Genomic DNA, 70,841 nt, shown 5'->3' with positions numbered 1-70,841 from the left:
CGGGGGAGGGGCAGAGAGAGAGGGAGACACAGAATCGGAAGCAGGCTCCAGGCTCTGAGCCATCAGCCCAGAGCCCGACACGGGGCTCAAATTTACGGACCGCGAGATCATAACCTGAGCTGAAGTCGGACGCTTAACCGACTGAGCCACCCAGGCGCCCCGTGAATGGAACTTTAAAGGCTTTCATTTTAAAGAAAAAGGTCTGATCTTTTACAAATTTAACTCCAAGAGTTCCATGTATTTAAAAGTTTTATGTATCTAAAGAAAAACCTGTTCTTTCAGAAGTCCCATGTACTTAAGAGACTTATCTTGGAAGAACTGGTTTTATTAATAGTCATTGGGAGAAAAAACTCCAAAAAGTGGGATTATGGGGCACTAAAATTGCCTTGATTTGCTGTGTCCTGTTATACCCATTTGACCTTCTTTGAGGGCATCGCCATTAATTTTGTTACCTTTAATAAATGTTGTCTACCGGCTGGGCACAAGGCTGAGTTCTAGGCTCTTGAAAACAAATATTCAGGTAAGTTTAAGACTTACTGGTCAAGCACAATTGTTCTAGGTGTGAGGATAGAGCAAAAACTGAGATCAGTTTAGGACCCTGCCCTTCTAGAATTTATACTCTCTTACAGGATTTCTCAGCCTCTGCACGGTGTGTGTTTTATGCTGGATAACGAGTTGTTGGGAGGCTGTCCTGCGCATTACAGAATTTTTAGCAGCACATCCTGTATCTGCCCTGTAGATGCCAGTAGTACTACCGTCACCCCCAAGTCGTGACAACCAAAATTGTCTCCAAACATTGCCCAAGTGTTTTCTAGCTAGATTCAGGGAGTGAGGGGTTGTTGAAGGACAAAATCACCCTGCCTGAGAACCACTGATCTGGTGGGAAACAACACATTAATTACAGATGAGTGTTAGGGGAATAAAGTGGACACTTCAGTATAGTGAATAAGACTGTGGGAACCAGATTTCTTGGGTTTCTAATCCCAGCTCTGCTACTTCCTAGCATGTGACAGTGGTTAGGCACCTCTGTTCCCGTATCTGTAAAATAGGAATGATAATAGCACCCCTTCATATAGAGTTAAAGGGAGTGAAATAAATGCCAGTGCCATCCTCTTGGTCAATATTTTGTTTTGCTTTTTATTTTGTATTTTGCTACTGGAAATAGGACTGTGGTTTGGCAAAAAGCATCATTGTCTCCCATACAAAATAGTAACGACAGGGTCACCTGGGTGGCTCAGGCAGTCAAGTATCTGACTTCAGCTCAGGTCATGATCTCACAGTTCGTGAGTTCGAGCCTGGAGCTTGGAACCTGATTCCGATTCTGTCTCCCTCTCTCTCTGGCCCCTTCCCAACTCATGCTTTGTCTCTGTCTCTCAGAAATGAATAAACGCTAAAAAAAAAAATGTTTAAAAAAACCGAATTAGTAACTGCAGCTTAGGAATTCGAATCCTATTGATGGACTTTTCTGGTGCTTAAATGGAAAAATACTAAAATATAATTCAATTGGGAAAAATCATGAGTACATCTTCATGTCCCCAACAATACCTGGAGAAACTTCAATTTTAGGAGAAAACCAGAATGACATTTCACCTAATTTTTTCTACAAAGGTGTAAAAAACGCTGCTTTGACTTTCATGTTGTTGTTGTTTTATTTATTTAATATATAATCTTCAGCACATGTGGATATTAGGAGTAGAAAGTTTTAACATACCCAGTTATGAAAGTAAATTTTGCTTTGTTTTTTAAATCCTTTCATCTTTAGATGTGGGGCAACAAACTTAGAATCAAAACTTATCCCTGCAACATCCTTTCTTTTAGTTTTCCTCATTCTGTGCCTTCACTGAATTCAATCTCCAGCTGTTATTTTGTCCCCTCCCTTTTAAGTCTTGGAAATGTAGTAAGGAGTTATAGTATTTTATGATTAATACTCCTACGACTTTAGCTTAGAAATCTTAGTGTTTTCAGGCTTCTCCTAAACTATCAGTGAGTCTTAACAATTGTGATTTATAGGACTCAAGTTTTTGCTTTATTCTGTAATTTGCTCCACTGCATCAATACATCTGGTATTTTATGAATGCACTAAGAGAAGTGTAATAGATTCAGAGTAGAATGAAACCTAGTTTCTCATAACTGACTATTCAAAGAAAAATGCATGAGTCTTTGTTGGGGTATTGATGGTATTTCTCAAAATTAGCTAGTAAGCCTGTTAATGGAGCAGCTAAGTTTGTGGGCTTGACATTAGTTTCTCTTTGAAAGTAAAATACTGCTAAAGAGGTCTGTTTTCTAAATGCAGATAAAAAGTATTGCACGTGTTGCACATAATTTTAACTTGCTTTCTTAAAACATCCTTGTTTGTAGCCTATAGATTACTGAACTAAGAATTTAAAGATTTTATCCAAAATTAGAGACATCTACCTGGTTTTTGTATCAAAGAATCAGCAGATGTATTCAGTATTGCATGTCTGCCGTGTTCCAGGCATTGTTCGCCGTGTGAGGGATACAGCAGGGTCATTTTGCCCACATGGAGCATACATTCTATTGGGGGGGGGGGAGACAAGTGGCGAATGAGCAAAGCTCATTTGGTTATTGTCTTTTAAACTTTCTCAGAGCTTTCCATTTGGGACAATTTAATGGTTTCAGGAAAATACTATTTTTAATACGTATAAATATCATTTATAGGCAGTTAATTTCTCTGATTTGTCTGAAAGGGTATGGAAAGAATTTTTACTATTAGGAACCTAGTTTAACCTGATTTTCCTTATACGATGACATAAATAATTACCTAGGTTCAACACGGGTCAAAATCCAGGGTTTTTTTCTGAAAACTAAACACATATCTTGCAGGATTTTTATGTGAATAATACTTTCACTTAAGTCAAAAGGTTATAGCAGTTTTTTTGTTTTTTTTTGTTTGTTTTTATGTTTGTTCATTTTTGAAAGACAGAGACAGAGCACAAGCAGGGGTGGGCGGAGAGCGAGGGGGGGACACAGAATCTGAAACAGGCTCCAGGCTCTGAGCTGTCAGCACAGAGCCCGATGCGGGGCTTGAACTCACGAACCGTGAGATCATGACCTGAGCCGAAGTCGGATGCTCAACCGACTGAGCCACCCAGGTGCCCCTATAGCAGTTTTTAAATAGGCAGAGATCAAAGTCTAATGTTTTTGTCATTTGCCATTAATACCCATTCAAATTTCTGTTGTAGTCTGTACTACAGATACTGTACTATAGATAGTATAGTAGTCTGTATCCCCTGTGAGCACTGAGTTCAGAACAGGAAACTATTACTGTCAAAGTTTTGAATGTGTAATGTACCATGCTCGGGCATAGAGGAGTAGCAAAGAATAAATGACAGAATAAGCCCAGACCCTACTGGCAAGGTGTTTAATGCATCGATGGTGGGAAAGATCAGTCAACAAGTATCAAAAAAGTGAAAATGTAAAATTCATATCTAACCACAGACCGGTTGTGCTTATTATCTCTACTGATACTAATGATTAAAAATTGCATTTTGCTTTAAAATATATGGACTATTTGAGGGGTGAATGGGTGGTTCAGTCGGTTAAGCGTCCGGCTTCGGCTCAGGTCGTGATCTCAAAGTTTGTGGGTTAGAGCCCCACGTCAGGCTCTGTGCTGACAGCTCAGAGCGTGGAGCCTGCTTCAGATTCTGTGTCTCCCTCTCCCTCTCTGCCCCTCCCCTGCTTGCATTCGCTCTCTCGCGCACACGCGCGCTCTCATAAATAAAAAAAATTTTAATAAAATATGTAAACTATTTGATTTATATTTGTTTTGCTCAGGTCAGTTTTAGTTAAGATTCTCTGAGCAAATTAAGGACTGATTGGAGAACTACATAGCTGGCAGGAAAAAAAAGTACCTTTCCATGCTGGGAACGGAGTACAATCAAATAAATAATATAGTATATACAGTGGGTAGTTAGCCGGGAAATACCCTGTTGTTCTAAATGAGAATCATATCGGGGCGCCTGGGTGGCTCACTCGGTTAAGCGTCCGACTTAAAAAAATTTTTTGTTTTAAATAAAATAAATGAGAATCATATGATTAAAGCAACAACAGATTTGAGAGCCATGAAGGATAGTCCCAGGAGGAGTGACGGTAGAGCCTGAGTTAACCCAGACAGCTTGTGGGCTGCTGGGGTCTGTAAGCATGAAATGATTACGGTTGGAGCCGTGGTGACCAGGGAAGTCGAAGAGAATTTTTAAAGGAATAACTAGAGAACTGGTTAATGGCTTAGGTATAGAAACTGAAGGAAAGAGTGAAACAACCTGATCTATCAACAAGACCAGAGAGACTGAGCACCAATGACAGTAACATGGAAAGAAGCCTGTAAGGAATTATTTTTAGTGCATGAGTGAAAGAACTTTTTGGTAAGATGTTGATGTTAAGGGAAATATTTTGCTGAGTATATTCTGAGGAGAGGCAGATTGTAACAGTTGGGCCTTGGAGTCATTGACATACAGAAGGCAACTGAAACCGTGAGTGAATTAAATTATTTCCATAACGATTAAGCATGGAGAAAGTGAAATAGGAAAGCCCAGCCTAAGTGGGCCGGAGTGGAGAAGGTTGGAGTACAAAGGATTGATACTACAGAGAGAAGGCAGCAAATAGCCTTCCACAGCCTGAGAATACAGCGCCTTCGATGGCAAGGAACAAGATGACGTTCTCTACTTGATCCGTAGGCCAGTCGTAATTTTATTCTCTAGACACATCATAATTTATGTCAAAAGAATCTAGACACATCATAATTTATGCCTGTCCCTTTATATACTTCTTGGTGGGGGATTGGCTACTAATTGGAGACAATAGGATGATTTTGGAAATTCCAGCCTTTAATTAGTATCAGGTCTATGGGTGTCCGTGTAGCGGCTATAAAGCATTTCAGAGCCAACGTTGACAAGGCTTTTTTCAAATTCTGCTAAACTGAAGCCATGAGGCGTCTTTCAAATACATGCCATTGAAGTATTTCTCCATATACCTTTCCAATAAACATTTTTGCCCCTCTCATTTTTCTTGTAAGGCACTTTGGTATTTTACCCACAGAAATGTGTTAGGGAGATAAATTGTTATTAACTGGGCTCTCATCTGTTCTTGCTCTATTTATATAGCTTTCTAGAAAGACATTCATGTCCTAGTTAAGCAGTATGTATTAGTTCCTAGGGCTACTGTAACAGATTACCACACATTTAGTGGCTTAGAGGAACACAAACTTTTTCTCACAGTTCTGGAGGACAAAAGGCCAAAACCAAAAGTGTAAGCAAGGCCTTGCTCCCTAGCAGCTCTAGGAGAGAACCCATTCCTTACTGCTCACATTCTTTGACATTAAGACACAAACATGCCAGATTCTGCTTCGATGTTCATATCTTCTCTATGTGTGTCTCCTGTCTTTTAAGGACTTCTCTGATGGCATTTAGGACCCACCTGGGGTAATCCAAGAAGATCTCTCAGAATTCTTAATTACATCTGCAAAGGCTCTTTGCTTTTATGTTTATTTATTTTTGCCTGTTTTTCAAATAAAGGTAATCCCACAAGCTAGGGATTAGGACATTATCTGGGAGCCATTGTCAGCCTACTAATTTTACAGCAACAAAGACCAGCATGACTCTAGGATAACCCAAAACATGCTGAATTGAATCCGCAGACCTAGAGATCTCCCTGGAGAAATCCAATCTCGGAAAGGCCCACGTCTAATCTACTCTGTAGAGATTCTTTGGAGGGAAACCTAGAATCAGATGAGCCTTCCAGGAGTCGATAAGGGGTCCGTTCCAGGCTGGTGCCACAATTTCAGAACCAACATAGTACTCATATAAAATACTCATGTAATTATGCTCATTTATCCCGCTGAATTACCTTCCACTTGTGTCAGCATACGTCTTGTCTTCACTATATATATTCTATTTTTTCAGCGCCGACAATAATCTCCCCCTTCCACTGGCTTAGATTTAGGAGTGATATGAATAACAAACTTTATTTTCTTACTTTTCATCTTCAGACTCAAGGTTTTCTTTCCCCGTCCCCTCCACCCTTATCCGGACATACATGATTCATATTAGAAGAAAGTGAGCGCTTCTGAAACCATCATGATTTAGAAGATTTTACTCCACTGCTGCACTTAATTGAATGTTTTCCTTACTGCTTTTTTTGTGTTTTTTTGTTGTTGTTGTTTCAGTAATTGGAGTGATGGACAGGCATAAGAGCCAAATGACCAGCAAATTAGGGATTAATTCAATCCAGTAGGGTTTTTTTGTATTTGTTAGTACATCCTGCATTAAGGGGGAAGTTTCTGTCTGCGTAACCACTTCTCAGAACTGGATTTGGACCTTCTCCAGATAAGTTTTATCCATTAATTACTGCAAGTAATGTTATAAGGAGACAGTAACCATTTGTGTGCTTTACATGTTTCAGAAACAAACTTACAGTTCCAGAAATTGAATTAGTCATTGTCTCCTGGTACTATTCTGGAAAAAGTTCTCATTTCACTCATTTGTTCCTTTGAATTTTCTGACTTCAGTAAAGCATCATACAAGATTTTAACTGGAAACTTATTTAATAGAGTCTATTGGATTAGACTAAAAGACAGTATCAATTCCTGAAATACATTTTGAGCTCCTTGCAGAAGCTAGACCAGCTAGTAATTAACTAGTTAGCAAAGCTAACAGCTAGCCCTTAATTTTTCAGGAACAAAGAGTATTGTTAGCCACTGCCATGACACTAATTTCATTCCACCAATGCTGTCATAGAGGATGGCACCTGCTGTCCTCTTTCTACCCTGAACCGATACAGGATATTCTTACGGTCAAGGCATTCTCCCCTTCTCGGGATGTGGCTAATGCCAGATGTAGAGTTAATGATTTTGTTGCACGAGGCCCTCTGCCAAGGCTCGTTCAGGGTGGGTAAAGAGGACGAATCTCAAGATGTCATCCAGAGTAGATGTAAAGTGCCAAACTGTGTCAGCCCTGGAAAGTGAAGACAATTTCCAAAGCCACTTCTTCCACCGCTGTCAGGAAAGAGCTGCATCTCTCCAAGGCTATTACATCATAAGAAAGAGCTTTTTTCTTTGGTACTCCTAAAACTCCCTCAAAGAGGCAGTAACATTGGTTACAGTTGACTTACCTGTTTTATCTCACTTTGAAGAAGAAAGGTAAATTCTAGGAAGCAAAAGATTTTGTGACAGGCCTGCACAAAATAAACTCTGAAACACCACATGAGTTAAACCAAAATATAGTCACCAAGCCTTAAGCCTCATTTGACTGTAACTCCTCTTCAAAGAAAAATAATCTGTAGAATCATAATTATTATATCATAATTATTAATCTGTTGTTGTGTAATTACAGTCCGTGGAATGAATCATTCATACACAAGCTATTTCTCTGCTTTCCTTTCCTGCTATTCTGTGAGAGAATCAGAAGGTGAGAGAATCAGAAATAAAAGTTTAAGAAAGCTGTGACCCAGGTTCCCCAAAACCAATCAAAATGGGGGATGATGAAATAAGAAAAACTAGCAAATAATAGTTTAATTCTTGGCATGATGTTTACATGAAAGAGACCTTTTCAGATGGAAGAACTCTCAAGCTCTAATGGGTGAGAAGTAATAATAATATTAGTCATTTCTTGGGCCCCCTACCATATTCCACCCACTGCTCTAAGCAATTTACATGTGTTTATCTTATTTAATCCTCAACACAATGCTATTGAAATAGGGGTTATTAGTGTCCTCTAATACTGTTATAAAAGGCATTAAATCAATAGAAATATATATTTATTATGTACACTGGAAAATGAAATTATTTTTGCTGATATTATAAGTGAATACCTCAGGATTCCTGGCTGGCTCAGTTGGTGAAGCATGCGACTCTTGGATCTCAGGGTTGTGAGTTTGAGCCCCATGTTGGGTGTAGAGATTACTTTAAAAATAATAGGAAGAGAATACCTCAAAAGCTGGAAAAAAATCTACTAGAATTCTTCAGGAACTTAGGAAAGTGGCTAGATACAAGATAAGTAAGCCAAAAATTAATAACTTTATTTTATATTCACAATAAACACTTGAAAGTTGATATGGGGGTATAAACATTTATGATAAAAACTATAAATGCCTCAAGAAATAAGGCTGACAAGGAAGAGGTATTATAAAGTCTTACTAAAGGACATAAATCAAGATTTAGACAAATGCTATATTCTTGAATGGAAAGACAATATCACAAAATATCAATTCCCCCAAATTAATATTTTAATGTAATACAATTCCAATTTGAATTTCAACTGAGCGAAGTTTTGAAGTCAAAATTTAAATGATCTTAAAGTTCAAGTGAAAGAAGCAATGATGCTAATCAGCATAGAATTGAATCCAGAAGTAGATTCCAGTATATAACAGAAATTAATATATGAAAAAAATATATATTTCAGTAAGAAAGAATGTTACTTAATGATGCTGGTACAAGTAGCTATCCATCTGAAGAAAATAAAAGTTCAACTTCTATATAAAGCAAATTCCAGGGGCGCGAGGATGGCTTAGTTGGTTGGGCGGCCAACTATAGCTCAGATCATGATCTTGCAGTCTGTGAGTTCAAGCCCCACATCAGGCTCCATCCTGAGGGCTGGAGCCTGCTTCTGATCCTGTGTCACCCTCTCTCTCTGCCCCTTCCCTGCTTGCTCTCAGTCTCTCTCTCTCTCTCTCTCTCTCTCTCTCTCTCAAAAATAATAATAAAAAAAATTTTTAAAGCAAATTCCAAATATATCTAAAATTTTCAAGCTACAAAGTAAAACAAAAATCTTAGAAGAAAACCTAAGAGACTAGAAGTATGGTCTAGAGATAAAGAAGACCTTAGCCAATTCAAGAAACTCAGAAGCTATTTTAAAATTAAAACATTTTATGTATTTAAATTATAATAAAATTAAAGAATATATATTTATATATAGATATGTAGATGTAGATATATAATTTGGAAAAATATAAAGTAGATTTGGGAAAGTATAAAATACATAGGGTTAATATCTATAAAATACAAAGAGTTCTTAGAAATTGAGAAGAAACAATCCAAAGGAAAATGGTTGAAATCTTACTAGGCGGTTCAGAGAAGAGCAAATCCAAATGGCTCATAAACATAAAAAGATGCTCTAACTAGTAGCCAGAGACATGCAAAGCAAAGTACCAAGAACCCAATGCATGGGCAAAATTCACAGAGAGAACACTCTAATTCCAAAAAGGAGGTTAGAGAACAAGAAAGGAGTCGTGTAATGCTGATGGAAATGTGCATTGCATAGCCTTGGGGTAAAGCAAAATCTTAATTTGCGATCTGCTAATATCTGTTGAAAGTTAAAATAGGCATATTTGACCCAGCTATCCTATTCCTGGTGGCTACACCAAAGACATGAAAGGATGCGTACACAAGACTATTTACTGCCACACACTACTGAAGAAAAAACTGCAACAGGGTGAATGACCATCAATAAAGAATAATTGAAAAGATTATGATTCATGCCTCACATAGAACGTTATGCAGCATTTAAAAATGAGTTTGATGTTTAATGGTTGACTTAGAGGGATTTCTATGAGGTATTGAAAGTGAACAAAGCGAGGTACTGAAAGATACATACCAGGTTGTTAACATGGCTACAGAGGAGGGAAGGGGTGAGGAAGGGGGATCTGAGTAGGTGCAAGAAGAAAAGCAAAAATACATCAGTGGGAAAAAGAAAAACAGGAACATGAAGATACAGAGAATCCTCATTGTCAATAGCAGGTAAATAACAGTTTCTGGAATATACATTTTAAAAGCTATATGAATGTCATTATTATATGTAAAATATGAATGCTAACATGTGAAAGATAATGTGCAATAATAAAAATTACTGTACTAAGCAGTAGTAATATGGATGCTTTTGAATCATTTGTCGTCTCCTAATATTGTTATGCTATCATTAAGTAAAGTTAAAAATTTTTAAATGAAGTCATCATCATAACTTCATACTTAAATCAGAAAAAACAAAAAGCATCATTCAAAAAGTCAAAGAAGTTTAGCTTTCTTTTATTACCCAAAATTCAACCTTTTTACAAAGCTAGAGAGCTTCCGTTGATTTTGTGACGGACAAAGAAGCTGTACTCCCCTAGGATGGCAAGCAGTTTCCTAAAGATTAAACTCAGTCATTTAAAAATTGCAAATAGGACACAAGGATGGATTCTGAAGTACAGCTTTACCTAATGCCCTTTCACAACACAGACTAAAGCTTCCAAATAAGTTTCAAGGTCAATGTTCAAGACAGGCACCGGTTTTTTTGCATTACAGCCTACTGCCAATACTTATAGTCTATATTTTATGCTTTTAAGTGCACTTCTATTTATAGAAACTGCATAGTTTGCTCTTATATGTCAATATTTTTGTAGCTCAAAATACTCTCAAAGTATTTTAAAAGTCAATTCCTGCTCTTGACTTATGAACCAAATATGCTATTTTTTTTTTATTTTTTTTATTTTTATTTTTTTTTAAGCAGGGGAGGTGCCGAGAGCAGGGGCGGGGGGAGGGGGCGGTGGTTGTGTGTAAGAGGATACAAAGTGGCTTGTCATCAGGAGCCTGATGCAGGGCTTGAATTCACAAACCTTGAGATCATGATCTGAGCCCAAGTCAGATGCTCAACTGACTGAGCCACCCAGGTGCCCCAAAATATGCTATATTTTCAATCTTTAAAATAACACCTTTAAAATTTTGTCATTAGAGAATAGACTCGGGGTGCCTGGGTGGCTCAGTCAGTTACGCGTCCAACTTCAGCTCAGGTCATGATCTCGTGGTTTGTGAGTTCAAGCCCCGCGTCAGGCTCTGTGCTGACAGCTTGGAGCCTGGAGCCTGCTTCAGATTCTGTGTCTCCCCCTTTCTCTGTCTCTCCCATGCTCATGCTCTGTCTCTCTCTCTGTCTCTCAATAATAAATAAATGTTTTTTTAAAAAAAGGAATAGACTCATAGCATTATGGATGCATGATGCATTGTCTTAAGGATACATTTTCAAAGATCCTCTCAATTAGAAGATATTTACCTACAGATAAAGATAATGGTCCATATATGGAAAACTACCTATTCAAATTTTAACTATTTGTTATATTGTTTCTTAAAGGCTATCATTTAGTCAGATAATAGTGTGTGTTTGTTTCCTCTACATTCCTTCCCCCTCCCTGCCTTCTTCCATCTCACTCTGTAGGTAGGAAGCACATTCCTCCCCTATTCAGCCAACACACTCAGGCTGGACAATGACCTGCATTAGGTAAAGTGAACTGAAGGCTAAATGCCTTTAGCACCACAGAAGACACTCCCTGGATTCTTGTGCAAACCCCAGAAGAGAGGAGAGAACACTGTGATCTGTGAGATTAAATTTCTCGCCTTCACCCCACCAAACCAGGCAGGATGAGGACTCGGTCAGAACTAACACCATAACGCCTGGGTGGCTGAGTCGGTTAAGTGTCCAGTTTTGGCTCAGGTCATGATCTTGGAGTTCGTGAGCTCAAGCAAAGGGTCAGGCTCTGTGCTGGCAGGTCAGAGCCTGGAGCCTGCTTCAGATTCTGCCTCTTTCTGCCCCTCTCCCCACTTGCGCACTCGCACACTCTCTCTCTCTCTCTCTCAAATATAAATAAACATTAAAAACATTTTTTTTAAGAGAACACTATATAAGAAAAAAATTGTAATGTGACTTTTCTTAGTTGAATTTATGGGGTAAGGTTCATGCTAGTTATCTTCTTTTCACAATAAAATAAAATCTAAACACCGTATAAAGCGTGCTATTTAGAGAAAACAGAACAAAGCAATGCTCTCTCCAGGGCCTTAATAAATCATTCTTCAGAAACGCAAATGCGTTTGATTTACAGAATTTCTATGCCAAGTAGAGAAGTATGTGAAACAGCATAAGCTGCATTGTGGTCTAGCTGGAGAATGTCCTGTATCAACAGAGAATAACGATTTTAGCTTTTCAATTGCTTCCAAGATCATTTCCGCTATTGATGAAGCCTGAGATGTCTGTAAAGAGGAGTCATTGCAATTGATTTATTTGTCTGGCAAACTTTTTGTCAGCAAATTCACCACTACCTTGAAAATGTCACTGACTACTTTATGCTTAAGACACTGGAAACACAAGCCACAATGAAACCTACATTGAGCTAATTCTTACTGTTAGAATTCTAAGAAGCAATAACGTATTTACGATTTTATGTTAAAAATCTGCCAGACATCGATGTTTAAATCACAATTCAGCAGTAAACGGGTCACTCAAAATTACAAAGTTTTACATTTCATCATTCTATTTTCCTCTTCAGATTCAACATAATTCGAAAGAAGAAAGAGAAGCTGTAACATAAATTATTCATGGGTTCTTCCTGTTTTTAAGCTTCTCAAGATGAAGATGATAAAGAAATCTTTTGAGGTGGTAGAGAGTACTGTGAAGTATCTACATATGACAGAATATAAGTGAAAATAAACTTAACCTGATTATACAAATGTGGATGCTCTTACTAGAATACTTTCTGAGGAATTGAATGCAATTGTATTGATTGGAAATGACCCACTCATTCAAGAAAAATTTGAGCATCTACTAAATGACAAACGGTAAAGGTGAAAAAAACAGATATGGTCCCTGCCTTCTTGGTGCTGAACAAAAGAGCAAACACTTACATTGAATATTTGCTACATGTGGTGCATGATAATATTAGCTAATGTTTCTTGAGTGATTATTATATACTAGTATTGTTCTAAGTGATTTATGCATTCAAACTCATTTAATTCACACCATAAACTTGTGAAATAAATTTATTTGTTATACAGAAGCATAGACATAATTTGTCCAAGACTCCACCAAGTAAGCAGGGGGGCTAGGATTCAACCCAAGGAGTTTTTGTGTTCTGCACCACCTCTCAAATTGCGGTACAGATATTATTTAGTTGCCGGTACAAACTGTTAAATAGAATACTCTTATCTTCTCAAGTTTACAGAAGAGAAAACTGGATTGTAGAGAGGTGAAATACCTCATTAAATGTGAACTGACCAAAATCCTACCCACTACCCTGCCTTACTGGAAGAAAGACCAGTGTCAACCTGACTCTGCATTGAAACTTTTGACCCTCCTTGACCTCAGCGTAAAGCATTTTGCTTCAAATCAAATAGCATCACCTCCCTCCCTCAAAAAAAAAAAAAAAGTCCTATCTGAAAAGACATAATGTACTCAGTCAATAGCTTCCCGGTATTATCACCACAACCACATCCTTGGCTGGAATCCTATCAGTGTCCGCTCGAGCCTTTAGTCTTTCTGCTACTTTGTCTTCTAAACGTGAAGTCAAATAACACATCTGAATCTTGGAGGGCATACACAGTTTACGCTTCACACTTAAGTACATTTTTCCTCCCTGACTCATGAACTTCTTTTTCTTGAAATTTAACATTTTATCCTGTCTTTTTTGCTGCCTGATCTGAACCAAACTTGAACCTTGCAGGTTCCCCTATAATGCATTCAGAGCTCTGTTTTGCTTCATATTATTGATGTTTAACTACTTTTTTTTTTTTTTTTTTAAAGTAGGCTGCATGCCCAGCAGAGAGCCCAGCGCAGGGCTTAAACTCAAGACCCTGAGATCAAGACCTGAGCTGAGATTAAGAGTCTAACGTTTAACCAACTGAGCCATCCAGGTGCCCTGAATTACTTTACAATATCACTGCTTCTTATGCATAAAATGTTTGTCAGAATTTCATCTTAATTACCAAGATCTGATACGTTTTGAGCAGGGAGACGAATTAAATAAAAATTATTTGGGGTTCATTTATATGTATATACTTATAATGATATATATTATATATTTTTATATATGTATTTAAGACTAAACAAAACTTTGCACAACACTTTGAATGTACTTAACTCCACTGAACTGCACACTTAAAAATGGCTAAAGTAGTAAATTTTATATTATGCATGTTACCACACTTTTTAAATAAATAAGTAAAAGAGCTGGTCAATATGAGGAGGAAAAAAGAATAAAACATTGCCAACCAAGTACTAATATCAGTTTGCAAGATGGAATAGTTTAACCTCAAAATAGGTTTTAAGCAAGAGCATTTTAAGAAAATAATAACCAAATTTTATCTGGTAGCTACAATAGTGATTTAAAAGACTTATGTTGTGGGGCACCTGGGTGGCTCAGTCGGTTAAGCATCCAACTCTTCATTTCGGCTCAGGTCATGATCTCACGGTTCAAGCTCCGCGTTGGGTTTTGCACTGACAGTGCAGGGCCTGCTTGGGATTCTCTCTCTCTCTCTCTCTCTCTCTCTCTCTCTCTGTCCCTCCTCTGCTCGTGCTCTCTCTCTCTCTCTCTCAAAATAAATAATAAACTTTAAAAAAAAGTATATATTTATGTTGTCCATGTTATGATTAAATAAGTATGTTCGAATAGGTAAGTTTACATGATTTTTTTTTTAATGAATAAATGGTCTTTTTCCCCCAATCTGTATCTTCCAGGTGCAAGCACAGTGCCCAGTACATAGTAGACATTTAATACAAAATTGTGAGTGAATGAGTAGAGGATTCTTCAGGGTTAGATCCACTGAACTCCTTTATATGGAGAGCAAAAGGAGACTTTACAGTCATATTTATATTTTTCAATATAAAGCATTCATTCTTTTGAGCTCTTCATATAGACAGGGGAAATTGCTTCTGCTGTCATTACAGCATCACAGAAAAAAAAAAGGATTGGGATTGGTTCAGTTCAATCTATGTTACTCATGCCTCTATCCCTGTGTCTTGAGTTTGATGTTGCCAAATGAATTGATAATTATTATCAGAGTAAGAATAAGGTCGTTTTGAATAATATATAAATATGCCATACTTATCGTAATTCCCGGTACTGTTCTAAGGCTTTACATATATTAACTCAGTAAATCTTTATAACAACCTGATGATCTCGTACTGTTATTACACCCGGAAGAAGAAACTGAGGCATGCACCGGCACTCAAGGTCACCTCACTATTTAGTGGTGGAGCTGGATGTGACCTCAGACGATCAAGTTCTCAAGTCTGAGCCTTTGACCCGTTTGCTCTATTGCTATTTGTGTAGTTAGTCCTTGCAACTACCCTAAAGAGAAGAGTCTCATTTACAGAGAGGAGGTTTAGAACAGTTAAGGGCCAATAAACTGCCAAACTGAGATTCAAACCTGGGAAGTCTGATTTCCAACACTGTGCTCTTAACTTCCAGGCAATAGTGTCTCCTGAGTCAAGCCGTGTTTTAAAACCTAGATATTGCAGGGGCACCTGGGCGGCTCAGTCGGTTGAGCGTCTGACTTCAGCTCAGGTCACGATCTCGAGGTCTGTGAGTTCGAGCCCAGCATCCAGCTCTGTGCTGACAGCTCAGAGCCTGGAGCCTGCTTCCAATTCTGTGTCTCCCTCTCTCTCTGCCCCTCCCCCATTCATGCTCTGTCTCTCTCTCTCTCTGTCAGAAATAAACTTTAAAAAAATTAAAAAAAAAAAAAAAACCTAGACATTGCAATTGGTTCATGGCTCAGCCAAAAACTGGCATTTTTTTTTTATGTATTTATTTTGAGAGAGAGAGGGAGGGAGAGAGAATCCAAAACAGGCCCCACACTATCAGCACAGAGCCTGATGCAGGGCTCGAGCTCACGAACTGTGAGAACATGACCTAAGCTGAAATCAAGAGGTGCTTCACTGAATGAGCCACCCAGGCGCCCCCAAAACTGATATTTGTATTCAGTTCATGATCCATTGTTGTTTACTATACTTTTGGCTGGTGGTTTAGTTTAGTTCAAGTCCATGTCTATAAGTAAATTACTTCAGCTTCTGCAATTCTACTTCTTCAGATTTTCAGAATAGTCTTAGGAAATTATAATCGAATGTTTGCAATGTTTTGAGCTCAAAGAAGAAAACTGCTCCCATAATACTAAAATTTTTTTAAAAATCTCATATCTGAACAAGAGGTTAGTAATCTAAGTACTTCCTTTAGTTTTATAGAAGTTGCAGTGTATCCTACAACTGTATTCAAAATCCTTCTAGCTATCTTTTGGGCAGGGAAAAAGTATTTAAGGATGTACTATAACAGGGCCGCCTGGGTGGCTCAGTCGGTTGAGCAGCCAACTTCAGCTCAGGTCATGATCTCGCAGTTCGCGAGTTCGAGCCGCGCGTTGGGCTCTGTGCTGACAGCTCAGAGCCTGGAGCCTGCTTTGGATTCTGTGTCTCTCCCTCTCTCTCTGCCCCTCCCCCACTCACGCTCTGTTCTTCTCTGTCTCACAAAAAATGAATAAACATTAAAAAAACTAAAAAAGAATAAAAAAGAATGTACCATAACAATTCACCAGATTCACATCTGACTCACTGGAATTCTTAGTGAATTTATTTAAAAAATTTTTTTTGAATTTCAATTAAACCATGCTATGAAAATAAATCACTTTAAATAAAGCAAATCGGTGAACTTGCAACAATAACAAAATCATCCAGTCTCACCAAAGGCAACCGCTATCAACATTTGGTGTGATCTTTGTTTAATACTTCTTAAGATTTCATTTTTAAGAGCAATTTTAGGTTCACAGCAAAATGGAGAGGCAGGCACAGAGGTTTCTCATATGTTCACTGCTCCCAAACATGCGTAGCCTCCCCTCATTATCAGTATCTCCCACCAGAGAGGTACATTTGTTATAATCTCTGAACCCGCATTTATACATCATAATCACCCAAGGCCCATAGTTTACATAAGTTGTGTATTCTATGGGTTTGGACAAATATATATGACAGGGAGGACACTAGCCAAGAAAGCCAGAGAGGACTAGGAGAAGCCCACTACAAAAGGAGTAACACATAGGGACAGGAGAGTGACAGAAAAGAGAGTAGTCTCTGATGTCAAATGCTCAAGAGACGATGAGAAATGAAAAAACAGACTTTTACTGACAAATCATTGGTGACCTTGTTTCGAGCAATTTTCCTTTAGCAGTGAAGGCTGAAGTCAGACTGCATTAGGTTGCACTGTAAATGTAAATGGAGACAAGAAGGAATATTAGTTTTTCAAAATGTTTGGCTAAGTTAAGAATGATATACATGAATGATACTGGATATAATAGGATGTTCATACTGTTAAGTGAGAAAGCAGATCATGAAACAGTGTTACAGTATAATCCCACTTGTTCCAGTTATCTATGACTATATAACAAGCCATCCCAAAACGTAGTGACCTAACATGTTAAGTTTCTTGGTTCTGTGGGTTAACCAAACTCAGGTGATTCTTTTTTATTCTTATTATTTTATCTGAGATAGAAAGAGAGAGAGAGAGAGAGAGAGAGAGAGAGAGAGAGAGAGAGAGAACGAGTGGGGGAGAGGGGCAGAGGGAGAAAGAATCTTAAGCAGACTCCATGCTTGGTGCAAAGCCCAACGTGGGGCTTGATCCCAAGATCCCGGGATCATGACCTGAGCTGAAATCAAAAGTCAGATGCTCAACTGACTGAGCCACCCAGGGGCCCTCTCAGGTAGGTGATTCTGGATGAGAGTCTCTTATGTAATTGTAGCCAGATATAGTTAATGGAATCATAAGAATTGTTTCATTTTCTCCATATCCTTGTGTCTATTTTTGTATCTTTCTGTAATAATCACATCTACTGGATTTATAGTAAGAAAACCACTAACCAGGTACTTACAATTTACCAAAAAAGAAATTGGGCTGAGAAGGAGAAGACTAAAAAGACAACAGCTAGAAAGAAGTGCCAGGTGAAAGAATGCTTTCTTTTGAGAGAAGAGAGAGGTCAGGCAGATTTTGAAACAGAGACAGACTGGCCTCATGTGCCACTTGATGTGATTGTGAGAAACACCCAACAATACCTATGTAGTATGCCTGTATCCTATCTTCCAACTGTTTGGTTTTTTTTTATATAAATTTATTTATTTGTTTGTTTTGAGAGAGAGAGAGAGCAAGCAGGAGAGGGGCAGAGAGAGGGAGAGAATCCCAAGCAGCCTCCACACTGTCAGCATGGAGCCCAATGCGGGGCTTGAACCCACAAACGGTGAGATCGTGACCTGAGCAGAAATCAAAAATCAAACATTCAACCAACTGAGTCATGCAGGCACCTGGTGTTTTTTGTTTTGTTTTGTTTTTTTAAGTGCTCATGTTTTCATGAGAAAACAATTGGACAAATCCAAATTGAGAAATATTCTGCAAGAACTAGTCTGAAAGTCTGGAGGACTACTCTAAATGAAAGTAGAATGAAGAGACAAGACAACTAAATGCATAATCCTATGTTGGATCCTGTACTGGAGGAGAACTGTTATAAAAGGCATTATTGAGGGGCGCCTGGGTGGCTTAGTCAGTTAAGCATCCAGCTCCTGATTTTGGCTCAGGTCATGATCTCACACTTTGTGAGTTCCAGCCCTGAGTGGGGCTCTGCACTGACAATGTGGAGCCTGCTTGGGATTCTCTCTCTCTCTCTCTCTCTCTCTCTCTCACTCTCCCTCTCCTCTCCCCCCTCCAAATAAATAAATAAACATTAAAAAAAGGCATTTGAGACAATTGAAGAAATTGACTATGTTAATTATGGTATTCTGCCAATGCCAAATGTTCTGTTTAATGTATTGGTTAAGAGAATGTCTTGTTCTTGATTTAGGAGATGCCATTCTGACGTATTTAGGGGTGAAGTGTCAAGATGTCTATGACTAACTTTCAAATAGTTCAGGCAAAAAAACCCAAAGAGCAAGCAATTGTGGGGAAATGTTAGCAATTGGCTGTTGCAGGTAGAGAATATATTGACACCTAGAGTACTGTTTTACAGCTTTCATGGAGGTTTGAAAGTTTTCAAAATGGAAAGCTAGGGAAGGGGTAAACAAGTAATGATTTTCTTCCTCAGCTGCTGAGGGTAAGAGACAGCAAAGAGTGCTCCAGATCAGAGACAGTTTGGCTCTGAGTGCTTTGGCGGTAGTTGTTTTCTGGGTTCTAGCTCCTGTGCAACTGTTCCCAAGCCTTTTTTCAGCTTCTTAACAATTCTGTGAGTTCCTGATAGGCTTCTGGTAAATTCTCCTTTGCTGAAGTTAGCTGTAATGAACTTTTTTCATTGAAATCCAAACATAAAGCCAGAATATATACACCAGGCACCATACAAAAGATTTTATTCCAAATAGTTTTAAGGTAGGTAATCAAACGAATACATTTGCAAATATTTTGGGGGTAGTATGATGTTCATGCCTACTAATTAAATGTTCATGCCTACTAATTAAATGCGTCAAAAGTGATCCCCCTACGCTTTTCAACAAGTGTTTTCTCTTTGCACATGAACTGAATATTGGGCTAACCCTTCACCCCAAACTGCTCTTCCTTTTTATTGTGTGCCTTATGGTCAATCACTTCAAGTACATTATATGAATAGAACACATTGGAATTCAGTTGCCAGGGGACGCGTGGCAAGAACCTGAACCACTGGCTCACGCTGTGAATAACTTTGCTCCAGCACCACAAAATCATTAGAACCAGATTTCACCTTCAATAAGAGAACAAGAACCAGATTGCACCTTGGATAAGAGAACAAGTACACTTTTTGCACAGGAAAATTAGGAGACAGGATGAATGAGAGAGCACCAGGGTGGGGACTCATTAAGTAGGTAATTGAAAGAGGAGACTCAATGACTACCATGTGAAGGTGTACATTTGGCATCTTGTCATTAATCTTTGCGACAACGGTGATAAAGGTGGTATTTCCATTTTACAGATGAGGGGGAATATGCGTGGAGGGTTTGTGCCTAGATGGAATCCAAGGTCACTTTTTTTCTTTTCTCAAAATGTCATGTGGTCATGATGTGGGAAACAAAGGCAAGTGAAAAATTAAATTTCCTTACTGTCTACAGCCCTTTGACAAGTCCTTGAAACAGGCAGAGTGACCTCCCTCTAGGAGCTTGATGATGACACTTTGCTGAGGGCAAAAGGCAATCTTAGCTTAACATTATCCTGACCTCAAGATCCTTTAAGTCTACTTTAACATATAAAAATTCCTTTCCAAACTTCCTTTATTTCTACCCGCCCCCCATTATGTTAGCAATCATCCTCCAAGCTTATGGCCCACTGATATACATCTGAAGGGTCTCATGACTGAGTTTTGACTAAACAGTAATAAATGAACTTTTCCTAATGATAGCTAGCCCCCTCCAGGTCCTGGGAACCTTGCTCCCAAAAATCCTTAGAGACTTACACTATTCCTAACCCCCTCATAATTTGAAGGTATACAATTAGTCACCCATCACAACCCTAGGGCAGCCTTTTCTGCCCACAGGTCCGTTCCCAAGGTTTTAATAAAACCACCTTTTTGCACTGAAGACATCTCAGGAATTCTTTCTTGGCCATGGGCTCTGAACTCCAACACTTCCACATCAGTCTTAATGGGAATCCAGTACGAAGAGGCCTTCCCAGTACATTACCCAGGATTGCAGCAGAATGTAAATGGGTAAGGCAAAGCTTTGATTCCTTCAGCGCAGGAATATACTACTTTTTGCCTATCCAGGCACTTTGAAATAGAGGGCAATTCTATCACCCTTTATGCTTTGTTTGTATCAAGTTATTAAGTTCCAGTTAGTTAACATATAGCGTAATATTAGTTTCAGGAGTAGAATTTAGTGATGCATCACTTACATATCACTCTTTATGCTTTTTCTTTTAATGTTTATTTTATGAACTTATTTTTTAAATATTTATTTATTTTGGGGAGCTAGAGAGACAGAGTGCAAGCAGGGGAGGGTTTGAGAGAGAGGAAGAAACAGAATCTGAAGCAGGCTCCAGGCTCCGAACTGTCAGCATACAGCCCCACGCGGGGCCTGAACCCACGAAGCTCGGGATCATGACCTGGGCGGAAGTCGGATGCTTAGCCCACTGAGCCACCCAGGTGCCCCTTTTAATGTTTATTTTTGAGAGAGAGAGAGCAAGAGAAGGAGACTGAGCCAGCAGGGGAGGGGCAGAGAGAGAGAGGGAGTCAGAGGATCCGAAACCGGCTCAAACTTACAACCCAGGAGATCATGCCCTGAGCCAAAGTCCAATGCTTAACCGACTGAGCCACCCAGGCACCCCACTCTTTATGGTTTCTAAGGCAAGTGATCTTTTTCTCCTTAATAGGGAAAAATACCAAGTTAAAGAAAAACAAAGAGCCATTACGGAAAACAATATCAAGAAGTGTAGGGGGTTTACGCTACAATTCAAACAAGATGAGTTGAATGAGACTGGCAGGGACCCCGGAGGTGGAGGGGAGAGCCTGCATGTATGAATTCAGGGTCCAGGTTCCTTCTCAGTCCCGGCCTCCTGAGAATACCAGGAAATGACCGCACATTTCTCTAGACTATCAATACAAGCCAAGTTTCCCTCTAGGATAACCTGGCGCCTGGACCACGCCCACAAATGCCAGTCAGGCAAAGTGGCAGCGTCGCCACACCGCTAAACCCACCGGCCCCGCCCCTTCCCCGCCCCCTTCCCCGCCCCCTCAGCCCTGCCCGGCTCAGCCCGGTCCCGTCAGACGCCATCACACTGAAGCCCAGCCTTCGCGCCTGCGCAGACCGGACCTGCGGCAGTAAGGCGGAAGTCGTCGCGCGTGCGCTCAAGGGGAAAGGTGTTTCTTCCTCCCTCCCCTTTTTTTCTAAGACAGCTTAGCTAGGACTTGCTTCCGGGTCGAAGGGTTTGCTTCCGGAGAGCGGGAAGGCTGAAACGCGGTGGTTAAGCTGGAGTCGAGTTGGCGAGCTTCTCGGTGGAGAAGGCTGTGGCCATGGACAGGTCAGTTGAGGTGGTAATGGTTAAGCTAGGACACTTGCCCTTCCTGCTTGTAGGGCGGAACTAAATAGTCGAAGCCCGACTCCCACAGGAAGCCAGGAAGGCCCGGGTGCTAACCCTAGGACTCCTTCCCCGGGCTGGGAGTCTCTGCAGATGATGGAAGAAAGGCAGCTTGGGTCGGGAATGGATACGGACAGTGATCATCCCTTGCGTTTTCGCGGCAGCTGTGCCACCTGTTCTGCGTTTTGGGGCAACGTTTTTCATTGCTGGGGTGGGCGGAATAGGAGGTGGTCTGGCTTTTGACATGCCGACTGACTTGACCGAGATCACAAAGCCAGACAGTGACGGAACTGGGATCTCAGCCCAGACTTTCTGATACAAGTTCCAGCATCAGGTAGTTACAGAATTAAAGTATTTCTATGACCCTGGCACTATGCTAGCCTCCTGCTATACAGGTGAGTTTTTCCTGTTCTTGGCCTCTGGGAATTAGTTGTAGTGGAGGAGACAATGGAGCAGTGCAAAATGATGTGTTTTAACTTTTCTGTGGGAAGAGAAAATGAGGATGCGATAAAAGTCTCTCTGCCACGGGATCTATCAGGAAGACTTCTCAAAGGAGGTAACTCTCTAGTTGGCCTGAATAATAGCTAACATTGAGTGCCTGAAATGCTTTATTATTACCATATATATTGTATTAGCTAATTTAGTCTTCCTACAATCCCATGAGGATAGGTACTCTGATCCTCTTTTCATAGATTACACTGGGGCTAAAAGAGTTTAAGAACTTGGTGACAGTTAGAAAGCTAATAAGTAGAAGAACCAAGTTGCCCACCTGATATATGTGTCTCCAGACTCCAGGAGGCTCTTTGATGAGTAAGTGTTCACCAGGTGGATGAGAGGGGCAAATGTAGGCTTCTGTAGAAGAAACATCTACAGGGTGCAAGAATATGAAAAGGAAGGCATTGTGTAGCTGAATGGTCACATGCAATGTATGTTTGTATGAGGATGTTTGTGGTTGAATATAAGACTGAACTGGTAAGTCGGGGGTTAGATTGTAAAAATAAAGGAAATTTGGACTTGATTCTATAGGCTTCAGAGCTATCTTAAGACTTTGAGTGGAGGAAAAAGCATGTTAGATTCTTGTCTCAAAATACAGGTCTTTTTTTTGTTTTTAATGTTTATTCTTTTGTTAGAGAGAGAGACAGAGCATGAGTGGGGGAGGGTCAGAGAGAGAGGGAGACACAGAATCTGAAGCAGGCTTCTAGCTCTGAGCTGTCAGCACAGAGCTGGACACGGGGCTCAAACTCACGAACCATGAGACTGTGACCTTAGCCGAAGTCAGATGCTTAATCGACTGAGCCACCCGGGCGCCCCTCAAAATATAGGTCTTTTAATTCACACGATTTATTTTCTAGACCTTGAGCTGAGAACAACGGGAGATCAGGGCAACTGCAATAGTACTGAGGCAGGAGATGCCATTAGTGTACTCTGGGGAGAAATAACTTGAAGAGTCATTTCTCCAATTTATTAGAATTCTTTTTTAATTAGCTTCCCATCTCACCAGTCCCAACAACAGATTTTATTTTTCGTAGTACCCATGGTTTGAAGAATTTTGGGAACTGCGGAATATTCTTTTAAGAGATGGTTCCTGCAATTTCAGGGAATTCCTCAATTCAACCAAGGAAAGACCTGCCTTCATGAAGTAATTATGTAAAACAGTGCTATGATATAGATGCCAAGTGTTGAAATCATTCCATAGGTGAGAATAACATAGTGAGTGCTAGAAACTCAAAGATGCCTGTGCAGCAAAAATTTGAGAAGTGGACTTTGAGGGATAAGCAGGGTTTGGAATCAAAGAGCGCTGTTAACCAAAAGGTCAAAGACTTGGCTACTGGGATGATGTATGCTTTGACTGACCCAGGGTCTTTTGCTCCAGTCATGATAGAGTTCTTTGCAAATGGTACATTATCATTTCACTCACATGAACTTAATTATACTGTTTTAGGAGCGGCTATGGAGAGATGTCATCTCCTGTGATCCGAGAGGCAGAAGTGACTCGGACTGCACGGAAACAGAGTGCTCAAAAAAGAGTTTTAAGTATCCTTTACGTTGTAAGCATCATTATTCAAATTACAGCATGCTTGGAATCAGAGTTATAGAATTTTCTTTTTATGAGAGATATTAGACATTCAGTATTATAATCAAATGATAGGGAAATTGTTAAAATTTGTGTTACCCTGAAAATAAGGATGTTCTTGCTATCCTATTGTAGCTAGCTTCTGCTGAGATGAGATATCCTTTTTTTATTTGAAATCTAAGTACTCTTAGTTCAGTGTGTAGTAATATAAGACTGGTATCTGAGAAAGTAAGCGGTAGAGGGAGTGATTTACTCTTTGCATAGAAAAAGTGGTAGCCATCAAAATCTTGTTGAAAAGTGTATTCAAATATTTTATATAGGGTAAATATGGTTGATTCTAACTTTAATGGTGTCTTTTTTGTATGGAAAACTTTTCTTAACTCTTCCTATAGTTCGGCCATCCCAAGATGAAATTTTTGCTAATACTACACCAAGAAACCAGGTTATCCCTCGAACTCCCAGTTCGTTTCGACCACCTTGTAAGATTTTTTTTTTTTTTTTTTTTTTTTTACTGTTTTATTTATTTTCAAGAGACAGTGTGAGCCGGGGAAGGGCAGAAAGAAAGGGAGATAAAGGATCCAAATTAGGCTCTGTGCTGACAGCAGCAAGCCTGATGCGGGGCTCTAACTCATGAACTGTGAGATCATGACCTGAGCTGAAGTGTGATGCTCAACTGACTGAGCCACCCAGGTGCCTCATAAGAATTTTTGCTTTTAAAGCATTTAATAATATAGTAATATATATTAATATGTACAAATATATAACAAGTATTTGTTCTATATATAAATATTATGTACAATATATAATATATATTTATATATAAATATATAACAAGTATTTGTCATATATATTTATATATGTTAAATATACATAATATTTAATAACATTAATATAATATTTAATAATAGTAATAGCTATATGTTAAAGCTTACAGTACACGTGATAATCTTTGGTTACAATATCAGTAGTTAAGAACAAATAATAATGATTGCATTACTATTTGTTGAACCCTTACCATGTGTGAGGCACTATACTTTACATAAAACACAATAACTGTGATGTAGGTATTCTATCTCTATTTTACCAAAACTGAAATCGAGACGTGGAGAAGTTATTCAATGAGGATAGCATAGCTAAGCATATATGTAAGTGATGGAACCAAAATTCAGACAATGATCTGTTTACTTCAAAGCCTGTGCCCTTTACACTAAACTACCTCTTCAGTATTTGTAAAATTGGAATATGAATAATCCATGGACTCATTAGTGTCTTTCTTTTTTTACTACTTAGTTATGTTATAATGAAAGCATCTCTGTTTGCAGTAAAAGATTTTCCTGCTGGGCTCACTAGTACCAAAAGATCAAATTTACAAAAATAAGTTAAATCTTCATAACATGGAAATGTTAATATTTAAAGGATTTACTTGGTTAGAATCTAAATAATTAGAAACAAAGTTATTTATTGGTGGTTTGATTGTTTTGTTTTCATGATCAATGTTCATGTACTTTGGATTCTTTTTCTAACCTCTTGTTTGTAGTTACTCCACCCAGCCGAAGCTTACTGAGGCATCCAGATGTTTCCTGCATTCTTGGAACAGGAGGGAGGTCTCCCCGGCTTACACAGTCTTCAGGGTTCTTGGGAAATCTGTCTATGGTATGTGGAAAAATGGGGTAAAAATTTCCCCCTTTTCATATAAGTAAGATATTGAGCTTAAAAGCCTTTAGTGAGGTTTGAAGTCCTAGTCCTCAAAAGAGTTAACTAGGTTACATAGATTGAAATTGTTTTTTGGTTAGGCTTTCAGAAAACTGAAAACCTTAAGCATCTCCTGTCATAGTTGGAAACTGTAATACCAGCAACATTTGGGTGCAGATAGAATGTGTTAATCTGACAGTCTGCTCCTCTGAAGAAATACTTGATTGATTGCTGATGAGCCCTGTTTTGAAGCATAGAAGAGTAAGAAGCCAAGAGAAATGGATGAAGAGTATCATAAGGAAGAGAGACAATGTATTAAAGGAAAGAAAAGAGAAAATGTTGGAAAAAGGAGATGAGACACTCTTTAGAAATCACTGTGTGGTACAGTATTGAAAATAGAAGAAATGTCGTATAAACATACAGAATGACTTGACCTAGGTGTTCAAGATACCCTATAAAAAAGAAAGGATTCAATCTAATAAGAGAAGGAAACAGAAGAATTCTGTTGGAGTAGTAGAGGATGATGGAAAATTTAGTGCTAAAAACAAAATGAAAACAGTTCTGTGTTTGGCTCTGTGCTTATTAAAAGGGCACAGCGATTTTTTTTTTTTAAGTGTATTTACATTGAGAGAGCAAGCAGAGGAGGGGCAGAGAAAGAATCCCAAGCAGGCTCCACACTTGTGAGTGCAGAGCCCGACATGGGCTCCATCTCACAAACTGCAGATCATGACCTGAGCTGAAATCAAGTCAAACACTTAACTGACTGAGCCACCCAGGCGCCCCAGAAAAGTCACAGGGATTTTTGCACACATTTGAAATTGTCTAGATTAGGTGTTTTCTGAAGAATGGTTTAGCTTGTTAAACCTCTCCTTAAAAGGATAAATTGATTTGTTAAATACTTCTTATTGTCTTACGGATTTTTAGAATGTTAATGTCTAACAATGATTTAGTCATTGAATAATTTTACGCTGCTTTTGAATCTGGTTATGTTAGCAGCATTTATCTTATTTTGCTTAAAACATGAGTGAATTGACTGCATCTGGGGTTAAACAAAAGAAGATGACTTACTATTTATTGCTTCAGAACTGCAAGATTAATAGTAAGATTTCTAGTCTCTTAAAGCCCAGGACAGTAAATTATTAATAATATGGGCATTATTATAAAGTGTTTGTGTTTAAATAAACATTTTTATTGTTGCTTGTGCCTGGATTTTAATAAAGACAAATTTTTAAACCTTCAGATAGCTTTCTCTGGCTTTCAGAAGATCTTAAATAAAGGTGATTTTAAATAAAGGTGAATTTAGGGGCGCCTGGGTGGCGCAGTCGGTTAAGCGTCCGACTTCAGCCAGGTCACGATCTTGCAGTCCGTGAGTTCGAGCCCCGCGTCGGGGTCTGGGCTGATGGCTCAGAGCCTGGAGCCTGTTTCAGATTCTGTGTCTCCCTCTCTCTCTGCCCCTCCCCCGTTCATGCTCTGTCTCTCTCTGTCCCAAAAATAAATAAACGTTGAAAAAAAAATTAAAAAAAAAAAAAAATAAAGGTGAATTTAAAAAAATGTGGGGGCGCCTGGGTGGCTCAGTCGGTTGTGCGACTGACTTCGGCTCGGGTCATGATCTCACGGTTTGTGAGTTCGAGCCCCACGTCGGGCTCTGCTGACAGCTCAGCAGAGAGCTGTGTCTCCCTCTCTCTCTGCCCCTCCCCCCCTTCATGCTCTGTCTCTCTCTGTCTCAGAAATAAACATAAAAAAAATTTTTTTTTAAATGTGTTTGCACACACTTCAGACACGTCCGGAAATAGAATAAGCCCTCATGTGCTCTTTGCCCAGGTATTAATATATGGCTGATCCTATTTCATCTACACCCACAAGTGTTTCCCCTTTGTTACTTTATACCTCCCAGATTTCATGCCATTTTACCCACAAATATTTTTGTGCATATCTCTGAGACATAAGACAATTCTTTCTTTAACACGATGCCATTAACACATCTAACATTCCACACACGCACATACTTACACACAGAGTAATTTGTTTATCATCTTAAATATCCATTTTGTGTGTATATATGTGTTCATTATTGTATATATTTTACTAAGTGTTCACATTTCCTCGGCTGTGTCAAATTTTAAGTTGGTTTGTTTAAAATTTCCTCAGTTGTGTCATGTTTTCTTAAGTCGGTTTGTTTAAATCAGGATTCAAATAAGGTAAACACACTGCATTTGCTTGATGTGGCTCATCTTTTAATCTGTAACTTCCATCACCCTTTTTGTTAGCGTTTATATGTTGAAAAAACTGGATCATTTGTCCTGTACGTTTTCCCAATAGTGAAAAACCGATGTGAACTTAAAGCAGTATGACCGCCTTATTTTACATGTTAATATCAGCTTAAATGTTACAAAATGCCATATTTATTGCCTTTTAAAAAAAGATATGGAGTGGTACAGAGAAGAAAACAGTATAAAAGCTGTGATTTCCTTAACAAAATAGCCATTAATGTCTTTTTTTGTACTCAATGGCAATAGCTCATTACTTTTCTGTATCTTCCTTTTTTTTTTTTTTAATAGGTAACTAATCTGGATGACAGTAATTGGGCTGCTGCATTCACATCACAGCGTTCAGGACTCCTCACAAGTACAGAGTCCCACAGTGTAACAGAGGATGTAACTCTCAGTGCCGTTATGTTACGTGAGGATGATCCTGGCGAAGCTGGTAAAATGGCGTTAACTCTTTAACAACGTAGCCTGTTGGCTTTACTAAGACCCAGGAAACTATCTCCTATTCCTGAGTGTCATTATAAAATATTTTTCATTAAGCTGATTAGTTATGGTTATGGCTGACCATTTGATGTAGTAGCTCTGGAAGGTTGAGAATCTCACCTTCGTTCTCAGTTGGAGCGGCATCTTGCCACTTCGTTTTTCAGTTCAAATACCTTGTTAGGTTATTAGATAAGTCTCATATCTTCATTCTTTTCGTATTTCTGTTGAAAGGGCATCTCTTTTTCTCTAGGTCTAGTTTTCATCTAATATTGACATGTTTTCACCTGGATGCTAATGCTGTCTTTTTTTCAAATAGTATGAAGACCTTTCTAGTTTCAGGTTGGTTATTACCATTCCCCTTTGGAAAGAAAAGTTTGCTTTTCATGTGCCTGTATGTATTCATTACCACATGGGATCTTCATTTTATCATCATCGTCAGCTAACGTGCCAGAGTCCGTGTACTTACCCCTGGGTGAACATTATCTTCTGTAGGGGTCCATTGAAGAGTTACAGTAGCTGTTACCGTTAGAGGGGAAAGGGAACTGCTGCTCAGAATGGGTAGTTTGCATAATAAGCTCACCTGGCTGGAAAGTGATGGCACCAGGATTTGAAACTAAGCAGTTTGATTATACAGCCCTTCTCTTAACACCGTGGTAACCACTGCTTCCTTATAGTCTCTGCCAGTAATAAGTACTCAGATTTTGAGTGATTTAGATATCCTTTTTACTAAATAGATAAAATAGAAAGAAAAAAAGTTCATTTTTAGTATGGACACTGGATGAGACCTTCAATATGATACAGTACTGTAGTGGAGTGTGTATGTTTTCCCTGAGTAGAATATATCATCTTAGTATCTGTTACAACTTTCTCAGCTACTTTGTTATATGTTTAAAATACAAATCAGATATTTTAAAATTTGGCTTATGTTTTTGTAGTAATTGTTGACAGATTAATAGCCAACACATCCGTGTGCTCTTAAAAGACTTGTAGGTAACAAGAGAAAAAAATACATTGAACTACATCAAAATCTAAAATTTTCATGCATCAAAAGATACAGTAAGTAGAGTGAAAAGGCAGCCCACAGAATGGGAGAATGTATTTGCAAATCCTATGTCTGATAAAAGGGTAATATCTAGAATGTAGAAAGAACTATAACGTGGGGTGCCTGGGTGGCTCAGTGGGTTAAGCGTCTGACTTCAACTCAGGTCATGATCTCACAGTTCTTGAGTTTGAGTCAGACTTTTTGACTTTTGCTTTTGTTTCTTGTGCTTTTGGTGTCATATCCAAAAAGTTGTTACCAAGACCAATGTCAAGGAGCTCTTTGCCTATATCTTTTTCTAGGAGTTTTATGGTTTCAGGTCTTAAGTTTAAGTCTCCATTCCATTTCAAGTTAATTTTTTTTTAACATTTATTCATTTTTTTTTTTCAACGTTTATTTATTTTTGGGACAGAGAGAGACAGAGCATGAACGGGGGAGGGGCAGAGAGAGAGGGAGACACAGAATCGGAAACAGGCTCCAGGCTCTGAGCCATCAGCCCAGAGCCTGACGCGGGGCTCGAACTCCCGGACCGCGAGATCGTGACCTGGCTGAAGTCAGACGCTTAACCGACTGCGCCACCCAGGCGCCCCAGCATTTATTCATTTTTGAGAGACAGAGTACGTGAGCTGGGGAGGGGCAGAGAGAGAGGGATACACAGGATTTGAAGCAGGCTCCAGGCTCTGAGATGTCAGCACAGAGCCCGATGTGGGGCTTGAACCCATGAACTGTGAGATCATGACCTGAGCCAAAGTCGGATGCTTAACCAACTGAGCCACTCAGTCGCCCCTTTAAAAAATTTTTTTTAATGTTTATTTCTTTTTGAGAGAAGCGGAGCACAAGTTGGGGAGAGGCAGAGAGAGAGGGAGACACAGAATCCAAAGCAGGCTCCAGGCTCTGAGCTGTCAGCACAGAGTCCGACACGGGAGTTTAAACCCACAAACCGTGAGATTATGACCTGAACCAAAGTCATATGCTTAACCGACTGAGCCACCCAGGTACCCCACAAGTTAATTTTTATGAGTGGTGTAATCTAGGGGGTCCAATTTCATTTTTCCATATGTGATCATCAGTTTTTCTAGCACCATTTATTGAAAAGACTGTTCTTTCCCCAGTGAGTATTCTTGGCTCCCCTGTCAAATATTAGTTGACTATACATGTGGGAGTTTGTTTCTGGACCCTATTCTGTTTCTTGATCTATGTGTCTGTTTTTATGCCTTATCATACTGTTTGTTTTTTTTTTTAACTTTATTTATTTTGAGAGAGAGCATGTGCACATGAGAGTGGGGGAGGGGGCGGGGAAGAGGGAGGGAGAGAGAGAATCTTAAGCAGGCTCTGTGCTGCTTGATCTCAAGAACTGTGAGATCATGACCTGAGCCCTAATCAAGGGTTGGACACTTAACAAGCTGAGCCACCCCAGGCGCCTCTCATACTGTTTTAATTACTCAAGCTTTGTAGTATAGTTTGAAATCAGGAAGTATAGTACCTCCAGCTTTGTTCTTTCTTAGGATCGCTTTGGCTATCCTGAGTTGTAGTTTTGCAAGATGAAAAGAATTCTGTGGATGGATGATGGTGATGGTAGCCCAGCATTGTGAATGTACTTAATGCCACTAACCTGTACACTTAAAAATGGTTAAGATGGTAAATTTTGTTATGTTTATCTTACCACAGTTACAATTTTTTTAAAGTTTAATTTATTTTGTTGGGGGGGTGGGGGAAGGACGGGGAGAGAGAGGGAGAGACAGAATTCCAAGCAGACTCCACACCACCAGCATGGAGCCTGATGTAGGGCGCCAACTCATGAACTGTGAGATCATGACCTGAGCCAAGATCAAGAGTCAGACACTTAACTGACTGAGCCACACAGGCACCCCACCACTGTTGTAATTTTTTAGAAAATACAGCAGGAAAAAAAAGAGATCCATAGCTGTGTTTTTAAGTTTTCATAGACACATAATTACCTAGGAGTATGTCACTTAACTTTCTTGTTCCTTTTCTTTTTAATGTGTTCTAGCATCCATGAGTATGTTTTCTGATTTCCTGCAGTCTTACTTGAAGCACTCTTCAAATACGGTTTTTGACCTTGTAGAAGAATATGAAAACATCTGTAGTAGTCAGGTAAGTTACTTTCACTCCATTGTTGGTCAAACTTCAGTACTCTTAGTTTTTTGAACAGCATCAACCTGTGAATTTCCATACTGTATTTAAGGGGGGAGATGTCTTAAGGGTGTAGTGGCAGGGGTAGCATGGTTGGGAGGTTAGCCAGGGCAGCTCTGCTTTTTGCTTATTGAAGGTCCATATGAGATTTCTTTGGGAAACCGAAGGATTCCGCTACTTAAAAAAAAAGGAGAATCTAGAATATACGAAGAACTCTTTAAACCCAATAATTAGAAAATGAACATCCAATTAAAAAAACGGACAAAACACATTAACAGACACCTCACCAGAGAAAATCTACAGATGGCAAAAAAGCATGTGAAAAGGTGTTCAACATCATATGTCACCGTGGAATTGCACATTAAAATCATGAGATGTCATACGCCTAGTAGAATGGCAAAGGTCCCCAACACCTATCAATACCACACGCTGGCAAGGATGTGGAGCAGCAGTCACTCTCATTCGTTGTTGGTGGGAATGCAAAACGGTAGAGTCACTTTGCAAGGCACTTTCTCAGTTTCTTAAAAACCTGAACATAGTCTTATCATATGATTCCACAACATTCATACTGTGGTATTTACCAAAACGAGTTAAAAACTTAGGCCCACACAAAAACCTACATATAAATGTTTATAGCAGCTTTATTTGTCATCGCCTAAATTCAGAAGCAACCAGGTTGTCTTTTAGTAAGCGAATGGATAAATCAACTGTGTGTATCTAGACAATGGAATATTGTTTAATGCTAAAAAGAAATGAGCCATCAAGCCATGAAAAGACAAGGATGAACCCTAAGTGCATATCAGTAAGCTAAAGAAACCAATTCAAAAAGGCTACATATTACATGAATCCAACTAAACAATATTCTGGAAAAGGCAAAACTTTGGAGAGAGTGAAAAGATCAGTGGTTCCCAGAGGGTGGGGGAGTATAAGGATGAAAAGTAGAACCTGGTAGATGTTTAGGGGAGTGAAACTGTATGAGATAATGGTGGTGGATACATGTCATTTATGTCAAAACCTGTAGAATATACAACACCAAGAATGAACCCTTATGTAAACTATGGACTTTGGATGATAATGACATGTCAGTGTAGGTTCATGATTGTAACAAATGTTCCACTCTGGTGCTGGATCCTGATAGGCAGAAAGCGATGGGAACTCTGTACTTTCCACTCAGTTTTGCTCTAAACCTAAATCTGCTCTAAAACATTAAGTCTGTTTTTTTAAAAAGGAAGAGGAAGAGCATTTGGCTGGCTCAGTTGGAAAAGCATGTGACTCTTGATCCTTAGGGTCATGAGTTCAAGCCTCATGTTGGGTGTAGAGATTACTAAAAAAATAAGCAAATAAATAAATGGACTTTATTATATTCAAGAATGATTACAATATAATAGCCAATATTTTTTAATCGTTTAATATTGTTTCAATAATCAATCTCTGAATTGTTCCATTATAAAAGCAGTAACTTCATTAAATAACTAAAGCAGTAACAGTCACTTAGTGAATTACTAGAGTTAGGGTTCCAATAGAAAATAATGAGAAGTACTGATAACACTTTTATTAAACACTGGCCTTAACACAAAAGTAACATTATTTTGTGAGTACTTTTTAAAGAGAGGGAAAAGGTGTTGTGGTGGTAATGATTCTTCATGTTCTGAATGAGAGCCATTCTGTGTCTGAATTTCACTTCAGAAGATTAAGAGGCACTGTTCAAAACCTTTGAGAAAGGTTTCCTTTACCCTAGATTCTTAAACCTTCTGATAAATAATTTTGTGTGTGTTTCTGGGGAGAACATCCATGCTGTTCGTTAGATTTTCACATAATGCCTCAACCTGAAAAAGGTTAAGAACTCTGGTTTTAGAACAAGGAGGGGACTTTGGTTAAGTTGTGGTTAGCAATGACAGTGTTTTAGTACCAATCTTAAAATATTTTTCTTGATTTGATATATGGTATAAATTTTTCAGGCATAGATTGAAGATAACTTTATTTTCAATTTTCATTGCTATGCTGTTAGTCCATGTTATCATTTTGTCAGGAATAGGTTAGATTTGGTTTATCTTCTGGTTAGATATAGGTTAGATTTGTCAGGAATAGGTTAGATTTAGCTTATAAAAGAAGAAAAAATGTATCCATGGCTGTTCTTGTTTAATCTGAAATTTGGAGTATATTAAACTTTTACATATATACTCACATAAACACACCTTACTTCAAATTAAGATCGTTTCGAGTGGGAATGTTATATTTCCATTCAATTTAAAAAAGGCAATAGATAGGAAAAATTCATACTCTAAGTGTGTGTGTGTGTGTATGTTTAGTTTTAGAGCTGTGCACTTGAAGAATACGCAGTTATGGCTCAGAATGATAGAAAACCTCTTTATATCTGTGTCTTTACGTTAGGTGAATATACTGAGTAAAATAGTGAGCCGAGCAACACCTGGACTTCAGAAGTTCTCAAAAACAGCCAGTATGCTCTGGCTTCTTCAACAGGAGATGGTCACATGGAGGCTGCTGGCTTCTCTGTATAGGTAAAGTTGTGTAGGCCTCATAAGTGAAATAAACACAAGGTAACCAATAGGCAAATTAATTTAAACATGGTTTGTCTTTTTAATGTTTATTTATTTTACGGGGGGGGGGGAGAGAGAGAGAGAGAGAGAGAGAGAGAGAAAATGAGAGAATCCCAAGCAGGCTCCACGCTGTCAGCACAGAGCCTGACGTGGGGCTCAGTCCTAAGAACTGTGAGATCATGACCTGAGCCACCCAGGTCCCCAAATAGGCAAATTAATTTAAAAGTTAGAGTAGGATGTGTGGAAATAGGTTCTACTATCTTTGGTACTTACTGTTTCTAATGCCTCATCATTAGATGATTATCAGGAGTGAGTTAGGAGGGAAGAGGGGAATATTAGATCAAAAAGCTGGTAGCTCCCAAAAATAAGATCAGAAAGTGCTGAAAATACTGCAGTACTTAGGATAGACAAGAAAAAGAACTCTGCTTTGGATTCTGTGTCTCCCTCCCTCTCTGCCCCTCCCCTGCTCATTCTCTCTCTCTCTCAAAAATAAATTAACAGTAAAAAATTTTAAAGAAAAGGAACTGAAAAATAGACTTTATATAAAGTGGCAGTTTGAAAGAAGTTAACCAAATATTCCTTCTCTCAGATGCTCAGTGGTTTTGCCTCTCATTCTGCTGCTTTCTCACTGTGATGAGAAAATCCCGAAAGAAAATTAGATTGTATAATTTTTGCCATGTGAAAACAATTATATTAGAAAGTTCAGTGTGTGCCTTAGCGGGTAGCCAGGAAAGACTTTGCAGTGTCTGTTTTTAGTAAATATCAGATTTGCTCAGATGTCAATATCCGATCCAGAAGGTACTTACTACTTGTATCTTTGTTTCAAAAGAATGATTACGTTTATTGGAAGCTCAACTTGTTTATGCTGGAGAGAATGTAGGTTTGTGTATATATATAGTTTAAAAGGCGATTTCACATATTTATGCAATTTAAGCCTTTTTCATTTTGTTATTTTTCCTCAGAGACAGAATACAGTCTGCATTAGAAGATGAAAATATGTTTGTACTTAGTGTAAGTTTAAGATTAATTTTTTTCCTTTATAAATGTTTAAAACTTAAAGTGGTTTTTAATAATAGGATTTGATTTCTGACCCTCCATCTTGAGTTTCTTCATTTAAAAAATTTACAAGTAAAAGATACAATCTCATAAAGTAATCAAATATTAATTTATATTATAGGGTAAAAGGTAAAAGTCCTCTTTTATCCCTTACTGTTCTAACAATTTGCGACCAGACACTTTTCTGTGCATCTTTATATGTATATATACACACGGTTGTGTGTGTGTGTGTGTGTGTTTTAATGTTTACTTATTTTGAGAGAGTGTGTGCACACGAGAGGGAGAGAGTATGTGTGTGACAGGGGGGAGAGAGTATCTCAAGCATGCTGTCAGCACTGAGTTCCAGTTTGGGGCTCAAAATCAAGAGTCAGAGGCTTATCTGACTGAGCCACACAGGCGCCCCATGGGTTTGTTTTATTTTTTTAACATATAGTATGATTTCATTTATACATTATACTAAGAGTTTCTTTTTTAATCACCAATATTTGTTTTTTCTGTCAGTTCATGTAGGTTTACCTTATTTTTTCATAATATGCCAGAACTGAAATTTTTCAGACATTCTGATAGACAGATTTAGGTTGTTTCCACTATTTCTGCTGTAGCAATCAGTAAGGCAGTGAACATTCTAAATCGTATTTATCTATGTATTTCAATATTTCCTACATTTCTGGAAGTGAAATTGGGTCAAAATTTGATTGTCATCTTGCCTTCCTAATGCAGTGTACTAACAATGGGTGAAAATGCTTCCTCTAACTCATTTGATGTTGCCAATTGGAGATTAGGTGTGTCACTTTAATGTGTATGTTATCGATTATTAGCAAGGTGGAGTGTTCTTCATTTTTAAAAAAACATTTTTTTTTAACGTTTATTTATTTTTGAGAGACCGAGTGCTAACAGGGGAGGGTCAGAGAGAGAGGGAGACACAGAATCTGAAGCAGGCTCCAGGCTCTGAACTGTCAGCACAGAGCCCGACACGGGGCTCAAACCCAGGAACCATAAGATCTAGACCTGAGCTGAAGTCGGACGCTTCACCGACTGAGCCACCCAGGCACCCCTAGTATTCTTCATTCTTAAGCCTTAATATTCTTTTTTTTTTTTTTTTTTCAACGTTTATTTATTTTTTTTGGGACAGAGAGAGACAGAGCATGAACGGGGGAGGGGCAGAGAGAGAGGGAGACACAGAATCGGAAACAGGCTCCAGGCTCTGAGCCATCAGCCCAGAGCCTGACGCGGGGCTTGAACTCATAGACCGCGAGATCGTGACCTGGCTGAAGTCGGACGCTCAACCGACTGCGCCACCCAGGCACCCCAAGCCTTAATATTCTTACATGAATTCTGTAATCATACACTTTGCTCATTTTCCAATTATTGTTTTCTCTTGTATATGTTAAAGATAGTCCTCCTTTTACTTGTTCAGTTTTGTTTAAGGGGTCTTTGTCAAGTAGACATTCCCATTTTTATATGATCACATCTGTGAAGTTTTCCTTGATCATTCATTATCTTGTGTCTTGTTAAGGAAAGCCCTTGGATTGTAAAATTTTATTACCTATCAACTTCTAGTATGTAGAATGAAAGAGTTTCAAGTTTTTATTATTTTTTTCAAATTTTTATTTAAATTCTCCTTAGTTAACATATGGTGTAATAATTGTTTTCAGGAGTAGAATTGAGTGATTCATCACTTATGTATAATACCCAGTGCTCCACACAGTTTTGTCCTTAATGGCCAGCACCTATTTAGCCCACCCCCACCCAAGAGTTTAGAAGTTTTTAAATGTTCACTTTCTGATAATGTCACATGATTGCATCCTGCCCTTTACTATGATTTTTTTTGCTTGTTTCATTTTGTTCTGTGTTTTGTTTTCCCTAAACATCTCTGTGGAAGTAGAGTTTTAAAATTCCACGAATAGCTAAAGAATGAAAGTATCAAGAACAGCTGCAGATTGATCTAGCAGTTTGAAATTTGCTTAAGAAAAATTTTCACACATGAATGTACAGGTCTGCTGTGTGGTTAAATGTTTATGGGTAATTGAATACATGTCAGGTTCACCTTTTCCTTTCTATTAAAATAATATTCTTAGAACATCTTTTTTTTTTCTTTCTTTAAATAATTTTTTTAATAGGCTCTTAATGCCAGTGAGAAAGTGGTGGTGGAAACATTATTTCAGAGAGATCCACTTGTCCGACAAAGTCAGGTAAGATTAGATTTTTAAAATATTTTTTTATGAAGCATGGAGAAAAGGTAAATGACACACAAAGAACTGAAACCTTTTTAAATTTAAAACTTAAAAAAACTGTTTTTCTTTTTGATGTTTTTGCTTACAGTTAAAAGGAGTTAAGAACCTTGTTCTTCGGTTTTCAAATGAATAGCCCTAGCATTTCCAGGAATAGCTTTTTAAGAACTGTATTATTCCTATAGAACATTTCATTCTTTTGCTATATTTATGTATCTTAAAAAAGCAAAAATAGTGGTTGGAAAAATTGTTAGTTGGTATTTTTTAATCAGAAACATTTTGAATTAAGGATGGAAGTACCATTTCAAGTAAAACAGTAACAGATTTTATATTTAATGGTCTTTTTTTTTTTTTTCCTTTCCTAGCTGGTGGTGGATTGGCTGGAGAGCATTGCCAAAGATGAAATTGGAGATTTTTCTGATAACATTGAGTTCTATGCAAAATCAGTTTATTGGTAAGTTACTAAACGCTTATTCTTGAAGTCACTCAGTGTTGGTTTTGTTTGTTTATCTTTCAGCAAATATTTAAATTCAGTCTGTCAGCAAAGCAGACAAAAACCCTGCCTTTATGGTGTTGACATTATTTAAGGGAGTTAGACCACAAATAAATAGCCTGTTGGGCAATTAGAGCTTTGAAAAAAAGAGAGTTGATGGATAGAAGATGACAGTGGGTACAACTTTAAATAGAAGAGGTAATCAGAACAGGCCTCTTCTAAGGAAGTAACAGGTAATGAGTGAGAGGAGGCAAAACATGCAAAAATTTGGGAGACAAGTTGTTCCAGACAGGAACAGAAACTGCAAAGATCCTGAAAACAAACTATTTATGCAAGGAGGCCAGTCTGAACACAGCAAAGGAAAGTATGGTAGGAAATGAGATTGAAGAGAGTCAACTCATATGGGACTTTTATAGGCAGGCTAGGGTAAGGCTGTGGGACCTTATTTTAAATGTAATTTGATTATCAAGAAGATACTTCTGTTATGTTTCTAGCTACTTGTGCTTTTTTGAAAAACTTTGGTCACTACATCCTTTAATACTTCTAAATTATTTTAGGACCTTGAAACCAAAAAGCATCCCTAAGTTAAAGGGACAGTTTATATTAAGACTTGAAGAAACTGTTCAGATTGCATTTGAATTCAGTAACATTATGCCTGTACAAAGTCTGCAGGTCAATTATTATATCTTTTCTGTGCTTAACTAGGAAATTAGTGCTATTCAGTGGTTGTCAAAAATTAAATCTTGAGTAGTTGTGATTTTTCTGGGAGAAAGAAATTTTCATTTAAAGTTGAAAAAGTTAAGGTAAATGTCTTCGCACATTTTTTATGAGTTAGTCTTTTCTTACTGATCAGTGGAACAGAATAGAACTGTAAAACGGACCCACACTTAGATGGTCAGTTAGTGTTCAATAAAGGCATCTAAGCAATCCAATGAGGGAATGAATGTCTTTTCAACAAACCTTGCAGAAAAATGAGATATCATGCAAAAAAACACCTCCCTCACACCATACCCAATATTTAATTCAAGATGGATCATAAAAGCTAAAACCACAGAGCTTTTAGAGGAAAACATAGGATATCTTTGTGACTTGTGGATAGGCAAGAGTAAGAAAGATCATAGGAAGCAATAATTGGGAAAGATTGATTCGATTTCATAAAAATGAAAAACTACTCATTAAAGACGTCATTAAGAAATGAGAGAGGACGAGCCACAGACTAGAAGAAAAGTGTAAGACTTGTAGCTGATAAAAGAACAACAACTCAATAATAAAAATATAATGTAGTAAAAGAAAAAAGGGCGGGGGACAAAGATTTGAACAGATAAGCTCACAAAAGCAGACAGATGAGTGGCCAATAAAGACATGAAAACATGTTTAGCATCATTAGTCATCTGAGCTAAAATGCCTCTTAAAAAATTTTTTTTTTAATATTTATTTATTTTGAGAGAGAGCGAGCAAGCAAGCATGAGTGGGGGAGGGGCAGAGAGAGAGAGAGGGAGACACAGCATCCGAAGCAGGCTCCAGGGTCTGAGCTATCAGCACAGAGCCTGACATGGGGCTTGAACCCACGAACCTCAAGATCGTGACCTGAGCCGTAGTCGGTCGCTTATCCGACTGAGCCACCCAGGTGCCCCTAAAATGCCTCTTTATATTTAGCATTTTTGCCTGATTTTCTGAGTTTGTACTCTCTTTTTCTACTTTGACTTGACTTTATTTCCTTAAGTAAACATATTAAAGTTACTCCTTTTAAAAATGTTATATTTTTTCTTGCAGGGAAAATACTCTGCATACCCTGAAGCAGCGGCAGCTGCCTTCTTATATAGGAAGTGTCCGTCCCCTTGTCACTGAATTGGTAAGTTTCTTTGAAATGAAAGTTGCCTTCAAGGTTTTGTGTTTGTTTTTATTTTTATTTTTATTTTTTTATTTATTTTTGTGTGTGTGTGTGTTTGTTTTTTAAAGGCTGAGAATTTTCTTCATAGGGATCCTTGTTTTGGTTTCCCAAAGATTTGTATATACTGTTTACCACTAACTACTTGGTTGCCTTTGAATTTGATGGAATGTATTTGAACATTTGAACCTATTGCCTATGAATTATAAATTGTAAAAGAAGGTAGAGAAAGTGATTTGCCAGCTTTAAAAACAAATTAATTTTGGTCTTACAGTAAGGTTTGACTCTTCAACTTTAAAGTGATGACTCATGAAGCCTCTTACATAATAAAAAGTGTCGGGGGGGGCGGGGGGGGAGGAGAGGGGAGCTTTGCATAAGCTTGAGGTTAGAAAGGCCATTCTAGGATATGAGTAATAGGAATAACAATAGATTTGAAAAGAACAGGAGTCTAATTCTTGTAGAAATAAAGAAAGAGAGCTTTGTGACAGGTGGAAACATGTGCACTAAATGTTTATAATGAAAAGCAGGAGAAGTAAGTAACAGATGGAAAAATTGATAGAATTCTTTGGGAGCAAAAGTGGTTTTGATGAAAATTGTTTGGAAGCTACTGGAAGAACTTGAAATAAATCATAGCTAAATCACCCTGTAGCAAACAACTAAAAATCATTTACTTTTAACATGTGGAAAGTGGTGATTTCCTTTTTGCCAGAAAGAGACCATGTTCCAAAACTGAATGATTGTATCGGTCCACAAAATACTTGTGAAAGTAGCCATTTCACCTATAATGTACTTTATTTTCTGAATTGATATATTACCATACATAAGAGTAGCATTTAAAATAAGAGTCGCATTAAAATAGTTTTTCAGTTAGGGGCACCTGGCTCGCTCAGCTGGTTAAGCATCCGACTCTTGGTTTTAGCTCAGGTCATGATCTCACAGTTCGTGGGGTTGAGCCCTGCGTCAGGCTCTGTGCTGACAGCAAGGTGCCTGCTTGGGATTCTCTCCCTCTCTCTTTGCCCCTCCCCTGTTCGTGCATACGCGTGCTCTCTTTCTCAAAATTAAACGTTTTCAAAAACTAAAATAGTTTTTCATTTAAAATTCATCATGAAGACCACATGTGATATTTGCTGCAAAAGTGAGGACAATATGTTATCCCAAATGTTTAAAGGCACATTTCTTTATCCATGAAAAATAATAGGTGGGAATAAACTGTTCTAGGTAGATTTATTTATTAGAAATCTGTTCTTGAAAAATTATTTTATTGGACATCAGTGTGTTTTATATGGCCTTAATCCCACTATGGCTCTCCTCTCATGTGAGAAGCACTTTCAAGTCATAGAATGTATTACTCTTCCTTCAGTGTTTCCTCTGTGGTCATTCTCCATCTAGACCTAATTCTGTTTAGGATTAACTTGGAGGTACAGTTGCTACAACAGGCTACAGCTCATGTTGTAGCATTTTTAAGAGTTGCCTGGTTTGGCTGGCATTGTTTCTGCCTTGTCTGACCGAAGTATGTACCTTGGTGGGCCAACAGTCTTTTTTGAATGGGCAGCAGACAGTTCTATGGCTCTCTGGAATGCTTGTGTGATACTTCACTCCCTTTGTTACTTAACTAAATTGTAAATAAACTTATTTCAGTATATAAACTCGAGAGTTTAATCATCTCTTGGGGATGTTTAAAATGTATGTGGGTACAAAGAATTTATTGTTATTTATTTATTTGTTTGTTTGTTTGTTTGTTTGATAGGACCCTGATGCTCCCATTAGACAGAAAATGCCCCTTGATGATCTGGATAGAGAAGATGAAGTCAGATTACTCAAATATCTTTTCACTCTAATCCGTGCTGGAATGACAGAAGAGGTAAGTCATATACACCCTGCTAGTTCAGTTTCAGAAGTCATAGACTCTTTCAGTTGGAAAGGACCTTTGTGACTACCTCGTATGTCTCCTCGATGCTGTAATCTCTGCCACATTATTTCTGTATCTACTTTGTGTTTGAACATTTCCAGTGATAAGAAACACATTACTTCAGAAAGCAGTGCATTGTAGTTTATGCACCTCTAATAGAAAATCTTTTGTAAGAAGTCAGACTTTGCCTTCCCAAATTGTACTGCATACCCTAGGCATATCCCCATTATTTTTAGTTCTGATTTTTAAGAGTTAAGAATGAGTCTGACCCTAATTGCTCTTCTAGGTGACACTGTTTACTTGTGAAAACTACAGTGGCCCTCAGACTTCTTCCTTTTAATTTCATGTTTTAAAATCTCTTTTGTTGGGAGGGTGCCCGGATGGCTTAGTCAGTTAAGCATCTAACTTTTGGTTTAGGCTCATGTCATGATCTTGTGGGTTTTTGAGTTCAGGCCCTATGTGCCGGGCTCTGCACTGGCAGCATGGAGCCTGCTTGGGATTCTCTCTCTGCCCCTCCCCACTCTTGGATTATCTCTGTTTCTCTCAAAATAAATAAACTTAAAAAAAAAAAAAAGATCTTTTGTGATAGTGAAGATCTTCTATAGAGAATGTTTAGTATCTAATTAGACAACATACTGGACGGCTTTGCTGACTCTTGAGGACATCCAATGCCTAGGAGCTCCAAGCTTATGGTAATAGGTTGTACCTATTTTGCAGTCTCTTTGGCAGTGTTCTTTAGAGAGACATATGTTCAAACTATTATAAGTTCTTGTAGTAATAAGTGGTAATAAGCATCATTCCTTTTTTTTTTTTAATTTTTTTTAACGTTTATTTATTTTTGAGACAGAGAGAGACAGAGCATGAATGGGAGAGGGGCAGAGAGAGAGAGGGAGACACAGAATCGGAAACAGGCTCCAGGCTCTGAGCCATCAGCCCAGAGCCCGACGCGGGGCTCGAACTCACGGACCGTAAGATCGTGACCTGAGCTGAAGTTGGACGCTTAACCGACTGAGCCACCCAGGCGCCCCTCTTTTTAATTTTTTAATGTTTATTTTTTAGAGAGAGAGAGACAGAGCATGAGTTGGGTAGGGAAGAAAGAGAGGGAGACACAGAATCTGAAGCAGCCTCCAGGCTCTGAACTGTTTGTACAGAGCCTGACGCAGGGCTTGAACCTGCGAATCGTGAGATGATGACCTGAGCCAGAGTCAGACACTTAAACGACTGAGCCACCCAGGTGCCCCTCTTTTTTTTTTCCCAATTAAGAAAAGAAGTGTTTATTACATACTAATTTATTCAGAAAATAGTTTAGTTCCAGCCACTCTGCCAGGTGGTACGGAAAATAACTAGGAATCATGGTGGCAAATAGGGATGTATTTTAAAAAACAGAAAACAAAAACATGATCACATTACTGAAGGTTTGAAAAACAAAAACTTTCAAGGTCCCACTGCCTTTACAAAACCATAGATAATGGGGTTTTTCTTCTTATTTTTTACTTCTAGCATTCTTTTTTTTCTTAGAGCTAGAAAGAGCTTCAGTATAGTCCATGTTTTCCAGTGGTCTCATTTACAAGCAAACAGTAATACAACACTGAAACTTGGAGAAGTTTGGTGACTTTCAGGGTCACAGAATCAGTGAAATAATCAAGGCTGGAATCCAAGGCTGTGCTCTCAGTTCAGTGCCTATTCTATTACAGTGTGGTCACTCTGGCTGTACCACTCACTGTCTGTGTGTCCATGAGTAAGCTAATCACCTTTGTGCCACGATTTTCTCATCCATTGAACAGGCACAGAATTAGCACCTCTCTTTGGGTTCATATGAGAATCAAATGAGATAATTGCTGTGAAGTATCTAGCACATTGTCTGGCTTACAGTAAATATTCAGTAAATGAGAACTTTCATTATTAACATTTTCATCTTACATATGATGAAAATTCTTTTTCTTTTTTCCTTTTTACCTTTTGACCCCCTTCATCCATTTCTCCCACTCCCAACCTCTGGCAACCACCAATCTGTTCTCTGTATTTATGATCATGTTTTGTTGTTTATTTTTTTAATTGCACGTATAATAAGAGAGGTCCTATGGTATTTGTCTTAGTCTGACTTCACTTAGCATAATGTCCTCTAGGTCCATCCATGTTGTTGCAAATGGCAAGATTTCATTCTTCTTTGAAAGATATTCCATTGTGTATGTGTACTGGTATATGTATATACACCACATCTTTTTATCCATTCATCTGTCAGTGAACGCTTATGTTGTTTCTATGTTTTGGCTACTGTAAATAATACTGCAGTGAACATGAAGGTGTATATATCTCTTCAAGTTAGTGTTTCTATTTTCTTTGGATAAATACTAGAAGTGGAATTGCTGGGTTGTAGGGTAGCTCTATTTTTAACTTTTTGAGGAACCTCCTCATTGGTTTTGGTGTTTTGTTTATTTTGTTTGTTTGTTTTTGAGAGAGAGAGGGAGCAAGTGAGCTAGGGGCAAAGAGAAAAGTGGGGCTCATCCCAAGCGGCGCTCATGTTATACCTGATGCGGGGCTCGTGCTCACTTGAAGCAGGACTCTAGTTCACCTGATACGGGACTTGAACTCATGAACCATGAGATCATGACCAGAGCTGAAGTCAGATGCTTAATGACTGAGTCACCCAGGGGCCCTCCTTATTGTCTTCCTCAGTGGCTGCACCAGTTTACGTTCCCACCAACAGTGCACAAGGGTTCCCTTTTCTTCACATCCTCACCAACACTTGTTATTTACTATCTTCTGACAAGACCTGTCTTTTATACCTCTTTTGAACATAATTGTAATCATAGTATACATTAAGGTTTTTTAATAACTTTATTTAGATACAATTCACCTACCGTACAATACATCCATTTAAAATATACAATTCAGGTGCGCCTGGGTGGGTCAGTCAATTAAGCATTCAACTCCGGGTCAAGTCATGATCTCGCGACTTGTGGGTTTGAGCCTCGCGTCGGGCTCTGTGCTGACAGCTCAGAGCCTGTAGCCTGCTTCGGATTCTGTGTCTCCCTCTGTCTCTCTGCCACTCCCCTGCTCACCCTCTGGCTGTTTCTTTGTCAAAAATAAAATAAACATTAAAAAATTTTTTTTAAATCTACAATTCAATAGTTGGGCATATTGCATTATTCATTTTTTTTCTCTGTGGTAAAACATAGATAACACCATTTGTCGTTTTAACCATTTTTAGTGTACATTTCAGTGCCATTAATTGCATTTCCAGTTTTGTGAAACCATTACCACTATTCCCAAAACCTTTTCATCACACCAGACAGAAACTCTGTAACATTGTGTAATAACTCCCCGTTTCTCCCTTCCCTCAGCCCTTGATAACCTCTGATCTACTTTCTGTCTCTGAATTTGCCTATTCGAGCTATTTCATGCAAGTGGAGTCATGCAATATTTGTTCTTTTGTATCTAATTTATTTTACTTAGAAAAATGTTTTCAAGATTCTATATTCAGTTTTTATCCTTCCTTTTTTAGGTAGCATATCAAAACATTTCCGCATGTTAAAACATAGCTTTCATTATGTTTAATGGCTATAAATCCAGAATGATGTTTTGGGGTATGATATTCTTTAGTTACATTAATCGGGTTCTCTAGGTTCAAGTGGTAGAAGCCCAACTCAAGTTACTTACATGGGGAAGAATTGATTGGCTTGTGGAACAGGGAAGTCTGTGGGGTCATAATCTGGTTTTAAGCAGGATCCAGGGATGGTATTGGGACACTGTCTCTTTCCCAGGCTCTTGGCCCTGTCCTCCTTTCTGTGGCTTCATTCTCAAGAAGCCGCTCCTTGTATCTCTGATGGCCCCCAGCAGCTCCAGACTTGCATCCTCCTGCCAGCTAGCAATTCCAGCAAAAGGAGTGTGTCCCTTTGCCAGTATTTCCAGCAAGAGTCCTAGGAGTGATTCTTGTTCGATCACATGCCTAATCTTAGCATTTGGAGGTGGGATCGTAGGATCTTGCCCAAACCATATGAAGTAAATGACGAAGAGATGGTTCCTAAAGAGGTAGTCTCTCTATCTCACTGATGTATCTTGCTGGTTACTCTAAGTTCATCTGATTCATCACAGTTCACACAAATATCAGTGGGCTGAATGAGCACTAGCACCCTGTCGTTATAGAGACTGACTGTTTTTATAATACTTGAAGTCAAGGGTCATCAACCTCTTTAGCCCCATTTGTCTCTAGCAGAATTAAATGCCTGTGAGCCCCATGGGAGCCTCCTCTGCAAGCCCAGAACCAAAGAGCAAAGGGTGGCAAAGTGAAATGCCATGACTAGTTGTTAGTTGTCTGCATCTCCCTTTGAAGTATCATGCTTTAAGTTACCTAATCCTGATATGTATTGCTTGTACTTTTCTGTAAGGCACAGTGCTTTTCCAGTATCACACTTGGTTATAGGACTGACTGCTCTTTTTCTGTTTCTAAAGGCACAACGACTCTGTAAACGTTGTGGTCAGGCATGGAGAGCTGCGACACTTGAAGGCTGGAAACTCTATCATGACCCTAATGTTAATGGAGGTATTTTAGTAGATTTTATTCTGAGAATTTAATCTCTGGGTATGTATTTAGCTCTAAATGCCAATCTTTGTGAAGCACAGCTTTCGTTTTTAGAAATTGTTGAAATAAGGAGTTCTATATTTTATACTATAAATTTTATTTCTTTTACTGTTTTCTAGGAACAGAATTAGAACCTGTGGAAGGGAATCCATATAGAGTGATTTGGAAAATAAGTTGTTGGAGGATGGCAGAAGATGTAAGATATTTACTGATACTCATTTTTACTCTAATTAATTGAAGGCCTGCTGAAGGTGCTTTGAAACATTCCGAGTAGTGTAAGACTAAAGTTTCTGTTTTCAAAAAACTTCTGATCAAATTGAAGAATAGGGATGGTCAGGCTTAACTACTAATCAAACACTGATAAAAGATGAAAATATGAAAGAGGTACCAAATGAGTTCAGAGAATAAACATTTGGGCTAACCTGGCTTCCCAGGAGAGAGAACTGAATTGCACTTTAAAAAATTACTAGGATTTTGAGTTGTTGGGTGTGAAAAAAAGAGGAAGGAATTCTAGGTAGGATGTATAGGGTGGACAACTCAAGGGAGGTAGGTCTACCAGGTTGGAACAGAAGGCTCACAAAAGAATTACAGTCAGTCCTATTATGATATCACGTGACTTGTGCATTCCTAAAAAATCACTACAGCATGCAAAATCATGCAAAAAATCCACAGGGCTTTTGGGGAAAATGGAGTTGAGAGCACAATACTAAAAAATTCTCAGTGATACATAAAAGGGTAAAAACTCAATAAAGCACTGTTAAACAGGAAATACACAAATGCTACAATAACTACAGCATTTTACCTTGAAAAAGCACTGAAGTTTACTTGTGGAATTGAGGGTCAGAGGGTTGCAGCTTGTGAGTTACTGTGAAGTATAGAAGGAGGTCAGCTGAAATCAATCAAACTGAAAATTGTCACACTCAATATGGATGGGTTTAGCTTATAACGCATGTAATGAAGTGAGGTAGTAAGTACATGTTTGAGGTATCTCAGTTTTGTGTAGTATTTCTAGGTGACATCATTCAATCAGGTGTAGTTTTCTGCATTCACCTAGTATTACTTTCGGATGAAATTGTATGTTATGGGAAATTTGCATCATGTTTAAATAGTTCCTTAATAGATCAGTTGCATTGGAACCAATTCACAGTTTCAAAACAAACATTGTAACAGGACTAATGGGAAAGGTGATTGAAAAGGGTAAATTAAGAACAGGCATTGGTGGTCCTCAAGTGTTGCTCTAAAGAATGAGTATATCACAGATAGCAGTGAACCATCAAAACCTCAAGGCACATGACAACAGTGTTTTCAGATTAGCATGACAGTGAAAAATAGGCTTAAAAATTGAATGGACTAGAGATGTCTGGCTGGCTCAGTCGGTGCAGCATGTGACTCTTCATCTTGGGTCATGGGTTTGAGCCCCCACGTTGAGTGTAGAGTTTAACAAAAAAAGTAAAAAAAAAAAAAAAAAAAAATTAAAAAAAATGGAATGGGCTAACGGCTGAGAAACTAGTTAGGAGCCTGTTAGAATTATTCAGACCCTAAGTAATAAGGGCCTGTCCTAGAATAATATTGATAATAGAAAGGAAGAGAGCAAGAATGGTCAAGAGGGTGATTGGAAACAAAGGCAGAGGACTCAGAAATATAGTGATAGTCTCTGAGGTCACTGGATAATAAGAAGACTGGAAATGCCATCAATAGAATGTGGTAGTGAAATGGGCTAATTTGCTGAATATAATTAATTCTCCTTAGGAATTAGATGCAACCTGGTGCGCGACAAGTTCCATCCAGGTGCCTTGCTTGATGTTCTCAGAGAAGGATCAGGTGGTGTTAGGTATTTAGAAACTTCTTAGGGGAAAATGCCTACACCGGTTCTGTCTGAAATAAAATTTGACAGTGTTACATAATCAAAGCATCCGCTACAGTTGGATCTGCTTTCATCCTGTATTTGAAATTTAGATGGTTGATTTTTCCTGAAGTTTTCAGCACTGACTGTATCATCGAATTAAAGGGTCCTTCCCCTTTTTTGCCTCACTAGATTTTTCACCAAAGTTTACAGCTGTCAAGTGAATAAGTTCAGTTTAGAAGACATTGTAAAATTTCAGATTATGAAAAAAATTGACAAGCTGAGGAAAACTGTAGTTCAAATTTATATTCTGTATTTCAGGAGCTTTTTAATAGATACGAGAGAGCAATTTATGCAGCTTTAAGTGGGAATCTCAAGCAGGTATGTAGTCTAATTCTTTTTTTCCTATGGAACAAAATCAGATATATAAAATATTCTAATCATATAGAATAAATTTTATAAGCTTTTTTGTTTTAATTTCTATCCAAGTTAGCATGTAGTACAATAATGATTTCAGGTGAATTTTATAAGTTTAAGTTACTTTGTAAGAAGTAGCAGCGATAGCGATAATTGTGAAATGGGATAGTGACTTGAGCTGCTTAATTTCATGTATCCTGTACACCAAGTGATGTTTTAATACATGGAATCAGATTTTAATTTCTGAGAATTGTAAATTTAGTTACAACACACTTTTTTTGCAATATACATTTATTGCTGACTTCTAGTGCCCATAGCTTTATACAGAAGTGTGCCCCTAAGGCACAGGAACTGTTTGGATTGTCTTACGTGTGTGGGCTTCTTGCAGACCCCGCCATCCCCTGCACTTTATAGTTATTTGAGGGATGTTATAATAATTAGTTGAAACACCATCTTACATCAACATGAAAAAATGATGCTATTGTGAATTCAGTAGGAAAAAGTCTCAGTACTTCAAACTTTTTAGGGGCGCCAGGCTGGCTCGGTCAGCAGAGCATGCGACTCTTGATCTCAGGGTTGTGAGTTTGAGCCCCACGTTGGATGTAGAACCTACTTTGAAAAAAAAAAGTTAATAGTTCGAGCTTTTTAGAAGATGGGGCGGGGGGCGTAAAGGATTATTTGGTATGGTATGTTATAAGCCACAGTGTTTTATGTTATTCTAATGATTTTATAGTCCATATCAATGGAAGTAACTGTTTTTCCCTTTTTTTTTCGTTGACTGTGTGTATGTTTCTGGTTTGGAATGGGGGAAAAGCTGCTTCCTGTCTGTGACACCTGGGAAGACACAGTGTGGGCCTACTTTCGGGTGATGGTGGACAGTTTGGTAGAACAGGAAATCCGGACATCAGTACTGACTCTGGATGAAACTGAAGAACTCCCTAGGGAATATTTGGAAGTAAAGTGAGTTTATTGGTTTGGTTTTTGTCCTGGTAATTTGTAATACGCTCTGTAAAGTTTTATTTTGTAGCCCTTGTTCATATTATTAATACTGTTTTATCCCTTTCTTGTACTTTCTTTTTAAAGTTGGACCTTAGAAAAGGTATTTGAAGAACTTCAGGCTACTGATAAAAAGGTAAATATTGGTAGGAACATTTTAGGATAATTGGAATAGGAAACACTGAATGTTATGTTGGTGTGCACTGCAGATGAAAGGCAAAAAAATTTATGAAACTGTTATATTCTCTTCTTTTCTTTACCTCTTATCCAAATGAGAGACATTCTTGAAAAGGAAGAGACTTAGTTGCATATTTAAATAATGTTTCATTTCTGTCTCTTTGGTTTAGGATTGGTTTTATCTAAAAATAAGAGTATGGAGGGGCTCCTGGGTGGCTCAGTTAGTTAAGCATCCAACTTCGGCTCAGGTCATGATCTGGCGGTTTGCGAGTTCGAGCCCCATGTTGGGCTCTATGCTGACAGCTCAGAGCCTGGAGCCTGCTTCAGATTCTGTGTCTCCCTGTCTGTCTCTACTCCTCCCCCACTCACACTCTATCTTTCTGTCTCAAAAATAAAAATAAGCATTAACAATAAGGGTATGCATGTAAACTAATTTATCCCTTTCTTTTTGAAAGTAAAAATATTAATGGGAAATTAACAAGACTTTTCCTAGATCTTAAAATAATCTAATATATTTAAGTAATATTCGCCTAACAAATTGTAAATAACTGAAGTATGTAACAAAATAATCCAAAAATATAAATAAGACCTATATAATAACTTCTTCCCAGCCCCTTTATGGTTATTCTCATTCCCCAGAGATGATAAATATATAGCTCTGTATTCTTCCGTATCCTTCTCCATACCATTACAAATATGTGTAAATAATGTATATAGTTCAAGATAGGATTTTGATTTTTGTTGTTGTTTGCATCATACTACGTACATTACAACTTGGGGGAGAGTTGTTTTGTCTTGTTTTTTCATTTAATGATACTTTATCCAAGTTAGTGGATATAGATTTAATGTAACCCAACTTACTCTTTTTAAGCATTCCTATTTTGATGGTATTTAGGTTGTTTCTTAGCACTGCAGTGAACATTCTTTCATTCTAAAGTTGCTTTTAAGCTTATATACATATATGCTTATCTACCAAGCCTGTTACAGGATAAGTGTCCTGAAAGCAGGGTTGCTGAGTTAAAGGGTAGATGTATAATTACCTGATTGTAGCACTTCATTCATATTCCTGTAAATAATTTATTAGTGTGGTCATTTCGCTGAATTCTCACCAGTCCCAAATGTCACACTTCCAATTGTTTTTGCTAATCCAACAGGTTAGGTGGGAAATAGGAGCTCACTATTCTACTCTTATTTCCCTTCCTGTTCGTAAGGCTGAGCAAGTTTTCCTATGTTTATTGACCATTTGTGAATTTCCTGTTCAAATCTTTTACCTGTTGTTCTGTTGAGTTTTATTTTTTCCTTATTACTTTACTTTGTATAGTAAAGAAATTAGTGTTTCTTCTGTCAAGTATTCATTACCAGTCTGTTATTTTGGAGATTCCAGCTAATGAAAAATAAAGGAATAAATATAAATATTAGAAAGGGGGAATGTTTACATATGATAAAAGTATAAATCTAGAAACTCAAGATTCAATAAGTTGTTAGGATTAATAAAAGAATTAATAAGAATAAGAGAATGTTGGGGGCTCCTGGGTGGCTCAGTTTGTTGGGCATCCGACTTCAGCTCAGGTCATGATCTCACGGTTCGTGCGTTCGAGCCCCGCGTCTGGCTCTGTGCTGACCACTCAGAGCCTGGAGCCTGCTTCAGATTCTGAGTCTCCCTCTCTCTCTGCCCCTCCCCGGCTCACACTCTGTCTCTCTCTTTCAAAAATAAATAAACATTAAAAATTTTTTTTAATTAAAAAAAAAAATAAGAGAATTTTTTAAGTATCTAAGTTCCAGACAAAGTTATCCCCCCAAAAATCATAGCCTGTCTGTACTTTCTACAACTAATTAGAAAAGTCCCATTTAAATTATTGACCGAAACTATAAAACACATAGGAATAAAATTAACTGGGGGTGTGAGGACCTTGGTAAAGAAACTATAGAATCTTATGGGAAGACTTGAATAGATATACCATGTTCCTGGATGAGAAGATTTGATGTAAATATTAGCTATTCAGAAATTAACATAGAAACTTCATACTTTCGGAAATTTTTCTGAACAGAAAAATTTACAAGTAAAATAAGTGAGAATGGCAAAAAAAAAAAAATGGAAAAAAACAGTATTATGCCGTGCTTGTCTTACTCGATAATAAAGCAGCATAAAGATACAAGAAAATAATATGCAGTTAGTATGGAATGAATAGATCAGCGAAGCACAGAAGTCCATATGACATCCAAGTATGTATTAGAACTTAATGACAGTGGTGATCTTTTCATTTCAAAGGAAGAGAAATGGTTTATATACATACATGGTATGGGCATAATTGGCTTTCCATCTGGATGAAAACAAAGCTAAATCACTACCTCATGCCATGTTTTAAAATCAATTCAGGTGGAGCAAAGATTTGAATGTAAAAAAGAATAAATGTGGGGCACCTGGGTGGCTCAGTCAGTTGAGTGTCAGACTTTGGTTCAGGTCATGATCTCACAGTTCATGAGTTCAAGCCCCACGTCAGGCTCTGTGCTGACAGCTCAGAGCCTGGAGCCTGCTTCAGATTCTGTGTCTCCCTCTCTCTGCCCCTCTGCCACTCGTGCTCTGTCTCTGTCTTAAAAATAAACATTAAAAACCAATAATAATAAATGCTGATAATGAAATAAAAATTAAAACATATTCAACAAAAAAAGAAATAAACTCTGCTTCTAAACACTCTAACAGCAGGTTACTTGGTTTTTCTACTCTATCTAATCACTATTTTGGTGATTTCTGTTACGCTTGGTGCCATGTGCAGAAGAGAATACCCAAGGAATGCCTGCAGGAACTGCCGCTCACGTTCGAAGGACTCGTAGGGTTTGTTTTGCTTAGATTCCATGTGCCCTCCCTTTCTGGCTCACCGTGGAGTGCCAAGAAAAACAGTAGTAAAATATAAAAAGTAAAACTTTAATAATATTCGTAGAGATTAAACTGTTTTGTCATAGTTCCCTGCTTTTTTTTTTTTTTTTTGATGTTAATTTTTGAGAGAGAGAGGAAGCACGAGCGAGCTAGGGAAGGGCAGAAAATATCCTTCTCATATTTTGTTTTGATCTCCTGAGACCCTTCATTAAAACTTTCTCTTTGTATATATTGTTTCAAAAGTTGACATTTTAGTTTGCCAGTGAATAATACTATAGAATGACCACTAGAAGATTTATGGAAAATGTAAACATTTTTTCAGAGAGTTCTGGAAGAGAATCAAGAACATTACCATATAGTTCAAAAATTCCTTATCCTGGGAGACATTGATGGTAAGATACTATACTTTTCATTTTAGTTGGTATGAATTCTTTTTTTCTTATGGCAATTTTGTAAAAAGTCAACAAAACAATGCATGACTCACCACATCTTTTAATCTTTATATTGAATGCAAGTATTGTTAAAAAATGGAGTTTGAAAAAAAAAATGGAGTTTGAATTTAATCCAGGATCTGTTTTATATGTCGCATATTAACAATGAGGTAGTGATTTAATAGCACTATAGGAATGCAGTAAATGTCTTTGATAATGTTTATTTCTCCTTTTGATTTTTATCCCTATTGTTGAATCTTTGCTTTGATGGCTTGTAGGTTTGATGGGTGAATTTAACAAATGGCTTTCCAAAAGCAGAAACAATCTACCTGGACACCTCCTCCGCTTCATGACTCACCTCATTTTGTTTTTTCGCACACTGGGACTACAGACCAAAGTAAATAAAAAAGAACAATTTACTCTTCTTTGCAAGGCTGATGCCATATGCCTCTCATCAGGAAAACACACTTATTTTTTTGTTGTTGTTTTCTAGAAATGGTGGTATGGGTGCAAAAGTGTTCTGTATAGTCTCTTATGGTCACTTGGTGATAACCCACTGCGGGTAACCATTTAGGGCTCTAGTCTGTGAATGTAGAATGATGGTGGTTATGTGGTTTTTGATAAATTCAAGAACTTTATCCCCATCAGCACCCAACTCTAAATCAGTCAACTAAGCTAACTGAACCAGACTCATTTTTGTGTGAGATTTAAAATTTTTGTTTTCTTTTTCTTTTTGTTACTTTTTTCCTAAATGATGATAACATTTTGGTCAGAGTACATGTAGAAGGCAGATGGTACAACAGTTGAAAGCTTGGGCTTTGGAGTAAGAATCCTGGGTTCACATTCTCACTCGGCAGCTTCTAGCTGTGTAATTCTGGGTAAATAAAACCTCCCTCGTTCCTTAGTTTAGAAATTCTTAATTCCCTCCTTGGTAAATTGTGAACAATAATAGTAACTGCCTACGAAAAGCTATGGTAAGGTTAAATCAGGCAATACATGAACTTTGCTAAGCGCTTAGCCTAGCGTATAGTGATTGCTCAGTGGTAAATATTAAAGTCATTAAATCATTTGATAGAATTTTTATTAGATATATTGCTGGTACACATAAACATAAACAGTTGTGTTTATAATTGGGTTGTATACTTTTTTTTCTATCAAGGAAGAAGTCTCCATTGAAGTTTTAAAGGCATACATCCAGGTAAACTTTGAGAATCCACAATTTGATTTTTTTTCCCCACCATTTTGATGAAAACAAAAATCAGAACAGTAGCGTGTTAATGCTCAGTGGCAGGAGAGCCATCAGAATCCGTAAGAGATCTTTTAATTATTATAAGTACATTTTATTTGGAATTTTAAATTACCCTGTTTAGCAGCACAAATCCATGTCTATATGAATCTCTCATAAATATGTTTGAAATTTTGAAGTGAACTTTTTAAAAAGCACTGTTGATTCCAGAATCTGTTTTATTATTAACATCCTTTGATTATTTTTCTGTTTTTTAGCTTTTAATAAATGAGAAACATACAAATCTGATTGCATTTTATACTTGTCACTTGCCTCAAGACCTAGCTATTGCCCAGTATGCGTTATTTTTGGAAGGTGTTACAGAATTTGAGCAGCGCCACCATTGTCTGGAGCTGGCTAAGGAAGCAGGTAAAAATGGTTGAGAACTTTATCTGTTGGGCTTTGTAGGCAAGTTACCATTTTGGCATCAGTAACATTTATCTTTCCAGGTTTAAATTTTATTGCTTTTGAGAGAAAAAAAAAATAAAAAATTTCATGGAATTCTGTTTTAGGAATAAAATGACTTACAACTTGTGTGTAAAATATCCTCATTTTGGCGTTTTCTTTTGTAACGTCTTTCGTATTTTTTGTGTTACATTTTTAAGGAAATTTTATCCCAGTTTACCAAATCATTGTGACCATTTAGAGAATATTAGTGTGAATGATTAGTTCTTATTTTTGTCTCTTAAAAAACATTCCTTAGATTTGGATATTGCGGCTATAACAAAGACTGTAGTTGAGAATACCCGAAAGAAAGATAATGGTGAATTCAGTCATCATGACGTGGCCCCAGCCCTAGATACTGGCACTACAGAGGTAATATGACTGGCAAGGGAGGTGTGTGTGTAACTCTGAATAATCCCTCATGTTGCTTTTTGGTCAACTTCCAACTTAGAATATTCTGGCGTCTTTTCTTTTTTTAAGAATTTTTCTTTGTCAGCCAAAACCTTCTAAATTATAAAAGCTGGCAGCAAAATGAAGGTCTTACGTAAGGGATTAAAATTACTTACAGTAGTATTGTGTTAAAGGAAGCTTCTTTATTATTATTTTTTAATGTTTATTTGTTGAGAGACAGAGACAGAGTGCAAGTGGGGGAGGGGTGAGAGAGAGGGAGACACAGAATCCGAAGCAGGCTCCAGGCTCTGAGCTGTCAGCACAGAGCCCGACGCGGGGCTCGACCCCATGGACCGTGAGATCTTGACCTGAGCCAAGGTCGGACGCCCAGCCGACCGAGCCACCCAGGCGCCCCTGTTTTGTTTTTTTAAAGAAAGTTTTATCTAGGAAAGAAAAATGTTTTAGAATAACAGCTAAGTAATGACCTGGTTAAGTTGGTGGGACACAGAATATTTAATTCCAGATTCACACTCCAATAAGTTTTTTTGTAATTTAATAGAGAGCTATTAAATGTGAAAAGAAACTAAGGAAAGGTAGATTCTTTCATAATTCTGTATAACTTGGGGGAAAATCATGTTTACTAGAAGTGCAGACGTAAGTTAATTCTACTAATTTGCAAAATATCTTAGAAAAATACCAAAATTGATGTCTTTTTTCCAATTAAATAAATAGGAGGACCGCTTAAAAATTGACGTAATTGACTGGTTGGTATTTGACCCAGCACAGAGGGCAGAAGCGCTAAAACAAGGCAATGCGATAATGAGAAAATTCTTGGGTATGCTTTATTTTAATACTTTTTAAAGTTTTTGTTTGAATCCATATATTCCTAAATTTAGTTTTAACTGGTTTTCTAATCCTTCCAATGGGCAGGGGAGGACAGATGACAAAACAGCCCTTCTTGTATATCAAATCTGATGTTATGAAACAAAACATATAACAATGGATTTTCATTGTCTAATCAAGTTTTCATATAATCTCAAGGCTTTGAAAAATATAATTGCTTTAAGACACAAAAGTGGGTAAAAGCAACTGCATTTAATGTATCCTTTTGTGACTGTCACACTGGAATAAGGAAAATCCTGGTCATTAGGTAGAAAGATCCCCCACACCTTTAATAGAAGTACATTGGGACTGGAGATGCTTATAGCTGACTATAAAAGTTGCAAACCAATGATTTGGCTCCTTAATAAATGATTATACAGAAATTCACATGTGTACCATCTTTTTCACAGCATCAAAAAAGCATGAAGCTGCAAAAGAGGTATTTTTGAAAATTCCTCAGGATTCGATAGCAGAAATCTATAATCAGTGGGAGGAACAAGGAATGGACAGTCCACTTCCTGCTGAAGATGATAATGCTATCAGAGAACATTTATGCATTAGAGCTTATTTGGTGAGATTGTAAAGAAAATCACAAATGTGCCTATCTTCCTGATGACTTTTCTGATTCACTCTCAGACTTTGAACTGTTTTTCAGAAGTGGTGACTGACTTATTATCTTATTTCTCTTGTGACTGTGGTACTGACTGATCCACAGGAACATTGAAATCGTGATCTGGCCTTCATTGCCTTAAGTATCTAATCAATGCCAACCAACCAAGAACATCTCATGTGGTAGTGTGTGTGATGTCTGAAACTTAGTTTTCTTAAGATTCTTTGAATGCTTGTATCAACTTTAATATTTCTTTTTCTCTTTCTCTTTTTTGGCAAAAACAGAAAAGCGAAATATTCTAGAGTCTTTATAACTAAAATAAGAACATACTCATTTAAAATTCATTCAACAAATAACAAAGTAATTACATTGGGCTAAGTTCTAGAGCTACATCTGTGGATAGCAGTCTATCCTTGCCTTCTAGAAGCTAATGGGCTAGTCAAGAAGACAGACAAGTAAACATACGTACATCACAGAATGGTAAAGGTCAAGATATGTGTATGACCAGGTGCTGAGATAGGAGTAGGTGCCAGAAAACACAATATATGCATACCTTGCTGGTGTTTACCACTTGACAAAATATTTATTCACAATGATTTTTTTGTGTGCAAAGAATAAATATTGAACAGTTCTGTTTCTTGATGCTACAAAGTTATTTCTAAGAACTAGATTGTAAATATTGTGTTGAACATATGGAAAACCTGTGGGTTTTTTTGTATTTTTCTATTTTACATCTTAGGAAGCCCATGAAACCTTTAATGAGTGGTTTAAGCATATGAATTCAGCTCCACAAAAACCTACATTGATACATCAAGCAACTTTTACTGAGAAAGTGGCTCATGAACACAAAGAAAAGAAATATGAAGTAAGTTGAATGTAGATAAGATGTATCTATTGCATCTTAAAAATACAGGTCATATGTTTCACATTTTTTAAAACAATTTAATTCCAATACAGTTAACATACAGTGTTATGTTAGTTTCAGGTGTACAATATAGAAATTCAGTACTTTCATATATCCCCCTGTGCTCATCACAAGTACGCTCCTTAATCCTCATCACCTACTTCCCCCATTCCCCCCACCCCATTCCCCTCTGGTAACCATCAACATGTTCTCTGTAAGAGGTTAAGAGTGTCTCTTGGCTTGTCTCTCTTTTTTTTCTTTGCTTGTTTTGTTTCTTAAATCCCACATATAAGTGAAATTATATGGTATTTGTCTTTCTCTGACTTACTTCACTTAGTGTTACGCTCTCTAGCTCCATCCCTGTCATTGCAAATGGCAAGATTTCATTCTTTTTTATGGTTGAGTAATTTTCCATCATACACACACACACACACACACACACACACACACACACACACACATTCACATCACATCTTTATTCATCTGCCAGTGGACATTTGTGCTGCTTCCATAATTTGGCTATTGTAAATAATGCTACTGTAAACATAGGGATACTGCATGTATCTCTTTGAATTAGTGTTTTTTTATTTTTTGGGTAAATATCCAGTGGTGTGATTTTTGAGGAACCTTCATACCGTTTTCCACAGTGGCTGCCCCAGTTTGCTTACCCACCAACAGTGCACAAGGGTTCCTTTTTCTCTACATCCTCGCCAACACTTGTTGTTTCTAGTGTTTTTGATTTTAGCCATTCTCACAGGTGTGAGGTGATATCTCATTGGAGTTAAGTTTTGATTTGTATTTCCCCGATAAGGAGTGATGTTGACCATCTTTTCATGTGTCTGTTGGCCATCAGGATGTCTTCTTTGGAGAAATGTCTGTTCATTTCTTCTGCCCATTTTTTAATTGGATTATTTATTTCAAGGATGTTATTTGTATAAGTTCTTTAATATATTTTGGATACTAGCCCTTTATCAGATGTGTCATTTGCAAATATCTTCTCCCATTCAGTGGGTTGCCTTTTAATTTTGTTGATTGTTTCCTTCACTGTGCAGAAGCTTTTTATTTATTTGTTCGTTTATATTTTTTATTTTGTCTTCTTTTTTCTTTTCTTTTTTTAATTTAAATTTTTAAAAAATTTACATCCAAATTAGTTAGCATATAGTGCAACAATGATTTCAGTAGATTCCTTAATGCCCTTTACCCATTTAGCCCATCCCCCCTCCCACAACCCCTCCAGTAACCCTCTGTTCTCCATATTTAAGAGTCTCTTATGTTTGGTCCCCCTCCCTGTTTTTATACTATTTTTGCTTCCCTCCCCTTATGTTCATATGTTTTGTCTCTGATATTTGTCTTTCTCTGACTAATTTCACTTAGCATAATACCCTCCAGTTCCATCCACGTAGTTGCAAATGGCAAGATTTCATTCTTTCTGATTGCCGAGTAATACTCCATTGTGTGTGTCTGTGTGTGTGTGTGTGTGTGTGTGTGTGTGTGTGTGTGTGTGTGTGTATACATACATACACACACACACATATATATACTTACATATATATATATATGCACACACACACATATACATACATACATACACCACATCTTTTTTATCCATTAATCCATTAATAGACATTTGGGCTCTTTCCATACTTTCCATACTTCTGCAAGATTTCATTCTTTTTGATTGCCAAGTAATACTCCATTGTGTGTGTGTGTGTGTGTGTGTGTGTATACATGCATATATATATATATATATATATATGCATGTATACACACACATACATACATATACCACATCTTCTTTATCCATTAATCCATCGATAGACATTTGGGCTCTTTCCATACTTCGGCTATTGTTGATAGTGCTGCTATAAACATGAGGGTGCATGTGTCCCTTCAAAACAGCACACCTATGTCCCTTGGATAAATGCCTAGTAGCGCAATTGTTGGGTCGTAGGGTAGTTCTGTTTTTAGTTTTTTGAGGAACCTCCATATTGTTTTCCAGAGTGGCTGCACCAGCTTGCATTCCCACAGAAGCTTTTTATTTTGATGTGGTCCCAATAGTTTATTTTTGCTTGTATATCTAGAAAAACGTTGCTACAGCCAATGTCAGAGATAATACTACTGCCTGTGCTGTCTTCTAGGATTCTTGTGGTGTCAGGTCTCACATTTAGGTCTTTGAATGAATTTATTTTTGTGTGTGGTGCAAGAAAATGGTCCAGTTTCATTCTTTTGCATGCTGTTGTCCAGTTTTCCCAACACCATTCATTGAAGAGACTTTTTCCCATTAGATACTCTCTCCTGCTTTGTTGAAGATTAATTGACTATATAACTGTGTGTTTATCAAGTTACATATTTAAAGAAGCAGGTTTTTTGGCAGTTATATTCTTATTGTAATAGGTGATATTTCTGTTAATGTTCTTTGAAAAAAAAAAGTCATGTGTTTAGTTACTTTTCTGTAGGTTATTAACCAAACGTGAAAAATGCCTTCAGATGACATTAGTGTTCAGTTTTAGTGTTTTACTTAACTACAGTCTGTTGATACTTATTTTTGTATTTGGCTGATTAAAGTCAACTCTTTTTTTTTTTTTTAAGTTTTATTTATTCGAGTAAGCTCTACACCGCACATAGGGCTCAAACTCAAGGTCCCAAGATCAAGAGTCGCGTGTTCCTCTGTTAAGTCAACTCTTTAGAGTGATGTTCCATGTAAATATTCCTGTGTGTGCTTTAAAAATACATTATTTATTGGTTTTGTACATGTCTGCCCTTATGTTTGTTTTGCAGATGGATTATGTTATTTGGAAAGGGCATTTGGATGCCCTAACTGCTGACGTGAAGGAGAAAATGTACAATGTCTTGTTGTTTGTTGATGGAGGGTGGATGGTGGATGTTAGAGAGGTAAGCTTGTGCCTTGTGTACAGCTAAAAAAAAGTCTTTTTTCAAAAGGTTCTTTCTCTGAATAGGAGCACCTACAGATCTTATATAACTGTTGTACTTATAACAGAACATCCCATAATTGAAACCTAAACTGAAAATACTAGCTAGGGAATAGAAATCTTGACTCTTGGATAAACTTTCTTCAGATTTAATATGTTCATTCAGGATACTAAAATCTGATTTTTTAAAATTCTGGACCTAAAAATTTAATTATATGTCATATTCAACTCAATTTAAGGATATGAAGGTAGGTCTAATAACCGTGGCTCTCACCTCTGAGCTATTCATGTAAATGACTTGGGGAGCTTTTCAAAAATGGGGTGCAGCCTCAGAGATTCTGGTTTGATTGGTCAGAGGTAGGTCAGGGGAGGGTGGTGGTTTTCTGTTTATTTGTTTGTTTTTTTTAATCTGGCATGAGAGCTTAGATGTGTATCCTGGGTTGAGAACCAGTTACAAAAGTACTAAATGTCGTAACAAAGCACAGGTTAAGTATTTTGTGAGTTCAGAAAAAGAAAAGGTTGCTTCTCACTGGAAGAGGTCTAGATAGGATGCTTGAAATGTATAGCATTTGACCGATTCCTGAATGAATGGGGTAGAATCTGGATGAGTTGAGATAGGAGAAAGGAGGCATACTGCAGGTAACTATTCACGTGAGTGGAAGACGTTGAGGCCTGATCCTAGAGCGTAAAAGAAACCAGGAGTGACCAGCTTTGCCTCTATAGACCTCATGATCTGTCTAAGGGGAAGTGGAAATGCTGGATTTTTGGATGTATGGTGTAGTATTTTGAACAGAAAACCATAGAAGCATTCTCAGTATCTTTCCCTCTGCTATTCTCCATATCTTGATATATTATTCCCTTTTTTTTTTTTTAGATACTATATTTTTCTAGCTCCTCTAGCTCCCCTTTTCTGACCAGAAGCAAAAAATGATAGGTTATAAGGCTAGATTAGAGCCCCTATTTACTACTATTCCTGATACTGTAGTTACTTAAAATTCTCCCTGAAGTTCATAATAGAACTCTGCTGATTTCTTACATGGTTTTGAACCTTCAGTAGGTTGCTTGGGCTAAATTTTTCTCTTCAGATTCATGCTGGTATTCATGAAGATAAAATTTTAATGTTGCAAAATGCTACTTAAGTATTTAAATTTTGAAAAGACTTGAGTATTTATACATAATACTTTGTTCTAAATTATTAATTTTAGTAGGTTAGATGATGAAAGTTACAAAATGGACGGTCTGGAGTATTGTAAAAATAGAGTTGACAAGAGTCACTGGTTCTGAGTGACTGGGTCGCTCGCATCTTTGCCCCTGCAGCCTTGGGGACAGACGGCACGGGAGCACAGATAGCAGTCACTCAAAAGGAAGCAGTCTTCTCATTCTTAGCAGGCTCCAGCTGCTCATTTGACTTATGAGTAAGACCTTGATTTTAAATCCCCCTCTGAGAGTAGGGAGTGCCTATTTGAGGAAAGAAATGAAAGTGCTTTCCCTTTTAAAGCTAAGAAAGCATGAGGTATGCATTTTAATATTTACCGTTCTATATTTCTATCTCAAAACAAGACTAAAAGATTGATAGTAATGTTTCCTGTGTGTGGAAACCTGACCTAGGTCAGCATCGGTCAGTACAATTATTCATTGGTAGAATTACCACATTACATTTTACTGCTTCCTGCCACCACGTACATCTACCTTTGAAAAATGCTTTAGCAACTTAATACTCTAGTCTGTCACACGAAGATACTTTCACTGATTGATACAAGTGGTCCTAAAGGAAGAAAAATCCAAATTCTAAGAAGATTCTGCCTTTAAAAAAATTCGGTTTTTTAAAAAAAAAATTTTAATTTTTAAAAAAAAGTAGGTATTAGGCTTTTCTAAAGATCAGTTATTTAGCTTGCCCTTTTTTTTTTTTTTTTTAAGTTTATTTTGAGAGAGAGTGAGAGCCAGGAAGGGGCAGAGAGAGAGAGAGGGAGAGAGAGAAACCCAAGCAGGCTCTGTGCTATCAGTGCAGAGGCCAGTGTGGGGCTCGATCTCCTGAGCCGAGACCCAGAGTTCGGACGCTTAACTGACTGAACCACCTAGGAGCCCCTAGTTTGTCTTGTTTTCTGTTTTATCTTACACTATGAATTCTGTGGATTTCCTTCCTATATTTAAGATTATTTCATACATTTTAAAGTTGGATACTTTATTATTATTTTAATGATTCTAGTTTTCAAATCTGTTATGACAAAATGCCTTGGATATATTTCTGTACTCTTACTGCCCACATAATTTTTAGAAGATCCACATATATTTAGAAATGCTAATTGTTTTCTCTACATTAAGTTTTCCTCATATATCTGTTCTCTCATTAATGGTATATTTCAAATTTATAGGTTTTTTTAGTTATATATATGTATATATATAGATAGATGTTTATTTTTGAGAGAGAGAGAGGAGACAGAGTGTGAGCGGGGGAGGGGCAGAGAGAGGGAGACACTGTATCCGAAGCAGGCTCCAGGCTCTGAGCTGTCAGCACAGAGCCCTTCATGGGGCTCGAACTCACGAACCATGAGATCATGACCTGAGTTGAAGTCAGACACTTAACCGACTTGAGACACGCAGGCGCCCCTAGTTTTTATATTTTTGAAAAATTATACAAAGGAATCCTAAATTCACATTGCTTAAAAACAAAGTTTGCAGTGACATTGTCCTTCTGTGTATGCCTCTCCCCACCTTCCCCCACCCCCATCATGACCTCTCTCCCCAGCAGCAATCACCACTGTCAGTTTGGTGTCCTTTCTGGATGTTTTGCCATCTGTATACATACATCCAGGGGAAAGGGGCTTATTTTCTGTTCTGATTTTTGTTCTAGCAATATTTAGTCTCTAACTCTTACTGTTTTAAGCATTTTTTTTTTTTTTTTAATGTTTATGAGAGAGTGACAGAGAGTGAGTCGGGGAGGAGCAAGAGAGAGGGAGACACAGAATCCAAAGCAGGCTCCAGGCTCTGAGCTGTCAGCACAGAGCCCGATGTGGGGCTCAAACCCACGAACCTCAAGATCATGACCTGAGCCAAAGTCAGACGTTTAACCAACTAGCCACCCCAGGCGCCCCCAAGTATGTTTTTATTCAAGACATAATTATTAGACATACAAATTCAGAAGCATTTTGTTTTCATTATCAGACCTGGGACTCCTCTAGTATATTTTGTTTACCTTCATGCTTTTTTACCAAAAAATGGTATCTCTAGCTATCATGATTAAAATCCTGCCTTGTTTTATTTTGTTTTTAATGGGCGTCACAAGCTTTAGAGAAACCCCATTAGGTTCTACCTGTTACATTTTGGTTTTGATTTAGTACTTGATTTTTTCTTGTGACACTACTTAGCTTAAACTTGTTAAGATGACAACTTGATGTCTGTCTATAGGATGCTGAAGAAGACCATGAAAGAACACATCAAATGGTTTTACTGAGAAAGCTTTGTCTGCCCATGTTGTGTTTTCTGCTTCATACCATATTGCATAGTACCGGCCAGTATCAGGAATGCTTGCAGTTAGCAGACATGGTATCCTCTGAGCGCCACAAACTGTATCTGGTAAGTTCTAGAGCATTTGCAGTTTTAAATTTTAGTGATTTGAGAAGCTCTGTAGTAATATTTGATTTTGCGAGATGTGTCTACATTTTTTAGATGTTCTTAGATTTTCTTAAAGTAATGGTCCAGTTCTAATGTTTGTTCTTTTCTCCAAAAATACGTACATATTCATAAGCAGTTAGCAGTAAATAGATTGGCTCAAAGAAATAGCTTTGAAGTTCTTGGACCACGCTAACATACTGGCCTCCAGCTACATAAGTCGTTTTAAAGAGGAATTTCTTCTTACATTAAGCTAATCTGGTTGATTAGGTGACTCCAAGTTCATAGATTCTTCCTTGTTCTCATTCTCTTTTTCCTTTTCTTAAAATCAGGTATTTTCTAAGGAAGAACTGAGGAAATTGCTACAGAAGTTAAGAGAATCCTCTCTAATGCTCCTCGACGAGGGACTTGATCCATTAGGATATGAAATTCAGTCATAATCCATCCACTCTTTGTGATCTCGCTAATTTCCATGATAAGTGGACTTTTCTGTAAAATATACATATTTGTAACTACTGGGTTTTTTTCTTTTGCATTGTCCTGGGGAAAATGCTTGAAAATTTAGACATTTGAATTTTGTATTTTTTGGAATATTATGGTGATACTTTGAAATTTTAATGTATTATGTCAGTATTTCCCTGTGTTTATTAATAAAATTATGTAAAAATTAAAATTTTCTGTTCTTACAAGTTCCAGGATTGTCTATTATGTAATGAATGAGAAGTTAAATTTCTTATTATCATATTTTCTTCTGTGATCATAAGTATTCTAATATCTCAAAATTATAAAGAAGATGAAAAGTAGATACGTTTCTAAGCCAATTATGTAATTGCTCATAAAACGTAATACTTTTTAAATACTACAGGTAAAATGAATATAGCAAGACTTTTGTCTAATATTATGCTCTTGTTTATTTTGAAAACATTTTTATTAACCTCTCAGCAAACTGGCTACTAAAATAAGTGGGATCTTGCAAAGACTTAATGTAGTATCTGGTACATAGAAAGCACTGAATAAACTAGGAAATACAAAATGAGTGGAATCTAATCCAGCCCTTCTAGTAGGGGAAATAAAACAAATACATTTTTAAAATACCGTCAAAAAATGCAAGTAATCTGGGGCACCTGCGTGGCTAAGTTGATTAAGTCTCCAACTCTTGGTTTTAGCTCAGGTCATGATCTCGTAGTTTGTGGGTTTGAGTCCTGCATCGGGCTTCATGTTGACAGTGTAGAGTCTGCTTGGGATTCTTTCTGTCCTCTCTCTGACCTTCTCCCCCCACCCCCCAAAATAAATAAATAAACTTTTTTAAAAAATGCAAGTAATCTGAGCAGGAAGAAACTACTTCCAGCTAAGACGTCTCTGAGGACAAAGCACTGGAGTTGCCGTTTGAGTAATGCACTGAATTTGCAAAGGCAAAGATACGGCCCAAGAAGGGTGAGGCACTGCATGTTGGGAAATCAGTATGTGCAAAGCCCAGAAATGGTGCTGCCTGTTTATGAATCAGCAAATACGCCAAATTGACAGGAGCGTAGGACTTACAAGGGGGAATAACTAAGATAATGTGACTCTAAAAGAAAACATGGTCCAGATTAGTAACTCCTAAAGCTGGCTGAACATCTGAGTTACCTGAGGAATTTCTTAAATACATATTTATAGATGCCACCTCTACAGATGTCTGGCAAGGGGGCCTGGGATAGTGTCTTAGAACTTGTACTTTTAAGTAGAATATGCCATAGGTGATTCTAATTAGTTTGGGATATTCTGGCTTAAATGATCCTCCCCTTGTACCCAAGGCAGACAGCAGTAGTTGTCCTAACATTGTTCTGTCATCAGCTGGGGAAAGGTGGAGAAGCAGTGGACTCTGCCTCAAGTTTTTACTGATGCTAGTGAAACTGATCCAAAGATGAAATATTTACTTCCCAAAACCTCTTTCATTTTTAGAGATTAAAAAAGATGGGGCACCTCGGTGGTTCATTAGGTTAAGCGTCCGACTCTTGGTTTTGGCTCAGGTCATGATCTTGCAGCATCATGGGTTCAAGCCCTATGTCGGGGTCTGTGCTGACAATGCAGAGCCTGCTTGGGATTCTCTCTCTCCCTCCCCCACTCGTGCTCTGTCTTTCTCAAAATAAATAAATAAAATTTTTAAAAATTAGAGCATTATGAACAGACTTGAAAATCTAAATCTTAAACTATGTATAAGACTTGTATGCTAAAAACTACAAAATACTGATAAAGGAAATGGAAGAAGACCAAAATAAATGGAGAGGCACACCATGTTCATTAAATGGAAGACTCAACATAGTGAAGATGTCATTTCTCCCCAAATTGATAATCAGGTTTAACACAGTTCTTATCAATATTTCAGCAAGAAAATAGATTGTATTATTAGTTGCTGTGCTTGAATTAATTTTCTTAGGTGTGATTGTTGTATTGGGGCCAGATAGGAGAGCATCCTTATTCTTTTTTTTTTTTTTTTTAATGTTTATTCTTGAGAGAGAGAGACAGAGCATGATCAGGGGAAGGGCAGAGAGAGAGAGGGAGACACAGAATCTGAAGCAGACTCCAGGCTCCAAGCTGTCAGCCCAGAGCCCGACATGCGGCTCGAACCCACGGACCACAAGATCATGACCTGGACTGAAGTCAGACGCTTAACCGACTGAACCACCCAGGCGCCCTGAGAGTATCCTTATTAAGAGATACACACTAAACTATTTAGAGATGAAAGGTCGTGAAGTCTGCATTTTACTTTAAAATGGCTTAGCTTTAAAATAAAAGTCTACACTGGGGCGCCTGGGTGGCTCAGTCAGTAAGCGTCCAACTTCAGCTCAGGTCATGATCTCGTGGTTTGTGGGTTCGAGCCCCGCGTCGGGCTCTATGCTGACAGCTCGGAGCCTGGAGCTTGCTTCAGATTCTGTGTCTCCCTCTCTTCTGCCCCTCCCCCACTTGTGCTCTCTGTCTCTCAAAAATGAATAAACGTAAAAAAAAAATTAAAAAAAATAAAAGTCTACACAGATAAATATGTCAAAATATTAACTAGGGACTCTGTGAAGGGCACAGGAGTGTTTATTATACTAATCTTTCAACTTTTCTGTAGATTTAAAAATCTTCAAAATAGAAGATTTGGGTGGAGTTAAATAATGACAGGACAACTGAATATCCATATGGAAAAGAACTGTGACCCCCAATTTATACCATTAATAAAAATTAGAGATGGATTATAAAGCTCAATATTAAAGCTAAAACTAAAGCTTTGAAGAAAAGGAATACCTTTATGACCTGCAGATAGGCAAAGATTTCCTATACAAGAAAAAAATGACAGAAAGCCATAAGCATAAAGGAAAAAATTTAATCCTTAGACTTCACCAAAATACAAAACCACTCATCAAAGACACCGTTATGAAAATAAATAAGGTAGACACAGACTAGGAGAATATATTTGCAAAAATATATCAGATCTTTGGTCAGAAAAAACTCCCACTCAGAATATATAAAGAAATCTTACAACTCAATAAAGCAAAAAGTGGGCCAAAGAATAGATGATTCATAAAGGAAGATAATGTGCATAACCAATAAGCCCACGAAAAAGTGCTCAAATCAATGGAGAATGCAAATGAAAACCACAATGAGATATCACCACACATCCATCAAAATGGCTAAAATCAAAAAAGACTGACACAACTAAATTGTGAGGTTGTGGAACAGCTGTGATACACCTGCTGGGGGAATATAAAATGGTACAATCTTTGGGGAAAGTTTTGACTTTCCTATAACCACCTATCCTTTAACCTAGAAATTTCACTCCTGTGTACTTATCCAAGAAAATGAAAATAAATTCTACAAAAACATGATGCACACATATTCATAGCAGCATTATTTATAATAGTCCAAAACTGGAAATGCCCCAAGTGTCCATCAATAGGATGACTATAAACAAATTGTGGAATGTTCATACAAAACACTACTATTCAGCAATATGAAAATGGAAAAACCGATGTACTCAACAAAAGAACCTAGGGGCGCCTGGCTGGCTGAATTGGAAGAGCATGGGAGTCTTAATTACAAGGTTGTGAGTTTGAGCCCCATGTTGGGTGTAGAGATTACTAAAACAATAAATAATTTTAAAAAATATTTTGAGAGAGAGCAAGCAGGGGAGGGGCAGAGAGAGAGAGAGAGAGGGAAAATCACAAGCAGGCTCTGCACTGTGCCTGACACGGGGCTCGAACTCACAAACCGTGAGATCATGCCCTGAGCCAAAAATCAAGAGTCAGACACTTAACTGGCAAAAAAACAAAAACAAAAACAAAAACCTAGATACAGGGGCACCTGGGTGGCTCAGTCGGTTAAGTGTCCAACTTCAGCTCAGGTCATGATCTCGCAGTTTGTGAGTTCAGGCCCCACACTGGTTTCACTGCTGTCAGCCTGTCAGCGCAGAGCCGGCTTTGGATCCTCTGTCCCGTCTCTCTGCCCGCCCCCCCCCCAAAAAAACACACACAAAAACAAAACCTAGATGCAAAAAGTACATACTGTATGATCCATTTATGTGAAGTTCTAGAACAGTTGGAACTATGGTGAAGAAAAAATGAGAACAGTGGTTTCTTCGGGCGTTGGGGAGTGGGGATTTTCTAGGGAATTTTGTGAGGTGATGGATATGTACTGTATCTTGACAGGGGTGTGGGTTACATAGGTGCATCCACTTATCACAAAATGTACAGTTTATTGCATTTGAATGAATGCAAATTTGCTTTTGAAAGATCAAATGGAGCAGTGAAGGGACGCCTGGGTTGCTCAGTTGCTTAAGCATCTGACTTCTGGCTCTGGTTATGATCTCTTGGCTCTCATGGATTCAAGCCTCCCAGTCGGGCTCTGTGCTGACAGCACAGACAGAGCCTGAAGCCTGCTTCTGATTCTGTGACTCCCTCTCTCTTTGCACTTCCCCTGCTCACACTTTATCCCTCGCTCCCCAAAATAAATAAGCAGCAACAACAACAAATGGAGAAGTGAAGAGCAGGTACACATGAAAATGGCAGTTGGTGAAACCAGGTGATGGGTACAGGAGGGTTCACAATGCTATTTTAACTTTGCACAAGTTTTCAATTCTCCATAGTTAAAAGATGGGGCAGTGGTCCCAGAGCCAGAGAAATTGGGGTTGGAATCTTACTCTCATCCCATTCTAGCTGCAAGGTAACAGCCACAAACCTCTATAGTCAACATCCGTAAATGAGCAATAAGGCTAATAATCACATTTCAAGACAAGTAAGGATTAGGACTCCTGTGCTTTGGTAGAGAAAGCCACTTAACCAATTAAATCAGTGTGGAGAAGGGCAGGTTCCAGAACAGCAGAAAACTGGTTGAATGGCAAAGGTGGAGTCAGACTCAGGAAGGTCTTGAATGGCAGGATTAGTAACCCTAACCCAACAGGCAGTTGGAATCCACTAGATGCTATTATATCTTAACCCGAAGTTCAGAGTTCATATTGTAACTATTTTCAAATATTGCAAGAGAAATAGATGATAAAAAGATAATTTATCATCCATGCTAAGATTATCAGTCCAAATCTACAACCACAAGGAGACAATGAATTGAATAGACTAAATGAAGACAGGGTGCCACAGCTCTTCAGTGGGGACCAGGTGAGGGTTAACGTTGTAAATCATTGACCAGACAGTCCTGTAGGTCCAAACTGGACCAGAGGATGGCAATATAAACATACAATGGAAAAGGCACGCAGTATGGTAAGAATCAGTAGAATTTGGTAGCATGATAGGAAGAAAAGCTTATCAGGAAGACTATGTTAGGAAAACTAGACTGTAGACTTTGCCTTATTAACTTCTACTCATTCTCAAATCTTCACAGTCATTTCCTTGGGGAAGCCCTTGACCGCCTTGCTCTCCCTAAGTTTAGATCTGATTCTTTTATTATACATTCACAGGACCCCATTTTGTTACTTTGGAGAAGGAGACAAATTACTGGCAGCCTAATCAAGGGACAAAGAAAACCCAAATGCATAGCTTTTAGAATAAGTGATAGAACAACAGATGAAATAAATTTCAAATATGTTAGATTACTATATAAAACTCTAACCAAGTATATTAGGACATTTAAGCTAAACGGGCAGTTTTCTAGAACAATTAAAAGGCCAAACATTGATTCAAAAAGAAGAAAATCTTAATAGTGTACTAACCATGAGTTTACGAGAGTTCATCATACTGTCTACTTTTTTGTATGTTTTGATTTTTAAAATAAAATGTTTAAAAACATGCTTTCAAAAAGTAATGCTTTCCCCTCTCTGGCCATGACTACATTTGCTCAGCACCTGTCTCATTCGTAAACGGGCCGATAGCGTGTGCACTCCACTAACTTGAGAGCAGCTGTCTAGCAAGTAAATCAAATGACACACAGGAAATGTCCAACACCAAGAGAGGTCCCATATTCACCCAACCAGAGTCCAAGTTAAGCGACCAAGTAAGGGACCGAGAAAGCAATTTTCCCTCACGCAGAGCCCAACGCGCCTGCGCAGGGTAGAGACTGCTCCGCCCACACCTCGGGGACGGAAGCACTGGAGCCCCGAACCACGTGGTCGCGAGCGGAGGTGGGCGGGGCGCGCGGGACGTGCTGCCGCGTCGTCACCAGCTGAATGGGCGGCGGCGGAGCATGTGTGTGTGTGGCTGAGGCTGCTGCTCGCCAGGGACGCGGAGAGTGCATGCCTCTCCCGGGTCGGACCGTGAAGCCGGCGAGGACGTGGAGGCAGCGGAGGAGGGGAAGAGCAGCCGGAGACAGACTGGCATCCCTCTCGGGAGCTTAAGGGCCCCGGCTCG

The 70,841-nt window shown here is 38.0% G+C and overlaps 2 protein-coding genes across 4 annotated transcripts in view; both read left to right on the top strand.

The window, feature by feature from the left end:
* The first annotated feature begins 21,708 nt into the window (after positions 1-21,708).
* NUP107 (nucleoporin 107) lies at positions 21,709-64,759 on the top strand. Of its 3 annotated transcripts, XM_040491480.1 has the most exons (28): positions 21,709-21,750; positions 23,750-23,841; positions 24,274-24,360; positions 25,419-25,534; positions 28,132-28,276; positions 31,374-31,477; positions 33,908-34,035; positions 35,037-35,085; positions 37,251-37,322; positions 37,727-37,815; positions 39,628-39,706; positions 41,490-41,603; positions 46,104-46,194; positions 46,353-46,429; positions 48,398-48,457; positions 49,308-49,453; positions 49,577-49,625; positions 52,864-52,933; positions 53,251-53,369; positions 54,132-54,170; positions 54,476-54,626; positions 54,961-55,073; positions 55,824-55,926; positions 56,384-56,544; positions 57,323-57,448; positions 60,266-60,379; positions 63,823-63,990; positions 64,359-64,759. In XM_040491480.1, the coding sequence occupies exons 1-28, from the start codon at positions 21,743-21,745 to the stop codon at positions 64,464-64,466; spliced, it is 2,778 nt and encodes a 925-aa protein (XP_040347414.1). In that variant the 5' UTR covers positions 21,709-21,742; the 3' UTR covers positions 64,467-64,759. The 3 variants fall into 3 exon arrangements, with proteins under 3 accessions (XP_040347414.1, XP_040347415.1, XP_040347413.1); XM_040491481.1 differs by lacking the exons at positions 21,709-21,750; positions 23,750-23,841 and having other exon boundaries at positions 24,289-24,364; positions 25,395-25,534; XM_040491479.1 differs by lacking the exons at positions 21,709-21,750; positions 23,750-23,841; positions 24,274-24,360; positions 25,419-25,534 and having other exon boundaries at positions 28,138-28,276; positions 31,406-31,477; positions 64,359-64,758.
* A 5,874-nt stretch (positions 64,760-70,633) lies between these two features.
* The window catches only part of SLC35E3 (solute carrier family 35 member E3), a 14,484-nt gene continuing 14,276 nt past the window's right edge, over positions 70,634-70,841 (top strand). The window contains exon 1 of the mRNA XM_040491478.1: positions 70,634-70,841. This exon is cut by the window's right edge and continues 411 nt beyond it. The gene's annotated coding sequence lies outside the window, so the exon portion shown is untranslated.

This window comes from Herpailurus yagouaroundi, unplaced genomic scaffold (assembly GCF_014898765.1).
Source record: "Herpailurus yagouaroundi ecotype Mexico unplaced genomic scaffold, PumYag 182, whole genome shotgun sequence".
Lineage (NCBI taxonomy): Eukaryota > Metazoa > Chordata > Mammalia > Carnivora > Felidae > Herpailurus > Herpailurus yagouaroundi.
The sequence above is the reverse complement of the archived record's forward strand: the minus strand, read 5'-3'. Positions and strand labels throughout refer to the sequence as shown.

Bases quoted from the DNA above. Each gene is read 5' to 3' on its own strand.
- NUP107 (XM_040491480.1), top strand. The intron at 49,454-49,576 runs GTGAGTTTATTG...TTCTTTTTAAAG, and splicing joins AGGGAATATTTGGAAGTAAA to TTGGACCTTAGAAAAGGTAT. The intron at 53,370-54,131 runs GTAAATAAAAAA...TTTTCTATCAAG, and splicing joins CACTGGGACTACAGACCAAA to GAAGAAGTCTCCATTGAAGT.